At 34.4% G+C, this 70,987-nt stretch overlaps 1 protein-coding gene across 1 annotated transcript; it reads left to right on the top strand.

Annotated features, from left to right (window-relative positions):
* Positions 1 to 43,205: 43,205 nt before the first annotated feature.
* On the top strand, positions 43,206 to 60,343 carry LOC117929239 (multiple myeloma tumor-associated protein 2 homolog). The gene is made up of 4 exons (XM_034849510.1): positions 43,206 to 43,367; positions 44,139 to 44,228; positions 57,421 to 57,688; positions 59,584 to 60,343. Exons 1-4 carry the CDS (start codon positions 43,325 to 43,327, stop codon positions 59,849 to 59,851), a joined length of 669 nt encoding a protein of 222 aa, XP_034705401.1. The 5' UTR covers positions 43,206 to 43,324; the 3' UTR covers positions 59,852 to 60,343.
* The last annotated feature ends 10,644 nt before the right edge of the window (positions 60,344 to 70,987 follow it).

The raw sequence follows: 70,987 nt of genomic DNA on the forward strand, positions 1-70,987 counted from the left end.
CATCACTAAAAGTGATGAAATACCCATACCCTCATGCATGGACATTAAAAGTTCCATAAATGTCAGTATGCACTAACTTCAAGCATTTCTTGGCTATAATCCTGCTGATCATTTTACCATCTATATAGGATTCGTAGACTAGAAGATCTTCTGGAATCAAAGAGTCTAGACTTTACTAGTCTTTATCCTATTTAGATTAATATGATCTAGGTCTAGAAACCAAATGTTTAATTAGTGCTAGGTTTAATCCTGAGATCTGACTATTCTCATCACTTGGCAAAGTGATAAAGGAATACATATAAAAAAAAGAAGATTTTACCTCCCACTAACTTGTATAACTAACCTTGCTTTTGAAGCTAAGGTAAGTATAATCTCATCATTTAACCTTCTCACTTGTTGAATATCCTATAAGGACTTACAGACAGTGGGTCAGGAATTTATCCACCATAAATGGTGAAATCCACAACTAAATATTCAACAATGAGAAAACGATGTATACTTTCCTTTTTCCTTTAGGTAAACTGGGCATTCCTTTTCTAATGTCCTAAAAGGTCACAAAGGAACCACTTGCCCTTGAGCTTACTCTGTTATTCCTTCTCTTGAACTTTCTTTATTTGGTATTGTTCTTCTTCTTCTTGAGAGAATAACTTGAAGAACCTTTGACTTCCACATGAACACCTTATAATCTTTGAGAATTGCATTCCCTTATATTGACATTTTCTTTGATCATTTAAGGATTTTTTTGTTTTGTTTTGTTTTGTTTTTTTTTTGTCAAATTTGCATTTCATGCCTTCAATGAATGTTATAACTTGCTCTCCTTGTTCATTGGTTTTGTTTTGCGAAGTAAAGGATGTTGATCTTCCTTTTTAAGGTGACTCTTCCCATTCTTACTTTTTTTTTTCAATGCACTTTAAGGGCAATGTGCCTATCAAGTTAAAAGTAGGAAAAACTAACAAAAAAATTTATTCTTTTGAATCATTTTTCTATTTTTGCATTTCTTTATTAAAAAAATGAAACTTTATTTATAAATTCCAAATTTTGTTATATCATGTCATGCTTATAAATTTTGCACTGTGACTTTTAATTGATTACCTAAGTCAATGAACTAGCCATAAACAAACTCGTTAGCTTCTAAGGAACCCATTGTGGACCCGCATTTTTCACGGGCACCCCCACTCGACAGTGAGACTAGTATTTTTAAAGTGAAAAACTGTATTTTATAAAGATTTGGAGTCACTACTTATTTTTATTATCTTTTAAGAGAAAATAAAATAAGAAACTAAAACCTTAAGCAAAAATGACTCTTTAAACTTTTGGAAAAACATGTTTTTGAAAAACTTGAGTCTAAGTTTGGGGGTCATATTACTTATTGGGAACGTACGGTGATTAAGCCATAGCACCCCTCTAAGCCCGTATACCAATAGTCTACTAAACGAATAGAGGGAATTATGACAATTGATTAATTAATTAATCAAGGATACCAAAAAAAGAACAACAAGATACATATAAGTCACAAGGTGAGCAAAAGAGTACACAAGAATGTACATAATTAACGAATGTGAAATGCATATAATATAATTTAATTATTTGTTAAAGTTATAACATTTTAAAGGAAGTACAAATGAATTTTATTTGCAAAGGGAAAAATTCTAAATTAAAGATTTCAAACTTATTTACTCACAAAGTTTTAATTTATTTACAAAAGATTCGATTTTTATTCACATTCAAAATTAATTCCAAAAATAAGACTTTTCTTGATTTTATTAAAAGGATATTGGTTGAATTTGAATTTATTAAAGAGAAGAGTTTCAATTTGATTTTCTATTCACAAAGAAATGATTTTGGTTTACACTTTATTAAAAAAACAAGATTCCACAATTATAAAGAAACATTAATTTTATTTTTGGAAAAATGATTTTTACAAGAAAAAGTGGTTTACTTATTTTAATTACAGGAACCAAATTTTAATTTACTAAGAAAATAAATTTTTACAATTTTTATTTATGAAAAATATTTCTAAATTTATTCAAAAAGAGAGATTTTTACAACTTTTATTTTCTTTAGATTCTTATTAAAACAATTTTCAGGAATTTATTTTTTAAACAAATTTTGGAATTTTATTAAAACCATTTTGGAATTCTTTATTAAAACAAAGTCTTTAAACTCTTATTAAACAAACTTTTGGAAAATTTTATTGAACACAAACTTAGAGAACTTTAACTTAAAACAAATTTTGTGAACTTTAATTTAAAACAAATTTTAGGGACTTTGATTAAAACACTAACTTTGAGAAAATTTATTAAAACACTTACTTTGAAGATTTATGAGACTAACTTTGAGGGTTTTTATTAAACAACTTTTAGAATTTAATAAAACAAACTTTGAGAATTTATGAAAAATGAATTTAAAGAATTTTTAAGATTAAAACACTTCTTCTGAGAATTTATTAAGACACTTATTAAAACTTTTAAGACTTTTATGGACACAAACTGTAAGTACATTCAAAAGACATAACTTTGAGAACTATTATTAAAACATTTATTTTGAAATTTTTAATTAAACCGAATTTGAGAACTTTTGACTTTTACAACTTATATGAGAACAAACTTTAAGAACATTTATTAAAACACAATTTTCAGTTAAAAAACTTATTAAAAAAAACGATTTTCTAAAGAACATTTATTAAAACTCAATGTTGAGTTAACAAACTTATTAAAAAAAATGTGTAGACCCTCTGGTGGACCAAGTTTTCTTTTCTTTTCTTTCTCAAACCCGGGAGAGTTGGCAGCATCTGGGAGGAGTAGGGGGCTGGTTTTTGGAGGAGCTGAGCATGCATGGACGTGGTGGTTGAGACGTGACTTGCTGTGGTGGTAGCAGGGGAGCATATGGATGATGGTTGGAACAGGGTTTTTTAGAGAGAAAATAAAAAGAAAAGCTGGAAGGGGAGTTGGGGGATGGGGGGTCTTCACTTTTTTCGAGAGAGAGAGCTGAGGGACAAGGCAGAGCACTAGGAGGAGAGTTGGAAAAAAAAAAAACTACAGAGAGGTTGTCTTGAAGCTTTTCCAGTGCATTGTGGCTCGTCACCCAGGTATGCATCTATTCCCATTCTGGTATTTCTATATGCATGTTTTGATTCTCACATGTGCATGATCACTCTGAGTATTCATTGATTCCCTCATCAATTGCCATGACTACTACATTTTATTAGTAGAGACCCGACTTTAGGGACTTAGAGGGATGCTACGGTCTTTACCGTACCTTCCCGATAAGTAACCTGACCCCTGAACCTGATCCGGTTTTTCGTAGACCACATTTTCCAAATAAGGAGTCACACTTAGGGTTTTCTTTCTTATTTTGTTTACCCTTTAAAAATAAAACAAAAATAAGTGGTGACTCCAAGTCATTTTCTTAATAAATAAAAATCATAATTTTTCAAAATAAAAAGCAGCTTGCCATCGAGTGAAAAACGCATGAGCCGAAATGCGGGGTCCACAAAATGGCGACTCCACTGGAGAACATTAGAGAGTCAAGCTTGAACTTAGGATGAAGCAAATGTGGCATTTGATGAGTCGATCAGTGGGTACCTATCTCTTGATTGCACATTGAGTGTTTCTGGATGTTATTGGATGCATGATTGGTCATTGTATTCATTTGAGATATTGATGTACTGATTGTGGTGATTGATTATCTTGACTGAGGCTTTTGATGTAGCAATTCTTTCTATGTTTTATTGCTATATCTGTTTGTGACACTTGACATGTTGATTGTGATGGTCGATTATTTTGATTAGGGATCCCGAGGTAGATATTTTTTTTCTGTGCTTCATTGCCATATTCATTTGAGGCATTGATATGCTGATTGTATTGATCGATTATCTTGCCTTGCTTAGCATAGTGACTCTGATTTTTGCCATGTTTGTTCTTATCACCTCACATGTATAGACTCACCATTGTATATCATTTGATTTGACATGTTTGATTCTCTGGGTTATATATTATCTTGTTTATCATAGAGCATGCTATCATTTGTCAAATATTCTTCTTGATTAACTTATGTGTAGATTTGGATGATATATACCTGTTTTGCATGACTGTCTGTTGCATGACTCCTCTCATCCTGATGTGACTGCATGAGTTGCATGTCTATGTGGGACACACACTTATCCCCTTATTTCCAAGTCCCTAGTCTCGGTTCGACATTGTTTTCCTTGATCTCATATTTGATATGAGACTTGTTTGCTTTGTTTGCTCTTCAACCGAGCTAGTGATTAGGAGTAGGGTCTAACGATGGGCTATATCTATGTTTGGGAGCGTTCTGGAGATGGTCAACATATTGATGCTAATTGGAGTCTGAACTTTGAAGACTTGTATAGCCCAGATCTATATTTCAGGATATTTGTGTGGCCAGTGTGTTTTCTTTTAGTTTCATAGGGTTTTCGGATGCAACAACACCGTCACTGCGCACTCTAGTTGACCATTAAGAGTTGAGAGTTCTTAGAGGTTTCACCATAGGAAACCCCTTGGGATGCGAGGTAGTGCATGTGTGGAGGTGATGACCACCTTGCATGGAAGCGCCCCGTCTCTTCGGAGGCGTGCAAAGGGTTGTGTACCGCCGGAGGGTATGATCGCTTCTGCTAGGGATCTCTTAAAGTCCACCCATATCCATTTAGAGCCACCTTGACCTCGTAGGTTGAGTCGTAGATCTTTCGATTTGGACTCCTTCCCTACACGTGGGTGCATCTGAGGGCCTTCAGAGCCTCTGTAGTCATAGTTCGGATTCTAAACTCCCTCCTTTTAGTCTCCAATTGAGAGTGCTCGGAGATTGGTATGAGTTTGAGCAGTTGAATCACCTTTGTCATGTCACTCGATGAGTTTAGCATGTTTTCTCCCTAGAGCTTTCGTTCTCATTTCTTGGCTTGACACATCCTCTCACTATGTTGTCATTTGCTTGATGCTTTGGGATATGTTCATTGATCACTTTTTTTTACACCTTACATCTATCACGGGCCTAGTACCCCATTCTTTGTTTGATCATTGATTCAATTTTCAACTCGATGCTCATATTGTCATTATGGAAAAGTGAAAGACACATTTTCACATTTACACATTTTTTTTTCGAGAGAGTTGCCTTGATCACCTTATCATTTTTATCTTACGGAGCTAGGGTTGAAGGTTGAATCAAGGATATGTGGTTATAGATGGAGTATTGATCTCGTGATAGCGTGTTCTTCACACCTTTTTCCTCTTGGATTATCGATAGGAATTCTCTAGTCACATTTGTAGTCATCTCACAATGGACACCTTTATGACTCTAGAGTTCTCATCATACATCTAGATTTTGGATTGCCACATCAGAACCGTGTGTTTGCATGTTGTACTATTGTCTTTTAAGGTCTTATCTTGTGTCCTTCATCCATTTCGTTTGCATTGTAGGGAGCCATTTTAGGAGTTGATTGAGTCTGGAGTTACATCCTTGGAGGAGAGTTGGAGGTCGATTGATCAGAGCAGATTCATATCAAGGTTCAGACAGTTCGATCGAGATGTCAGACGAGTTAGCTTCCACACTTGCTTATATTCAGGAGTTCATGGTAAGGGTTAGTAGACGTTTGGATCAGATAGAGAGTTCTCGCTAGGATCATCATCCAGTCGGCATTAGCACTGACGATATAGTTCCCCATGTACCTCAGACAGCGCAGGTTCTTCCACCTGGGACTTCACATGGCATTCCATTCCATTTATCAGATCATTGTGAGACTGCTCCATCACCTGCTGCCACACTGTTGCCTCCCATTGTTACTACTATTGATGATACTAGATTGATCGAGCAGGAGGCTAGGGTTGAGAGGCTTGAGGCCAGGATGAGACAGATCAGATTACAGGATAGAGGTTTGACTTGGGATGATAGGGATGGCATACCGGCGGCTAGCTTGCCCGCCAAGTTTCGCATGCCAGACATTGAGTGGTATAGTGGGATTGGTTATCCCAAGATCCACTTGAGACTATACAGCACAGTCATGAGAGCACACGGGATAGATGATGCACAGTTGGTGGCCCTTTTCCCCATGTCACTTAGTGGGGCAGCTGAGAGGTGGTTTGCTTCAATTGAGCCTTCGAGACTTCGCACCTGGGAGGATGTGGCTCATGAGTTCCTGACTCAGTTTTCTTTCAATGCCGACATTGATGTATCCAGACGAGAGTTGGAGGCCACCAGACAGAGGTCGGATGAGTCTATTTCTTCCTTTGTCAGCCGTTGGAAGGCAAAAGTGGCTGGTATGATAGACCGGCCTAAGGAGCAGGATCAGATTGATATGGTTCTTTGGAACCTACAACCGAGGTTTACTAGACACCTTGTGGGCATCCCATTTCAGGATCTTAAGAGTCTGGTTCATGTAGCTTTCAGTGTCGAGGAGGCCATTGCTCGAGGATTATGGACAGATACTACTTTTTCCCCTGAAAGTAAGGAGAAGAAGTCGTTTGGATCATCTAGTAGACCTGGAGAGGTTGGTGCTATTAGCTATCAGCATCAGAAGCCTGCGCATCACTCACATTATAGGCCTCCTACAGTCAGAGCTCATTTCTCTCATCCGCAGTATCAGTATTAGCCAGTGTATGTTTAGGAGCCTTACATTGCTCAGACCAGCATGCAGCCGCAACCACCACATCTGAGGGCCACTACTTACCTGCCACCTAGACCATATGCGTAGAGGCCCATGAAACAGTTCACTCCATTGGGCATGACTTTGACTAGAGCTTTTGAGAAGCTCAGAGACGCTGGATTGATTGTTCCTCTGGTGCCACGCCCCTTGCCACATCTCATTCCTCCTCATTTCCGCTCACATGAGCATTAATTATATCATCAGATTTAGGGACACAATACTGAGCGTTGTTCGGCACTCCATCATGCGATACAGGACTTGATTGAATCAGGGTTGGTCAACTTGTCTGGGCCAAGTGTGACCATCAATCCCCTGCCTACGCATTCTACACATGCAGTTCCCCCTCCTGCTAGCCTTCAGTAGATTGATCTGGAAGTTGATCATATTGATGGCCATATGGTATTTTGGGATATTCCTAGTTGAGGACTTGGTTCAGTTGACATGGGTACATCATTTTGCAGCGATTTAGCTGAGAGCACCTTTCATTTTGATTTATGGCCGTCATCGGAGCTGTTCCCATTCTGTCGGGTCTAGTCTTTAGTTCATTAGAGTTGCTTTGTTGAATCTAGTTTGGTTCAGAGTTGTATTTTATAGTTCATGCTGAGAGTCTAGTCGTTTGTAGTCCTTTATCGCTTCACACATGATGTACTCATTTGGTTCATTTAGTGATATGATTTTTTTATTTTGAGTATGTGTTATTCTTTTTTCTAATGAGTATGTTTTGCATATCTTGCATTGATGTGTGCTATGCTTTCAATATGAGACATATTTTCACTTATGCATCATTATCTCTTTGGTCTGACCTATCATGGAGGATATTGAGCCTATTGACCTAGGATTAGGAGATTGACCTAAAGAGTTCGAGATTGTGACCCATTTCACTTTCTAATCAGAGCAGTACCGTATCTATATCCATATCCTGACTTTTCAGACTTGTTGACCTACCCATTTTGAGCTTGACATGACACTACCCTTGGTACCGTTATATGACTTTTACCATCCTTACCCACTTTCATGTATTACAGTACCATTGCCTGTTCTTTCCATTATTTCTTTGATATGACCGGGTAGTGTCAGAGATGGTTTGACCTGAGATGAGCTCTACACGATGATAGATGGATCTGATGAGAGAGTGGCTTGACTGCTTGATGATATTGTTGAGACAAAGGGGTTATCATGGAGCATCCATATTTGAGCCATTGCACATGACTTCATAGAGTCATGATTGATTAGAGATGGTGATTTTATGAGACAATGGTGAGTGGCTTATGATGATGGAGGGAGGTGATTATTAGAGGACATTGACGGTTATCACAGAGCATCAGTGAGAGCTTTCACACGATTCTAGAGGAGTTGACATGACTTTGTTGGACGGATGCCAGTCCTTAGTATTGACCATGTGAGATCTTGAAAGCACGATATTCGAGGTTGTGGTCTAAGGATGGGTGGTCATCATTTCAGGAGCTTATTTACCATATCACCCTCACATATAGAGTTACCTGTTGCTAGCCTATTGAGCCTCACACGAGCACGTAGCCTTTTCTTTCATCACCTCATTTACCTATTACATCGGGTTGGGGACCCTGTAGTGTTTGCATGCTATGATTGGATACGTCATGAGTTCCAGACCCGACATACATATTCAAGTCTCATTCCTCACTCTTTATTGTGATATTTTCCACTTTGACATCATTTCATCACTATTTTCCGATGTCACATATCACCACTTGTGATATTCATTCTCTGTCCTTTCTTTCATCATTGCTTACTCGACGTTATCCTTATTTCACCTTGAGCGGTGGTTTCTTGCGCGTCACTGCATGGAGGATTGTCACATTCTTCCTCCCTTGTTCGCCTTATGAGTAGTGGTTCAAAGATCTTATTTTTGAGAGGTTGTCTTGTTAGCGAGGATTCATGTTACATCAGTACATGGGGAGAGTTTATTCATTTAGCTATGTATTTCATGGGAGATCATTCACTATTGATCAGAGTATGCGCAAAAAAAAATAAAAAATGAAATGAAATGAAATGAAAAAAAATAAAAATAAAAATAAAAAGATAGTGCATTGTTCATTTTCTTATTCTCCATTGAGCATGTGTATGAACGTGCTAGTTTGCTTCATTGAGTTCATGTGTTAGAGAGAATTCGTATGAGAGCTTCTTTCTGAGATTCTATTTTGGTATATTTTGGGTGAGAGTATGAGTCATCCATTCGATTTTTGTGAGAGAGGCGAGCGACCTTTCTTTAGTATCTCTGGATCCTTGCTCTATCCATCATTCCATCCATTTCGGATGTGACTACTTTCCATGCTTTGATGCAGGTTGACCACCATCACTCACTTTTCTATCTCTTTGTTTTCTTCTATCCTTATTTTATCCTTCCATTTCACTCTATGTCATCTGATTTCATTCTTTTCTCATCCTGGTTGATGATTAACATGGGTTCAGCATCCACACTTTATTCTTGCTTATTCGATGTGACCATTCATTTATCATCACTTTTCGTGTGGGGACCCCTAGGTCTGGGACTCATGACGTTTTCTACGCATTGCATCTCATGCACGAGGGGTATGGGGATTATATCATTGGGATCTTTGAACCTAGTTTCCTTTCATTTCTTTCACCCTATTACCTTAGCCTACGTTACGTCCCGTGTCTGAAGACTACCCTGAGGCCATTACTTTACATCGTGTTTAACAGCTCCCACGTGGGCAATACTCGAGCTTCGTCGGAGATTATTTCTCAAAGCATGATGGATGGGGAGTTGAGGCGATGGATTTACACTAGGGCATACCTTTTTTTTTTTTTTATCAGTGATGGATTTTCGGGGATGATATGATCTATACTGGGGCATACCCCGCTCATTGATGACGTTTTCTTTCAGGATGATGTCTTGCACTGAGGCATAGTCAGTTCGCTTCTTCACTTGGATTGCGATGGATTAGGAGTTGTGGAATGACCCTACACTGGGGCATAGCCATTTCAGAGAGCGCTTTTATTGGAGATACAGTCACTCTACTCGATACTCTGCGTTGGGGCACACTCTACTCATTGATGGTTGATTTTTAAGATGACGATTTATTTTTAGGCATAGCCCTCTCATCGGTAATGGACTTTGTTTTATCTTGGAGCATAGTCACTTCAGATGGTTTATACTGGGGCATAGCCAGTTCATTCGTACTCATAGAGCTCGGGAATTCTGATTCATATGGATTATGTTGAGATGTTTCCATTTTTAGCACCAGGAGTAGAGATTGATTGATTTATTGACTCGAATACGCTAATTTACACTAGGGCATAGCCAGGATGGAGAGCATGTTTCATTGGAGCATAATCACCCTATCAGATCCTTTACACTAGGGCATATCCATCTTTTGGAGGGAGATCAGATTGGTTCTTTACATTGGAGCATCTATCGGATGATATGGAGATCATTGGATTGTTTCGTGTTATTCTCATTGCATACTGGGGCATAGCCACCTAGTCGGATGTTTTGACATCGAGACTTGACTTTCTGTTTGTGATTATTTCTTTCGATGGATTATGGAGCTATTGATGCCTTGGGTCTAGTCTTCTCGGCATACTTGGATGATCTCGGTTACTTACATACCTTTCATTTCGTACTCAGACATTTCACCCTTGATACTTTCGTGCTTTCTATTTTACCAGAGCCTGATCATTATCTTCTTTTATCCCACACATCTCACCATGACGCATGACCCCATCCCTCTGTTGTTTAGGAGGAGACGTGGATCAGTCTTTGATCACTTTGGTTGTACTTTCATATATCTTTTAGACTTTAGGTTCAACATCTTCCATGATGGCAAGGCCTGACAAGTTATTGATTTATTAGTGACGATGTTTTCACTTTGACAGTTGGCATGTTGAGTGTTGATTTGTTTGCTCTTTGCATTTTGAGCACTGATCATCATTGTTGTTATTCACCAGTTAGTTTGGTTTTGTCAGCATGGTGTCACGATACATGGTCCTGTTTGGAATTACCTATTCGAGGTTGGACATTTTCATTACATGATGATTGAGCATATTTCAGAGTATAGTAGTTTGGTGTCATTTCACAGCTCAGTTTGTTCACCGTCACATACTGGGGCATACCCTCCTTCCTGGGGATCATCGGACCTTCCACATGCTTCATTCACTTTTTGGTCTAGTTGTTGACCCCTGCGAGTTGCATATCATGGCATACCTTACATTTTTTGGGTCATCGGGCCTTCCACAGAATTCATTCATTTTTTTGATCTAGTTGTTGACCACTGCAAGTTGCATACTAGGGCATACCCTACTTCCCTATGATCCTCAGACCTTTCAGAGGCTTCGTTATCTTTCGACCTAGTTGTCGATCCTCATGAGTTGTCATACTAGGGCATATCTCTTCCGACCGAGTTTGCTTGCATCGTCATCTTAGTTATCCTTTGGCTTTGGGTCACTTGATAAGATCTTTCATCCCGTCGGTTTGAGTTCAGTTTTTGGGGCAACACCTATATTGATCGGCCATCTCCTTGTCATGTTAGTTCAGTTTAGGGCCGCACCTATATCGATCAATTATCTCATTATCTTGTCAGTTTAGTTTCTGGGACCCACCTATATTGATCGGTCATTGTCTTATTAGTTAGAGTCTGGGGCCGCACCTATATCGATCAACCATCTCTTTGTCATGTTAGTTCAGTTTCTAAGGCCGCACCTATATCGATCGGTCATCTCATTGTCTTGTCAGTTTAGTTTCTAGGACCGCACCTATATTGATCGGTCATTGTCTTATTAGTTAGAGTTTGGGGCCGCACCTATATCGATCGGTCATCTCCTTATCATGTTAGTTCAGTTTCTGGGGTTGTACCCATATCGATCGGCCATTTTCCTATCATTTTCTATGTCAGTTTGAGTTTTCGGGGCCGCACCTATATCGATCGGTCATTCGTCGTGTCAGTTTGAGTTTGCGTTTTAGGGGTCGCACCTATATCGATCTGCCATCTTTCTATCATTTCCTTGTCTGTTTGAGTCTTTTGGGACCGCACCTATATCGATCAGTCATTCGTCGTGTCAGTTTGAGTTGGGGTCGCACTTATATCTATCGGCCATCTTCTTATCATTTCCTTGTCTGTTTGAGTTTTTCAGGACCGCACCTATATCGATCGATCATTCGTCGTGTCAGTTTGAGTTGGGGTCGCACCTATATCGATCGACCATCTTCCTATTAGTTTGAGTTTGAGTTTTCGAGTCGGGACCGCACCTATATCAATCGGTCATTCATCTTGTCAGTTTGAGTTTTGAGCTTGAGTTTTCGGGATCGCACCTATATCGATCGATCATCTTCTGTGTTCAGTTTGAGTTGGGGTCGCACTTATATCGATCGGTCATTTTCATTCATCTTGTTTGTTTGAGTCTGAGTTGGGGCCGCACCTATATTGATCAGCCATCTTCCTATCATTTCCATATCAGTTTGAGTCGGGACCGCACCTATATCGATCGATCATTCATTGTCTTATCAGTTAGAGTTTGGGGCCGCACCTATATCGATCGGCCATCTCATTGACATGTCAGTCTAGTTTTGAGTTAGGACCATACCTATATCAATCGGTCATTTGTCTTGTCAGTTTGTGTTCAGTTTCGAGTTAAGACTGCACCTATATTGATTGGTCATTTACCTTTGTCAGTTTAGTCTTGTCTTTAGCGCATATGTCACATCTTTGTTATTTTTCTTGATTTTTTGGTTATTTTGGTCATTACGGCCGCATCCCATCATTTCCTTTAGATTTAGGTGACTCTAGTCTTTGCACACCTTGTCCTCACAACTTCATATTCCATCCTACTTTCGTATAATAGATGAGTGATTTCTTCTTTTGTACACATTTATTCCTATGTTCCTCGGTGGTTCAGCCGTTACTCATCTTTGACATTTGGTCTTTCGAGTCACTTTTGGAGACGTCTTATAGGGAGCCTGGGTCCTTAGTGTGGCTTTGAGGGATTTTGAGAGATCCTTTTCTCTTAGGATTAGAGCCTTTATATCGTCTGTTGGTCTGAGTGAGTTCGTATTGCACTAGTGTCCTTTTGAGGGTCTCATTTGTTATTCGGTAGAGTTCACTTCATTCCACTCATTATTCACACTTTCTTTTCACTCCAGTGTTCATATTCATTACACTGGTGATCTCTACCGAAGAGGGGCATATTTGTAGACCCCTCTAGTGGACCAAGTTTTCTTTTTTTTTCTTTCTCAAATCCGGAAGAGCTGACAACATCTGGGAAGAGTAGGGGGCCGGTTTTTGGAGGAGCCGAGCATGCATGGACGTGGTGGTTGAGACGTGACTTGCTATGGTGGTAGCAGGGGAGCAGATGGATGATGGCTGGAACAAGGTTTTTCAGAGAGAAAATAAAAAGAAAAGCTGGAGAGGGGAGTTGGGGGACGGGGGGTCTTCACTTTTTTGGAGAGAGAGAGCTGAGGGACAGGGCAGAGCATTGGGAGAAGAGTTGGAAAAAAAAAAAAAAACTACAGAGAGGTTGTCTTGAAGCTTTTCCAGTGCATTATGGCTCGTTGCCCAAGTACGCATCTATTCCCATTCTGGTCTTTCTATATGCATGTTTTGATTCTCACATGTGCATGATCACTCTGAGTATTCATTGATTCCCTCATCAATTGCCATGACTGCTACATTTTATTAGTAGAGACCCGACTTTAGGGACTTAGAGGGGTGCTACGGTCTTTACCGTACCTTCCCGATAAGTAACCTGACCCCTGAACCTGATCCGATATTTCGTAGACCACATTTTCCAAATAAGGAGTCACACTTAGGGTTTTCTTTCTTATTTTGTTTACCCTTTAAAAATAAAACAAAAATAAGTGGCGACTCAAAGTCATTTTCTTAATAAATAAAAATCATAATTTTTCAAAATAAAAAGCAGCTCGCCGTTGAGTGGAAAATGCATGAGCCGAAATACGGGGTCCACAAAATGATTTTCTAGGGAACATTTATTAAAATACAATTTTCAGTAACAAACTTATTAAAAAACTATTTTCTAAGGAACGTTTATTGAAACATAATTTTTGGCAAACGAACTTATTAAAAAACAATTTTCTAAGGAACATTTATTGAAACACAATTTTTAGCAAACAAACTTATTAAAAAATGATTTTCTATAGAACATATATTAAAACACAATTTTTAGAATTTTCAATAAATAAACTTTTTGGACTTTACAAACTTTGAGGATTTTTATTAAAAAGAAATGAATTTCTAGATTTATAAAGAAACCAAATTTGTGGATTATTAAATTAAAAACCATTTTATGAATATATTAAAAAATGAATTTCTTGAATTATTTTATTCAAAAAAGGAATTTTATGAATTTATTAAAAAACCAATTTTTTGAATTATTTTATTCTTAGAGATCTCAAAGATTTGAGAATATTTTAAATGAAATTAAAATCTCTAAGAATTAGTTTTAAATAGGTAAGAAAGCTTTTAATCATTTTTCTTAAGAAAGCTCTTTTAAAAAAAAATTCCTAACCTTGCACATTCCAATTTAAGTAAGTTTTCCAATTTTGAAAAAACATGAAAATTTAAATTCAATTAAGAATACCAAAATATCTTGAGCTCATATATGCATTTAATCAAGAGAATACAATAAAAATAAGGGAATAATTAAATAGAAAATTTCTCATGGCCTTTAGGGATCCAGTTGCATATTTGATAATTAAAAGTTGGATAAAATGCAAATTACCAAAAATAGCCTTGCAACTAAAAAAAGGGTTAGTGAAAATAGAAAACTCAAAAGGCCCAATTGCCATAAAAAAAAAATTAAGCCTAAAAAGAGGCCCAAAATTCAGCCCAAACAATTAAAAGGAATTGGACCCGCATGCAATCCCATAACAGTAGGCTCCTTACTCAGCATTGCTTCGATTGTCCATATGTCCCTCGTTTCAACTCCGAATTACAATTCATTTGAAGTATTGGATTCCCGACTTCCTAACCTTTAAAACCATAGTGACTTGCCCCATGAAACTTACTAGAAGTAGCTGTGATTTTGGTTCAAAGTTGACGTCACTGTGTTGTCATGCACTTTGCGCAGCCTTGCTTCAATCGACCATATCTCCCTTATTTCAACTCCAAATTGCAATCCACTTGAACCATTGGATTCATGACTTCCTCAGCTTCAGATTAATATGTGGTTTTCCCCAAGAAACTACTAATAGGTAGTCCCAATTTTGAGTTCAATTCAATATCATTGTGCTGCCATGGATCTCAAACCAAGAACTTCCAAGAATGCCTTTGTTTTTTTTTCTTTAACCACCATAGAATCTAAAAAAGAAATTTCAAGATTTGTTCTTTTCTCTTAGGTCACCATAGATGGATACAAAAAACTGAAAATTTTATAACAATAAAAATTCCTATGCTCCTTTAATGGAGCTTACAACCCTTCTATTAAAAAACAAAGATTTTTACAACCAAATAAAAATCTTATAGCCCTTACGGTGTGTACAACCTAATCTAGAGAACAAAGGTTATAGATCAAAACCATTCATATTTATTCAAATGAAAAAATAACAATCAATCACAATTATAAACATCGTATTGACATTCATTTAATTGAACAAATAAAAACATCTCATTCATGCATCTTTTTAGGCCATGGGATGAATAAAACAACCCTGCAAAACAGAGTTAGCACACCCTAGAATAAATCTAATATGCTAGAACCTACCCTAGGGCTCTGATACTAGTTGTTGGGAACCTCGTGTTATTTCATTCCCATGCCCTAGATCGCGTAGGGTGCATGCAACTATTCTTAGGGCTCTTAGATCTATCACAACAAATAAACAGGTATTCAAAAATAGTAAGGATACCATATAAAACATAGATCTAGATAATAGAGCCACATACCTTTGATCTGGATGTTCCTGGATCGATTCCAATTGATGTAGATAACTCTAAAGTTGTAATGGACCTCGTAAACACCATGATCTTTCGCTCGTTGACTCTTCCTTGTGTTGGCATCTTAGATCTAAGCAATAAAAGCAATACCACTTTTTTTTTTTAATTGATCTTTTAAGGTTAAAGTACTAACCATTAGGTTTGAATGTTCCCAAACCTTAAATTCCAATTGTTGAAGACGACCTTGAAGTTGGTGGAAGTCTCGTAAACCTATGATCTTCCGCTCGATGACTCAACCTTGTTCTTGGCACACTTTCGGTGGGGAGGAAAGGAGGGTGGAGACTATGACTCCCTTTCTCCCTAGATGGTGGAAGATAAAAGTTGTGGAAACCCTAACCCATAAGGGGTATTCATAGGGTTCTTAATTGAGCTTAAGTGACTTGAGCCAACATAGGCTTAGGCTACATAATCTAGCCCAAAATGGGTCCTAATTGATTAATTAACCTAATAGGACCTACTGATTAATCAATTAACCCAATCCAAAGACCTTGTGCAACCTTACGTAATTACCAAAACACTCTTATGCATAAAAGTGAACCTAAAGTCAATTTGATCCTCTTAATCCATGCCTACAAGGTATATGAGCTCAAAGTGGGGACCATTGGGACCCATAGGAGTATTGGCTCCCTCAGAATCTAATTTTGAAGCTGATTCAACATCCCACTATAGAAAATCAACTGAACTCCAATATCCTATGTAAATAACAATGAGACACTATGTGCTTGGGTCCATGACTTGTTATCCATTGTGTTTAGTCTCCCCATGAACTGATGTCTATAGTCTAACAAGGTGAAAGCTATGAGCCTTTCAAGACTACCTCTACTATTTTGAGTTACAGATCCTCATATTGTGTATTCAACTGACATGTCTTAGCTCTCAAAGAGCCTATGCCAAGTTCCACTTAAGGAACTACTATGACCATAGTTTCCATGAACACACCTCCTTAGGATCACCCAAGAGGACACACTGTCTCAATCCCATGAGATATCATAGTGCCTTTATTGAGAATACCTATTGCTACCGGCTTCCATTAATAGTGACCCAATCCATAGGGAATATATGATCAACTTACGATCTTACCCGTATGTCAAAGCCATTGCTAACTTTAGCACAAGCTCAATATTCTCTCAATGTTGAGAGACAACACAATGAAGCAGCTTGGTGAGGTCATGACTACTTGACAACCTCAGTCATGACTAACTATTGGTCCTATCCAATGTGTAACCATACACACTAGTGCACTCAGCATGGGAAAACCATCCCGATATCCAAGACCAACCATCCCTCCAATCAAGAAGTGGTGCACTACAACCTCTAATGGGTTGCCTAGACCCATGAACCAGTTGTGAACAAGTCATCTATTTGCAAGGAACCCATGACTTAGATCTTATGTGCAACTCCTAATGCACCTAAGTCACATACAATGCAAAAGATACAGACAAAAATACTCATAAAGTATAATACATGGAATAAGGATAAATAAAAGTGAAACTGGAACATCATTAAATAAATAACGAATTCCAAATTTATTACATCATGTTATGCTTTTAAGGACTCTATCTTAACACTTTGTGTTTAGGAATTGAGATGGTGGAGATCTCAAGGATGGAGGCTAGTGTTCTCTCTCTAAACTGAAGAGGAGAATGGCAAGACATGGAAACCCTAACCTCTAAAGGGGTATTTATAGGCTTCCTACTAAGCTTAAGTGACTTAAGCCCACCATGGGCTTAGGTCACTTAATCTAGCCTAAAAAGGTTGCTACTTGATTAATTAACCATACAAAGCTTAATTATTCAATTAACTTAGTCTAAAGATACCACTTACTTATCCCTATGCAACCTTACGTGATTACCAAAAAGCCCTTATGCATATAAGTGAACTAAAAACCCATTCAATAAGCCATGCCCACAAGGAATATGAGCTTAGAACGGGAACCACTAGGACCCATAGGAGTATTGGCTCTCTCATAATCAAATTCTAAAATTAACTCAACATCCCACTATAAAGAGTCAATTGCACTCTAGTACCATATGTATATTATAATGAGACACCAAGTGCTTAGGTCCATGACTTACTATCCATTGAATGTAGACTCCCCATGAACTAGTGTATGTAATATAACAAGGTAGTGTTATCATCCATCATGATAACCTTTCAAATCCTTGAGTTAGTGATCCCACTTATTATGTGATCAAATGACATACTCTAGCTCCAAGGAGCATATGTCAAATTCCAGTAAAGGAATTAGTGTGATCACATGTCCTTTGGATCACTTAAGGGAACACACTGTCTCAATCCCTTGAGATATCATGGTACCTCTATTGAGAATATCAGTTGCCACAAGCCTTCATCAATAGTGACCCAATCCATAGGGATATATGACCACTTTAGGGTCTCACCCATAGGTTAAAGCCTCCTGTTGATTTTGGCACAAGCTTAATATCCTCTCAAGGTTGAGAGTCCTTGTAGTATAGTAGCTTGGTGTAAACCATGAAAATTGATAACCTTGAGTTATGATTCATCGCAGGTTCTGTCCAGTGTGCATCACATACACTAGTACACCCACCATGGGATACCTATCCTGACGACCAAGACAAGTCATCACTCCAAGTAGGAGATGGTGCACTACAGTCTCTACTGAATTGCCCAAATCCACAAACCAACTGTGGATAACTTACCTACTTACAAGAAATCCATGACTTGTATCTTCTATGCAACCCCTAATGCACTCGAGGCATCTACAATGTAAGAGACATGGGCTGAATGCTCAAATCAATGTCAATATACCAAAAGAATAGCAAGAGGAAAGTTAAGTCTAACTTTGTTACATCATGTCTTGCTTTTTGGGACTCAATCCTGATATAGTTAATACAAAATATCTAATAATTTATAATTTAAGAATGAATAATAATTAAACATATTTCTCAATACCGGGCAATGCTAAAATTTATTATGATACAAAAAGGTATAAAAATTAGTATAGAACATTATATTCTTTTCAAAACAAAAAAAAAAATATTTATTATGTTCCTTCATATTTTATACTATTATTTCATAAAAGAAATAGGTTTCCTTATCTATACGTAATAATTCTAAAAATAATAAATTTTTTCAAAAAATATTTAAATATATATATATATATATATATATATATATATATATATATATATATATATATTCACTTGTAAAGAGAATATGGAGTGATGGAGGATGATGTACTACTATTGATTACTTAGATCAATTGTAGCATAACCAAAGTTGCTGAATATCATAGAAGAGTGAGTGGTAGAGAATTTCTTAGCAACTACATAAGGAGGGTGAAGAAGGGATTGTTTAAGAGTGGAGAAGAAAAAAGAAAAGAAAATTTGATAGCACAAAAAAATTATAATTTGTAGACAATTTCAAATTTTGATTTTGAGACTTCTAGGAAAAATTTAAAGAAAATTGAAAGTCACTTTTATTTTATTTTATTTTTTAAAAACATGTATTATCAACCATTGTATAGTCATTATTATACCTAAAATTAAACACAGAGTCTAGGTTTTGTCTTATGTTCTTAGGTTGACCTAATAGCAACCTAATAATATTATAAGATCATGTGGTATGACTTTTATTCCTTTCATTTTTTATTTTTTATAATTGTATGGTTTCAAAGATGGATCAATTTCTAGCCCAATCACATTAGGCCTAGCAAGAGAGGAACTAATATTCCATAACTAGAAATTCAACCAAATTGAACTCCACTTAATTTATTTTTTTTTAATTTACTTCCATAGTTTGAGGTAAGAGTTGCAAACATAAGACAACTCAAACCAAAACAAAAGAATGAAGTATATGTTTAACATAAATAAGTTTAGGTCAAAATTTGGTTAACCCATTAAGCATGTTTAAACAACTAATCATGTTATAGTCAACCCGCCTACAATATGTTTGTTACACATAAGAAACCCTAATTTAGATATATAAATACCTTGGTTTCATTTTTAAACCTAGGTTTTCTATCTTGGTTCTTACACTTTCCATAGCCACATTTCATAATTCTCATCCTTTCAACACAACAATAATCTCACTAGAGGTTCTCTTGGTTAACCATTAACAATAATCTCACTACAAATGGGCCTAAAAATTAGACAAAATAAAAGAGAATAAACCTTAAAATGATCAACCAAAAGTCTAAAAAAAAAAAGAAATAAAAAATGAAAGTAAAAATATAATAAATAAAAAAATAAAAACAAAATAAAAAAAAGGTTGGGACAAATTTTGAGGTCTACAAACATATTACCAAAAACACTATCAAAACACTTTCTTGTTATATATCCAAACATTAAGTAATTTTTCTTCAAAAAAAGTAATGGAAACAATACTAAAGTCTATGTGATAGTGTTTCTAGTTAAAGTGTTTTTCATGTTTTATTTTGTATCTTTTTTTTTTGTAAAAAAACAATTTTATGAGAATTAGAGAAAATGATTCTATTAGTGTTTTTCTATAATGTGTCACATAATTACAAAAATACTTTAATATTAACAATTACTAAAAATGACAAAATTTAATTACAAGAAGAAAATATTATAAAAAGATTTGAAATAATAACCAAAAATCAATCATGATATAATAAATTTTCAAAAAAAATTATTAATGGAAGATATTTAGAAGTTATCACAAGATCTAAATATTTATGATTGTCATCATATTTATAGGGAAGCAAATAGAATAATAAATTGTTTAACCATTGATTAAAATATTGAGTATCGATGGATCTCAACACAATATATAGGAGAAAAATATCGGTACCTCGATATTTTTGGAAATTTATCGTGAATTTCTCCGATTTTTCGTCATTTTACCAATATCTCACGATATTTTGGGCAGTCAATGTGGTCTAGAACCGTAGCCAAAACGTTTAACCTGCGTTGAGTCATCCACTAAGGCAAGTTTGCCCCTTATTATATAAGTTGCACCAAACATATATATACTCAAATTCATCATATAAACATAATTTAAAAAAAAATGTTTTAAAGAAAAAATTAATTATAATTATTTTATAATTAAATGAAAAAATTTTCATCTACTTTTGAATACAAAAAATATAAAAATCATCATGATAATTTTCTTCATAGTGTTTTTAATATCATTAATATATTACTTAAGTATTAAAAATTATATAGATATTATCATTTATTTTATATCATTTAATACAATTGAATTAAATGAATTTTAATTTTAATATTAAATATATTTTTAAATTAGACATATTATAACCAAATATCACAATATTATTATCGAATAATATTTTATATAATTTAATAATAAATGTAAAAATATGAAATTCATATTTTTTTTATTACCACATACAATATTATTATCAAATATGATAAATTATGTTATACATATATCAATTTCTTGAACAAAATAACTTTAAAATATCTATTCTACTTCTAATTTTATTTTTAAGAGCTTTTTCTTACATTTTTTTTTTAAATTTTTGATCAATTTTAAGTTCATCGATATTTTGTGTCAAAATAAATGCCGATATATCTCTGATATATTCAATATATCTGTAAATGGAAGTACCAATATATTCGTAATTACCAATATTTCCATCCTTGTGTTTAACTAACAAAGGTATTTATAATTTAGAATCAATCATTTGGTGGTCAAATTTTCCTAAAGATGTTAGAAAGTTTTGTTTTGAAGATTATTGTGGCTCATCTTTCAATCATATTCGTAAGTATTCTACTACATAGTCTTCTTTCATTAAAAAAAATAAAAAATAAATCAAAATAAAACAGATTATTTGATTATATATTAGCTTTAAAATAATAATTTTAAAGTTGAGCGCTTCTTTTCTTTTTCCTCCTAAAAAAAACTCTAAACCCATACACCTCATCATTTTTTGGTCTTTGCTAAGGAATAGTGATAAGCCAACACGTTCTCAACATGTGCCTGTTAGAAATCCAAGGTACATGTCAGAAGGTCATGTTGTGCATGGGCAGATGGATGTGTTATCAAAGACTTAGTCTAAGTTGTTAGCCAACATTCACATATTTGCAAAGAAGTGGGTCATGCAGTTATTAGCTATTTATTTGCAACATGTTAAACTAATAAGCCATTGTTTCCTTATTTGTAGCGATTATGATCTTAAGTTTAAGAGAAGTAGTTAAACATTATGTATTTAAATTCTATCAGATTCAATAAGAAGGGTAGCAAATATTTAATCCAAACTATGTGGTTTATTTTCACCCTAAGAGAATTCTGTTTACTTCACAATTGTAATCAAGCTTTAACTGGGACCTATTATTAGTTCAGCACAAAAGCGTCATGTGTCATTTTATTTTTAACCAATAAAACAAGTGATAAAAAGGGACTAGTGCTTGATCTTATTAGCCCCAATTTTAACATGTCATGAACTTGTTCAACAAGCTTTTGAAATATTGAGGCATCACCAATTTTTTATTAAAATCAATAAATGTGTTTTTGGGCAACAAGAGTTAGAATACTTGGGCCATATTATTACTTTCCAGGGAGTAAAAGTGGACTAAGGAAAAATCAAGGCAATCCTAAATTGGCCTAGACCTACTAATGTTTTTTAATTGTGTGGATTTTTAGGTCTCATAGGTTACTACATGAAATTTGTCCACAATTATGGCATCTTGGCTTGACTACCACCAATTTGTTGAAGAAAAGCCAAATTGGATGGCTTGGAGAAGTTGAAAATGCTTTCAAAGCTCTTAAATAGGCTATGACTTCCACCATAACTCTTGTTATGCCAAACTTTAATTAACCTTTTGTGATTGAATCAAATGCTTTAGATGAAGGGATAGGTGTGGTTCTTACTCAACAAGGTAAGCCAATTGCATTTATGAGCCAAGCTTTGGGAGTGTCTAAACAGTCATGGTCCACATATGCCAAAGAAATGTTATCCATTGTCCAAGCTATAAGGACTTGACATCCTTACTTATTGGGATGGAAATTCTTTATTCAAATATACCAATGCAACCTCAAGTGTTTATTGGAGTAGCACATCGCAACATTGGAACAACAAAAGTGGGTGGCCAAGTTGCTTGGTTATGACTATGAAATTCATTATAAATCAAGCTGAGAGAATTCTACAGCAGATGTGCTATCAAGAATGGTAGGTAGCCCAAGTCTTGACACTTTGTTTGCTCCATAAGTTGAATTATGGGAAGAAATAAAAAAAAAAAAAAAAAAAAAAAAAACAGTAGTTAGGCATTCTTATAGGGAAAGAATTGGCAAGATGGCAACATAAAATCCAGGGCCTCCATATTCATGGCGCAATGGGTTGGTTCTCTACAAAAACTGAGTGGTTGTTCCTCTAAATTCCCACATCATTCCTCAACTCTTATGAGAGTTTCATGATTCTCATCTTGGTGGGTATTTTGGAGTGTTGTGAACATAAAAGAGACTAACACAACAATTCTATTGACCTTCTATGAAAAGTGTGGTACAAGAATATGTTTCTTCTTGTGATGTTTATCAAAGAGCCAAAGACGAAACTCTTTCTCCAGTTGTACTCTTGCAATCATTACCCATTCCATGTCAAGTATGGGATGACATCACCATGGACTTCATTAAAAGACTTCCAACCTCTAACAGTAAAAACACCATTCTTGTGGTGGTACATCACCTCAGCAAATTAGCTCATTTTTTGCCATTAGCTCATCCATTCACTGCAAAAACTATGGTTGAAAAGTTTGTAGAAGGCATGGTGAAGCTACATGGTATGCCAAGAACCATTATTAGTGATCAAGACCATGTGTTCATTAGTAATTTTTTGCGTGAGTTTTTCAAGCTTTTAGGAACTCAATTAAAAATGAGTTTCGCCTACTACCCACAAACTGATGGACAATTAGAGGTAGTTAATAAATGTGTTGAGCAGTACCTTAGATGTTTTGTCCACTAACAACCTCGCAAATGGAGCTCACTTCTTGTTAGGATAGAGCCCTTAAAAGCAAGACATAATGTAATAAATTTGGAATTCATTATTTATTTATTGATTTTCTAAATTCACTTTTATCTATCATTTTTCCATGTATTATACTTTATGAGCATTCTTATTTGCATATTTTGCATTGTATGTGACTTAGGTGCATTAGGAGTTGAACAGAAGATCTAAGTCATGGGTTTCTTACAAATAGATGACTTGTTCACAACCGGTTCATGGGTCTAGACAACACATTAGAGGTTGTAGTGCACCACCTCCTAATTGGAGGGATGACCGGTCTTAGCTATCAGGACGAGCTTCCCATGGTGAGTGCACTAGTGTGTATGGTTACACATTGGATAAGACCTATGGTGACTCATGACTTAAGGCAATCAAGTAGTCATGACCTCACCAAGCTACTTCATTGTGTTATCTCTCAACCTTGAGAGAATATTGAACTTGTGCTAAAATTGGCAATGATTTTGACCTACAGGTGAGATCTTAAGCTAATCATATATTCCCTATGGATTGGGTCACTATTCATGGAAGCCGGTAGCAATAGGTGTTCTCAATAAAGACACTATGATATCTCTTAGGATTGAGATAATGTGTTCCCTTGGGTGATCCTAAGGAGGTGTGTTCATGGATACTATGGTCATAGTAGTTCCTTAAGTAGAACTTGACATAGGCTCTTTGAGAGCTAAGACATGTTAATTGAACACATAAAAGGAGGATCTATAACTCAAGGATAGTAGAGGTAGTCTCGAAAGGCTGATAGCTTTCACCTTGTTAGACTATAGACACTAGTTCATAGGGAGATTAAACATAAAGGATAGCAAGTCACGGACCTGAGCACTTAGTGTCTTGTTGTTATTTACATAGGATACTGAAGTTTAATTGATTCTTTGTAATGGGATGTTGAATCAACTTTAGAATTGGATTATGAGGGAGCTAGTATTCCTATGGGTCTCTATGGTCCTTGTTCTAAGCTCATGTATACCTTGTTGGCATAGGTTAAAAAGGTTGGATTGGCTCTACGTTCGCTTTTATGCATAAGGGCGTTTGGGTAATTATGCTAGGTTGCATAGGGTAAGTGAATAAGGTTTTTGGATTGGGCTAATTGATTAATTAGTAAATCTTATTAGGTTAATTAATCAAATAAAACCCATTTTGGGCTAGATTAAGTGACCGAAACCTATGTAGTCACTTAAGCCCACTTAAGAACCCTATAAATACCCCCTAAGGGTTAGGCTTTCCATAGTGTTTGTCTTCCACCATCCAGAGAGAATGAGAGCAGAAGTATGCTAAGATCAAGGTTTGAGTCGTCGAGTGGAAGACTTTGGGTTTATGAGACTAATCTGATTTTGATCTTCATCTTCACCATATGGATTTGATTCGGGAACATTTGAATCTAAGGTATGGTTTTCGTTAGCACTTTCTAAATCCTTTTAAAGTATAAAAATGTTATTTTTCCGTTGTGCATAGGATTAAGAAAAAGCCTAGGATAGTAATGCATGTTCTTAACCTAATCCGGACTTGGGAAAATGAGAGATCTAGGTTTTTCCCTTCACTTCTTCCATGGGCTAAGTTTTAATACAACACGACATACCACGCCTCTACGAGACTAACACCTTTTCAAGCCCTATATGTTCGTTTTTCCACCAATCATTCCTAATTACCAACTAGGCACATCTCCAATGAATGAAATGGATCAAAGCCTAACATCACAATATGCGTTGCTACGATAACTCAAGGCCAACCTACATGTAGCAAATAATCGAATGAAATAAGTGGCAAATGCTAAGCGACAAGACATAGAATTTCAAGAATGAGACACGGTTTTTCTTAAACTACCCCCATATCGATAACAATCAATCTTCAAAATGGCATATCAGAAATTAGCAAGCTATATTTATATAGAAGAATCTCGTATTCATCCCATATTCCATGTTTCATTGCTAAAAAGGACATTATGAGAGACAAATAATGCTAGTGTTGAATTACCACCAATTACTATTAATGAAGAAATTATTGTAGAACCTAAATCCATTCTAGATACTCGTTGGGTGAAAAAAGGGTCTTGTTTTGTCAAAGAAAGCTTGGTTAAAAGGAAATACCTCCCTAAAAATGATGTCACGTAGGAAAATGCTCAAGAATTGAGAGATAGGTTCACTAAACTACATCTTGAGGACAAGGTCCTAGTGAAAGAAAAGTGTATTGATAAGAGAAGACATTCTCAATGTGTGCCCATTAGAAATCCAAAGTACATGTAAGGAGGTCATATTGTGTATTGAAATATGGATGTGTTGCCAAAGACTTAGTCCAGGTTATTGGCCAACATTCACATATTTGCAAATGAATGGGTCATGTTCACATATTTGCAAAGGAATGGAAGGAGTGGGTCATGCAATTATTAGCTATTTATTTACACCTTGTTAAACTAATAAGAAGTTGTTTCCTTATTTGTAGCAATTGTGATCTTAAGTTTAGGATAAGTGGTTAAACTTTATGTATTTAAATCTATTAGATTCAATAAAAAGGGTAGAAAATATTTTAATCCAAATTTTGTGGTTTATTCTCACCCTAAGAGAATTCTATTTACTTCACAATTGTAATCAGGATTTGTCTTGGACCTATTAAAGAGATGAGTGTTTTGTTTTTCACTATTTTTTGAGTAATCAATTGGACCTAAACACTTTCTCTAAAACCAAAAACATTAAAATAATACCCGAACAAGACAATGTAATTTGAGCCTAAAGGCACTAAAATTAATAAAATAAATAAAATTTCCAAATATCTTCATGCTCTATTGTTGAGAAGTTTGTAGAAAGAGAAAGAAATAAAAATCAAATAATTTGAGCATACTTGGAAGGTATACCTAGAAAATAAAATGCCCATAATTCCACTTTTGGCTTGTCCTCTCAAAATTTTTGCAATATCCAAACAAACCCAACAAGCTTGCAGATTAGATACAATGCATTGAGCATACCTAGAAGTTGTGATGCAAAAGAAGAGAAAAAGAAAAGTTTCAATTAGAAGGGTGTTGTTGCTCGTGGAAACATAAAGCTTTTGTGAGGATGTTCAAATCCAATGTGGTATTCTTAGATTCAAAGTTCTAAAGTTTAACCCTAACAAAAATAATTTTGGTTTCCACTTTCCAACATTTTCCTAACCAAACAACCCAAAATACAAAAATCCTAACTATAAATTTAGAAAAAACTAAAAATATGGGAATCATTCCCCCTCAATCTTAGATTTTTCAATTTTTTTATCACAATTTTATCGTTAATACCAACAAAAAAAACTTATGAACTTGAGTCTCATGTAGACATGGGAGGGATTCTAACCAACAAGGCTGACTTTAACAAACATTCCACTTTATTTGTCTTGAAAAATGAGGGTTTTTTGGAGCTATAACTAAAACCTTTTACTCTTCTTTTTCTTCCGTCTAAGACAAAAGGCATGTTCCTACAATGGGTGTACTTCTACCTATTTTTTCTCCACTTATGTTTTTGTTCAAGAACATTGTTTTTTTTCTTTAAAACTATATCCATATCTAGAAAAAATATTTATCCCATTTTTTTATTTTTTTATTTTATTAGTTTTTTTTTTCGAATTTAGGAATAGTGTTTTTCTTAATCACAATCAGAAAAAAAATTATTTTTGTTTATTTTTTCAAAATAAACATTCTTCTTCTAAAATATAGAAAAATTAATAAAAAATAAATAAAAACCAAAAAACAACCTAATAGGGTTTTGATACCAATGATGAAAAATAAGGTTTTTGGGTTACCTTTTGGAAATATCCAAAAATCTCGATTGGTTGTTTCACTTATATTAATTTTCTTGTCTCAAGTCATTAATGGAACTATGAAGACGAGAACCATTTTTTTCTCACACACAAGAGCTTTGACCTTCGTTTTCACAAATAAAAATAAGAAAAACTTCAAGAAATGACCTTTTTTTTATTAAAAAGAAGAATGTATGTTTCTTTTGTATTCAAGGAAAAAAGAAAAAAAAAATGTGTTTCTCTCTCTAGTGTTTTTCAAGGAAAGACTACGAATTTTTTTATTTTTTTAATAGTGGTAGTTTTTGGGTAGTTTTAAAGGTCTCTACTCCCCTTATTTCTCCTATTTATTAGGTCGGGTCGGGTTTTCCCACTTGGGGCCCGTACCCAACTCCATCAAAATTGATAAATATTAAATAGATAGAAGTGCAAAAAGCTTAACCAAGTTTTATGGGGAATAAACTTTAGCACAAAAAAAACCTTTATTTTTTGCTTTTTCTTCTCCATTTCCATTTTTTAATAAATTATTCTATTGTAAATTTATTACATGATTATTTTATTTTCATAACAATAAAGTCATCTCTTATATTTTAAAATAGTATTTTTTTTTTTAAATTTATTATTTATTACGATGAAGTACTAAGTTGCTTTATTTTTATCAACAAACCAAAGAAATTATTATTTTGTGATTCTTTAAAATTTAAGCAATTAAGATGATCTTCTCAATATTCAAAGTATTTTAGTTATTCAAGATCAACCCAGACTTTACTTTTATTTCAAGAAAACATAATTACTTGTAGTATTTGACCGTTTTAGCATTAGAGTAATGATAAACTTATTCAAATGCAACTTCCTAGAAAGTATTAATTTATAAAGACAAGCCACGTGATATCCCACAAAACAACAAAAGAAAAAAAAATGCAAATTTCTTTATATATATATAAAACCAACAATTTGTCCTATGTTTCTAAATAAATAAGCAAAGACCCATAATCACATAAGCTTCAAGAGAGGAAAATGTCTCGCAAAGAAATAGCGTGGAAAACATGAGATTGACTATTGGTTATTTCGGTTTTATTCCCTTTCTTTTTCCTTTTTATTTTTTATTTTTTGGGTTTTACAATTTCTCAAGAAATTGAAACGTGACAACAAGCCACAGAGATTATGAAGGAAATGGCAAATAGTAATAATAGTTTGTTTCATCGTCATCTTTTTTTCTTTTCTTTTACGACAGGTGACTCTGACGATGATAATCCCATCTTTCTCTTCTTTCTTTGTCTAGCTACTTACTTCTTCAATGGCCTCCTCAAGGCCACGCTTTGTCGCATGTTTCACCTCTCTTCACAATTCTGACACTCCTATGGAGGGTGCAGTTGGTTAGGACGCCCTTGAATGGACCAAGATCAATATTTTCCCTATTTTCTTAGGTTTTTTCTTTTATTTTCTTTCATTCCTTTTTCTTTTCTTGATTGGATTTCGTTGTTTGGGCTTCTAATTAGTTTTGGTTGGTTGTCTGTTTGCAGTTATTTTCGAGGTTGGTTTCCATTTAGAATTTGGACTACTTCCTTGAGGCGGAGTAGATTGTTGCTAAGGTGCGTAGTTGTGAGAGTGTTTGAATTGTTGTTTTTTGGAAAATTTGTTGTGTTACAATTTGGTTTAAAATAGGGAAAGCTTGTGATAGGAGAAAACAATTGGGCGGTGAAATATTTGTTTCTTTCTTTTCTTTTCTTTTCTTTCATTTTCTTGAATTGCACGGAATTGAAAATTGGAAATTATGTTTCTGTACAAATAGAATGTTTGTGGCAAAAGGGTGTTTTTGAGTGGTAAGGTTGCTAAGAACGTCATGAACTTGTTGAATTGTTATCATGAATTATTAAAATGCTTCAATTTTCAATTCCAGAATAATTTCCAAATTGATCCCAAACTAGTATCATTTATGATTTATATGAAATATAAAGTAAGAATAGTAAAAAAAAAAAAAAACAAATAAAAATATTTAGTTCATTAAGCGGGGCTACAATTCCATTTGAGTCATGAGAAGACTTGTTAAATGATTTTATAGAGCTATTGAATGGAATTGAATTGGTTTCCTTGAAAATTGTTTCAACTGATGCAATTAGGTTTTCAATGGCTTTTGAAATCCTATATTTCCATATCTTTCAATCCAAGTATGAGAAGAAGTGATGCCATATGTACATTCTCATTGATGTTGAGGGTCAATTGTGATACAAATCTTAAGCTTTGATGCATCATACTTCAAGCCATAGCATGGTTCAAAGTATCGATCGATATTGGTACATATTGGCTTAGTCTTATCTATCTCAGTCATGGTTGTGATGAGTCTAATACTCGAGCTGGTATCAAGCATTTAAACAATAATTGAGTTTTAGCTCAAATATAAATCACTTAACTTACTAGACAACTCAAAGTACAACACAAAATTCAAATTGATTTACTTTCAAAATAATTGTTTTTACCAATCATCTTTTATGATTTTTATTTTTTATTTTCAAAATATACCATTATTAAAAAAAAAATTGGTGTAAAAATGAATATGGTAGCATTATTATATAATATTGAGCTTTCTTATTCTGCCAATACTTATATGTTGCTATTTTTTTTTTTACCTGTATTTATTTTTTGATTGAAATGATAGCTAGTTATGCTAGCATTTCACACAATGTTGTATATATTATTTAACATGGATGCTACTACTTGTTTCTTCTGTTTGGTATGGCTAATGTGGTTAACTGTAAATTGTATAGAGACAAACAATATTTGATTCATTATTAAGGTGTATAAGGCCTACAAGATTATGGGATCTTTATGCTTTTGCTTATAGGCCTTTCAAATTCACAAACACCAAACCAATGGTACAATTATTGGATGAGTATTTTCAGTGTCTTAGAAAAGGCTCTTGTCATGCATCAGTGGATACTATTGAAGATGGGTCATTCACATTGTCTAATGATTTGTGGAGAATGAGTGGAATAAATCCAGCTATACAATGTGCTCAAGTTACCCGTTCACCTTGATTGTTCCATGATACATTAGGCAAGTTGTGTTACATATTTTCTTTTTTTATCTTGTAGAATCATCTCAAGTTTTTATAAGAAATACTTCATCTTTTACTTTGGAGTTATGCACCTAATAACTTTGAGGGCTATTGAAGTAAATGTTTAAAGACTATGGAATTGAGCGAAGGACCATGTGCATACACTATGACAACTCTAGTGCTACAAATATCTCAAAGAATCATGTTCTTCATTCTCGTACTATGCACATTGAAATCCATCATCATTTTATTAGGGATCTTGTTGAAGAAAATGTTGTTTCTTTAGAGTTTGTCCCCACTAAACATCAATTGGCATATATTCTTACCAAACCCTTGGATTCTCCTAGGTTTGAGTACATTAGAAAATCCCTGGGCATATGCCTAATCAATTGATCATCTTAGAAATACACTTCAAAGGTTTTGAGTTTAGTGTTTATTTTTTTGTTGCCTTTGGCTTTATTTTACTTTGGGCATATGATTTTTGTTTATTTACTTGATATACTAGCATGATTCATAATACCTGGAGTTTGTGATTTGGAGAAATATATTATATCCACAAGATTTGATGTGAAAGGAATCATAGATATTTGTTAATCACTATTGATGTATTTGATTCATGATAATTAAATGTCATTGTATGTGAAAAATTCAATATTGGCTACATCTTGTACTTGATCAAGAGGGATACTTCTTAAGTGGAACTCAATAAAGTAGCCTTGATTGCTTTGGAAAGATCCATTGTCATGCTCAAATCTTATTATCCACATACCTTATTTGACATGATCGTTATATTTGTTTCCTGAAGTGAGTCAGTGCAAAATATTGAATCATTCGTTAAGTATAACTCTCATACTCTTTCCAAGCTTCATGTGCTTAAATGTAAACTGCTAACTTACAACATTTGGAAGCACCCCCAAAGTGGAAACAAAGACAACTATGAATGAAAACAAAAAGAAAAATCAATGTTGATCATGGTGTACAATGCTTCCACTTTCAATAGAAAAAGAAAAAAAAAATGATATCAAATTAAAGGGGAGTAAAGTTGAGTTGTACATAGATCAATGAGGTCATGTTAAATAGAAATTCGACGATCTTACTTCAAATTGACTGGACATGTTCTTTAATTTGACCAAAGGCATGACTGGATCTTTTTTAAATGATCGATTTCGAAATATCGAACTAAACATTAAGTCGTATTCCCTTGAACATCAATGCTTATGTTTCTATGTTGACTCTCTTATACATTGATGGTTATACATTAGGTTTTCGAAACTAAGATTATGATTAACTCTATCCTTTGAACTTGAAGCTTCATTCTTGATGGATTAATGTGTACTATTTGAAGTAATTTAATCTATTACTGATTGAGTTAATGTTAAAAGTTTATGGATTTAATTATCTGCTTACTTTGATTAATTTCTTAAAAGTTCCTTCATTTGGTGTTAATTCTTGTTAGTTAGTTGAGTACTCTATCCCTGTTATAATTGAAATTAGGCTTTGACCGCTTGAGCATTGCATTCAGCACTTAAGCCTCATCCAACGGCTCTACCACTCAAGCGTTTTTAGTTACATCCAATGGTACATCCATCGAGCGTCCCACTTGAGCACTAATCTTCATCCAATAGTACATCTGTGTATAAAAACCCATTCAACGAACATTTTGTCTTTTCAAACGTTTTCCTTTTCTCTCAAGCGCTTTAGAACTCCATCTCTTTGATTTTTTTTAGGTCAGTTTTATTCATTTTTCAAGTTTTCGACTTCATAGTATTGTTCTTCGCATAATTTAAAACATTTATAGTGGTTTAGCTTTTCTCCAAAATTTTCTTGGCTTTTGTGTCCTTTGGTATTCTCTTAGATATGGCTAAGGTGGCCCCATCCAAGACACTTGAACCCCTTTGGGGTTTCTCGCTTCAGTTTCCTTTCAACCTTGTGGCTTTACCAATAGATTGTTTACTTTATTAGAAGCTCCTAGTTCAATATTATTCGTCTGTTCATTATTGACACATTGTGTTTATACGATCCATTTCTCCTTTAACCCTAGAACCTCATACAATCATATTTTACAAAAATGGTGTCAGTGAAGGTAAACCCAGTCAAGTTTTGATGCATGAGATGGATTCTATAAGAAAGGTTTGTGCATCATTAGAGAATGGGTGTTGCTATCTCTTCCCGTGCATATACTTCAGCACCACCTTATCCAAAGTATTTATCATCTTCACGTACAAAAGATTTCTCTTTATCATATAATGGATACGTGTTTCGAGTTCCGCTTCATTACCATTAGACCTTTAGTTATTTTGTTTGTCTATTTAGGTATTTTTGTTGATATGGATTATTATTCATTGTTTATCTCTTGTATCCAAAATCAATTTTTGTTTTATATATATATTAATGGGAAAAACTCGGATCTCTCTGTTTCCTAAGTTTGGATTAGGTTAGGAACATGCATAACTATCTTAGGCTTTTTTTAAATCCTATGCACAACGGAAAAATAACATTTTTATACTTTAAAAGGATTCAGAAAGTGCTAACGAAAACCATACCTCATATTCAGATGTTCTCAAATCAAATCCACATGGTGAAAATGAAGATCGAAATCCCAGAACTCTCATAAACCCAAAGTATTCCGCTTGATGACTCAAACCTTGATCTTGGCACACTTCTAGTGAGAAGGAAAATATGGTGGAGACTATGGCTCTCTATCTCTCTAGATGGTGGAAAACAAAAGTTATGGAAACCCTAACCCCTATGGGGTATTTATAAGGTTCCTAAGTGGGCTTAAGTGACTTGAGCCCACATGAGCTTAGGTCACTTAATCTAGCCTAAAATGGGTTTTGATTGATTAATTAACCCAATAGGCCCTACTAATGTATCAATTAGTCCAATCCAGAGACCTTGGTCACTTACCCTTATGAAACCTTGCGTAATTACCAAAATGTTGTTATGCACAAAAGTGAACCTAGAGCCAATTTGACCCTCATAACCCATGCCAATAAGGTATATGAGCTCAAAGCGGGGACCATTGGGATCTATAGGAATACTGGCTCCCTCATAATCCAATTCTAAAGTTGATTCAACATGCCACTATGATTACTACCCAAAAAGTGCTATTTTGCGCCTTAAATTCATTATGTTTTAAGCACTTTTGCGTAGTAGTTCTCCATTTTTATTCCAATTGGCATGTTGAGGACCTAGCAATGACTCCTAATCATATTTGTGGCTAGTTTTAGTGTTTTGACAGCTTTTTGGATCATTAAGACAAGCCAAGTAAAGAAGAGAAGCAAAGAGGAAAACAGAGTGAAGAGAACAGAGGACAGCAGTTGCAGTCTTCCTTCACACTTTTGGAGCACTTCCCGAAGTCCATTTTCTACATGCTATATACCATTTCAAAGCTCAGGAAGTCAAGAATCCAACGCTTCAAACCGTGTATGATTTGGAGCTGAAATGAGGAAGATATGGCCTTCGGAAGACAACTGCACCAACCATGTGCGAATTTCGCACAGCATCCCAAGCAAGTGCGAAATTCGCACAACACCTTCCCCTTGTGCGAAATTCGCACAACACCTTCTCCTTGTGCGAAATTCGTACCAGCCCATGCGTCTTTGGTGCGAAATCTCCTCTGTTTTGCCGACTCCACATGAGATCTTTTCTTATGTATTTTTGATGTAAATTCCTTTCTTATCCCTGTAATTAGCCAATCACAGGCTTTGCTTTGTAAAGACTATAAGAGGGGTGGAAATCATCTCTCGAACATGTGTTATGTTTTACACTTAGTAAAATACAAGGCTCTCTTTGCTTTCTTTTTCTCTCTACTATTTTCTTTTTCTTGGAAGCCAAACAACCTCTGAGGATGTTTTCCTAGAGGATGAGAGGCTAAACCTTTAGTTTCTTAGAGTGAAGGAAGCTAGGTGAAAAGTCCAGATGCAAAAGTGGAAAACTCTCGTGCATTAAATACAGGTAGTTGGAGTTCATAAATGGCTTTTAAATCTAAAGTTTTGCTTTAAATCCCTTAGAATCACTTTGAATGGCCAATACATGGTAAGCTTTAGGTCTCTGTGGATACTTATTGCTAGATCCACATCAGTCCATTAGTTATCATGTATGAGCAATTGGAAAGTGGCTCAAGGTGAAGACCCACAGTGTCTAAAGCCATTAATGGAACTTGACTACCATTTCTATTGACTTTTTATGGATTAAATCTTCATTGTTAAACCTATACCGGTTCGGGAAACAACCATCCTTTATGTTGTTGTCCCCAATACGAGAAGAAAAATCAAGAATTTCCACTTTGCATTCTGAACTTGATCCTAGCAACCCTTAGCTCCAGGAGACTTTCTTTCTTCCATTTTTATCTAGTTCTATATTAGTTTAGTTTCAAACACCACTTTCAAAACAAATTTTATTTTCTTTTAAACTTTAAGTTTTTGACAAAGGAACTCATCAGACTCAGTTTCTAATCTTGAGTATATCACTGGTAGAATGAAAACCCATCCCAGAGTTCGACCCTAGAGCTGCTATACTATAGTAGCTTTGCTACGCTAGTATGAGGTCATAGGATTTATAAATATTTTTTATTAAAACACCCGACTGGGCACGAATCACACTACAAAGAATAAACTAAAACCCAGTATCCTATATAAATAACAACGAGACACCAAGTACTCGGGTCCGTGACCTGCTATCCATTGTGTTTAGTTTCCTCATGAATCGGTGTTTGTAGTCTAACAAGGTGAAAGCTATCAGCCTTTCAAGATTACCTCTATCGTCCTTAAGTTACAAATCCTATTATTGTGTGTTCAATTAACATATCTTAGCTCTCAAAGGGCCTATGTCAAGTTCCACTTAAGGAACTACTATGACCATAGTTTCCATGAACACCTCCTTAGGATCACCCAAGGGGACACATTGTCTCAATCCCAAGATATATCATGGTGCTTTTATTGAGAATACCTATTGTTACCGAATTCCATCAACAGTGACCCAATCCATAGGAAATATATGATCAGCTTACAATTTCATCTGTAGGTCAAAGCCACTACTAACTTCAACATAAGCTCAATATTCTCTCAAGGTTGAGAGAAAATACAATGAAGCAGCTTGGTAGAGTCATGACTACTGATAGCCTTAACTCATAACTCACCATAGGTTCTATCCAATGTGAAACCATAGACACTAGTGCACTCATCATGGGAAACCCATCCCAATAGTCAAGATCAACCATCCCTCTAATTTGAAGGTGGTGCACTACATATATATATATATATATATATATATATATATATATATATATATATCCTGGTCATTATTCTTCTTTTCTTTTATTGTGCTTTCTCATCTTTATATCTTTGTTACTTTGCCATTTTGTGACAAAAAGATGGAGAAAATTGAATTACTTAAATAAAGAAAAAGAAAGAGAACATTGAATAAAGAAAGATAAAGGGTGAGAACATTGAATAATTAATTCACTTAAAAAATGGGAGTTAAAAGAGTGAAATTCAAAACTCCTCAATTTAGGGGGAATTAGTTATTTTTTAAATGAAATTTTTAATTCTTTGATTGAGCAATTTAATTGAAATAGTGGAGAAAACTAAACATGAGACATTAGAGTAAACCAAATCAACCTTAGGAAGCATGACTTCAAAGTTGAAGAGAAATACCTAACATAGATGTTTCTTGCAAGTTACTACTGTTAGAATTGTCTCTCTCTATAACTAATCTTAGTCATAGAAGATTCTTCCTAAGGCTTTCATTGCTTATAATCTAGTTAGTGAATACCCCCTGCACTTTATTGTTAAATTATTGGGTCTTATCTAGCTTCTATTCTATTGAGTTGCTTTGTATATATCTATATTCCTCTCAAACTTTGCTATGTACCTTGGTGTCACTAAAGGAATCTGTTTTTTATTCATGTTTACACAAGGCATCAAGCAAAATCTTCAATTATCCTATTTTGCTTTCACGATATTATTTTATCTCTCACACTGATTTACCTTTGGTATAGTTTTATGTATGTGCGCAGGTTATAGGATTGGAAGATAGGTACTACAAAGTGTTGCAAAACATTCCCTTAGTTTAGTTTTAATTAAGTGTTAATGTGTGTTATGTAAACTCTTTTATGAGAGTTCGGGTAGGTTTATGTAATGATATTGTCACAAAATTGCCAAATGGGAGATTGTTAGGACATTGAGTCTTGTCTATATGTTGGCAATTTTGTTCCAATTTATGTTTGGCCATAGAATTCTTTTTAGATAATGACTTGCTCCCCATTGAAGATTAAGAGTTGTTGTTCGTCTAATTGGGAAGTCACAGGTACATCTAAAAAGGTTTAGCTTATGGCATATGAGGCTTATTTGAGGTATAAAAGGTTTGGTATCATTTTGGACTTAAAATGTTTTAAAATGATTTTTCAAAAGAAGCAAAGGCCACTCAAGTGGTTAACCTACTCAAGTAGTAAGAACCACTCAAGCAGGACGCTCAAAAGATCCAAGTTCGCTCAAGTGGTCATAACAGTCTTACCGAGTTTAGAAACGTTTTTTGAATGAATTTCACTCAAACTTAAATTTGGAACTTAAGATACTGAAATTTTTATGGATTTTGCCTATAAATACCTCTCTTGTAACCCTTTGAGGGTTAGAGATTCGGGCTAAGAGATTAGAGATCATAAAGATCTAAGAGTTCAGAGACCTCTTATTCTTTGGAGGGAATCCTTGAGAGAAATCCCTATTGTCATACAATTCTCGATCTCTCATTCAATGATTTGATTTTTTGAATTGTGGGTTGAAAACCTTAATACCTTCGAAGGGACTGAATAATCTACTAGGGAGCAATAGGGAGTTGCTGCATCGCGGACGTAAATCAAGTTGTAGGTGCTGAGAGCAAGTCTTTAGGATAAAGTGACCGGGTAAATTTGTGTAGCTTAATTTTGAATAGTGGATTTAGGTTGGTAGGTCTTAGACCTTGTAGTTTTTTATTTCCATAAGTTTGTGGGGGTTTTCCACATAAAAATCTTGTGCATCATTGTCTATATATTTTATATTTGATATTCTGTTTGAATTGCCTAGAATAGGTTAAATTGATTAATCCTAATATATTGCAGGGCTTTCTTAAAAAGGTGCATATCTATTTATTCCTTCTTATATTTTGGTTGATGACATTAATCATCTTGAATTGATTGGTTAATTGATTATTGAGATTGTTGGATTGGTTATCTTGGTGGTTGTGGTGGTTATACCTATAATCAATTATTGATTGATTTGTTGGGATTATTGTTGAGTTTGTTAGGTTGGTTATTTTGGTGGTTATTGTTATCCCTAACATTTCTCAACATATATTTCAAATATTAACAATTATATTATCTTTATCCGTAACCAACTGTTGGGTATCCCTAAAAGTTAAAAATCATATTTTTATGTACCTAAAGATTTTAGGTACAACCATTTATTTACTTGGCACATCCTCATTATCTCTTCGGATAGAAAATTGGTTATAATTTACAAATAGTGTTTTAAAATTTTAATTCACCCATTCACCCCCTTTGGGTATTCCCTATTGGACTTTTAGATATTTTTCAAGTGATATTCAGAGCAATACCCATTTGCAACTTTGATCTATGAGTGAGACCCTAAAGTGGTCATATATCCTTATGGATTGGATCACTATTGATGAAGGCTAGTGGCAATAGGCATTCTCAATAGAGCCACCATAACATCTCATGCGATTAAGATTGTGTGTCCCCTTAGGTGATCCAAAAGACATGTGATCATGAAATCTATGGTCATAGTAATTCCTTTAATGGAATTTGATATATACTCTTCAGAGGTAGAGTATGTTAGTTGATTACATAATAAGTGAGATCTTCAACTTAAGGATTTGAGAGGTAATCTTGATAGGTGATAGCACTACCTTGTTATATCACGAACACAGGTTCATGGGGAGTTTACATGCAATGGATAGTAAGTCACATACCTAATCTTTGTCTTGTTGTTATTTACATGGGGTAATGAAGTGTAGTTGATTCTTTTTAATGGAATGTTGAATCAATTTTAGAATTGGATTTTAAGGGAACTAGTACTCCTATGGGTGTCAGTGGTCCTTGCTCTGAACTTATATACCATGATGACACGATTTATGAGGATTTGATTAGCTCTAAGTTCATTCTTGTGCATAAGGGTGTTTTGGTAATTACACAAGGTTGCATAGAGGATAATGAAAAAGGTCTCTAGCTTGGGCTAATTGATTAATTAGATACCCTTATGTGGTTAATTAATCGATTAGGACCTGTTTTGGGTTAGATTAAGTAACACAAGCGTTGATGGGCTCAAATCACTTAAGCCTAGTGGAAAACCTTATAAATACCCCCTTATGGATTAGGGTTACCTAATGATTTCCAGTTAGTCACCTTCCACCTCCAAAGAGAGAGAAAGAGAGAGAGAAGACTCTTCCCTTCCATTGCTCAATAATGAACAAGGTCTCTAGATTGGGCTAATGGATTAGGGTTTGGTTATTGGATTAATTCGAGTCTTTGAATCTAATTAGGCTCTACATTTTTTGGCTTGAATACTATTCATTTGGGGTTTATTTATTGTTCATTTTAGGCTTAGTTTCTTGTAATTCATTTACTCATGGGCCTATCTCATTTTTCTATGCATGAACCCATTTTCTAGTTATTGGAGGAAGCCATGGATATGTGACATGTGGAGGGCCATATTGCAGACAAAAGAAGGTTTGGGAAAGTTGTATTTAAGGGCATGAAACCCTAGGCATCAAGAGGAGACAACTCATTTTTTTTTCTTTGGGGATTCTCCCTGATTTTTTGGTTTTTATATTCTTGGTGAGGGAGAGTTTTCTTTTTTTTTTTTTTCAAAATGTCTTGATTTGGAAATTGTCCATTAAGGAGTTTAAGGGCATTCGAGTTCGTTTCTACTCATATATGGGTACATACCCTCTTCTTCCATCTCTGTATAATCTCATTTTCGTTAATTTTTGTATATATTTTTTGTATATTGGTATATGTTTTGCCCGTTTTCATTCTTTTACGTGGTAAATATTCTATTCATGCATATATTTTTGTTATTGATTTATGTTCATGTTATGTGGGTATACAACTATTGTGGGGTTTTTTTTTTGTTTATGTATTAAATTGTTATAAATTTTCTAGTCTTTTTGTACATATGTTATTTCGATTTAAATTTTTGGGATAGTAGTGTTTGCATTTTCTATTTATGTTTATTTATACTTGTTATAGTCTATTTATTGTTGTTCATTAATGTATAAATCATTTTCTTCAAATATTCTAAAAGATTTATTTTTAATAAATTCCAGAATATTGTTTTCAATAAAATAAAAATAAAAAAGTAATACAAAACTTATTTTAAAAAGTTCAAAAAAATTATTTCAATAAAAGAAGTACCAAAAAAATTTATATTAATAAATCCAAAAAATTGTTTTTAAAACATAATCCAGTAAATTTATTTTTAATAAATCCAGAAAATTATTTCAATAAAAAAAGTACCGGTAAAATTATTTTAAGAAAAGGTTCCAAAAATATATATATATTTCAATAAAAAAAATTAGAAAATTCATCTTTTAAAGTTCCGGAAAGTTCATTTTAAAAAGTTCAAGAAATTATTTTTTTTTCTTTTATAAAAGGTTTAGAAAATTTGTTTTACAAAATTTTCAAAAAATGATTTTAAAAAGTTCCAGAAAATATTTTTAATAAAAAACTTAGAAAATCCTTTTAAAAAAATTCCAGAAATTATTTTTAATAAGCTGTCCATAAATTATTTTTAATAAAAAGAAGTCCATTTTTTTTATAAGACTCTAGAATTCTTTTTTTATTTATTTATAACAAAGCCCTAAAAAAAATGTTTCTCATAAAAAGAAATCTAGAAATTTTATCTTAACAATTCGAAAAATTATTTTAGAACTTTTTTTAATAAAAGTTTAGGAAAATGATTTTTTAAATAAACTATTTAGAAATATGATTTTCAAATAAGTTGGTCAAATTAGTGTTCTTTAATAAACTGGTCAAAGTGTCTCTTTAATAATAAAAAACTATTAAAATTCTTTTAAAATAAAAATGACTGTTTTTAAGCATAGTTTTAAAAATCAGACCGAATTGACCAATCTAGACATTGGCTAATCATCATTTCGGTCTGATTCACACCTTTGAGTTGATAACCTTTGAATTGGCTTCGAATTGGTGGATTGGTTAACTTGGTTGGTATTGGACGAATCGAATGGTTCAAAAGACTTTTTTTCCCCTTTCAAAACAACATTTTGCATCGAAACGATGTTTTGTCCCTCAAAGCCATCCCCCTTGCCTTCTTCCCTAATGTTCGTTACTCTACATCGTTATCACCCCCTTCAACTCCAATCCAACATGTCACCGTGGACCCAACAATGACGCCATCCCGATGACAATGCCATCTCAACGATATCATCCCAACCTACTATCCCGACAACCATAAGATGTAACATTGAGAGTCTTGATAAGTAATAATTCAAACATTTAAGTTTTAATATAGAAATGTCAAAGTCTATGACTAAATTTGTGGCTATAATTTCCTGAATTTTAAATTTGGTCATTAGATGAGTCAAATAAATCTTGATCTTTGAATTGATTATCTTTAAGAGAAACTTTAAAATATCAATTTTATAATTATAAGTAAGTTATGGGTTGAAAAATACCTATTATATACATAGAAGTTTATGTGATAGAGAAAAATTATTTTTTTGGCATTATAGTTAAATTAAAAAAAAAAAAAAAAAGATGGCCAATTAGTGATTCAACAAGATATGAATATTTCAATCTTTGCATTTCATATGTGTGGTTAAATATGAACTATAGAATAAAAATACAAAGAAATAATATTTAAATACAAAAACACGAGATTATGAGTCTTTCACTCACATTTTCATATTATGAATCTTTTTTTAATTTTACAATTGTATTTTTTTTTTAACTTTATGATTTTTAAAATTTATAATTTAATTTTAAATTAATGAAAACATTATGATTTTAAATAAATTTTTGAAAACATTGTGTTATTCAAAATTTACCATTTTTATTTTAAAAAATTATTTTAATTTTAATAATATATAAAATATATATTTATGATGCAATCCGTTTGACCACAGTTTGACTAGTGAACCATGGTAACTTTTTCGGTTCAGTGACCTGATTCAATTTTGAAAACATTATTTTAAAGTAAAATTTGCAAAATTCCATCTTTAATAAATATTGCAAAAATGTTCTTTAAGAAAAATTATAAAATCCTCATATATAAAATGTTAAAATCTTTCTTTTCAAAAATAAAAATCTCTTTTTTAAAAAATAAAATAAAATAAAACTTGGCTTGAAAATATTTTTATAAGTAATTTTCAAAAAATCACTTGGGTTGGAATTAGAAGTTGTAAAAAAATTGTTTTGAATTGAAATATCCTTTTAAATATTTTATAAAAATCACATTTCTTAAATAAAGATTTGAATTTAACTTTCTTTTCTTTTAATTAATTGGTGAAAAACCTTTTTCTTGTAATTTTTTTTGAAATAATATTCAAATTGACACTTTTTAAAATAGGATAAATCTAGTTTTCAATAAAATAATAACATCAATTCCTTTGAAAATAAAATCAATTTGAAATAAATTTTTTTTTGTTTTTTTTGTAAATGAACTTGTAAAAATTCGTCTTTAGTTTGAGTAAATAAAGTTTGAATTAAAATAGTTTCTTTGAAATAAAATTATAAAAATTCATTTTAGCAAAAGTAAATAAAAATAAAAACTATTTTTTTGTAAATAAAATCAAATTCAAACATTTCTCTTCTAATAAAATCTTACTTAATAAATTCTTTTAATAAAAACAAGAAAAAGTCTTTGAAAATGAATTTGAATGTCAATAAAATTAAATCTTTTAATGAATAAATAAAAGCTTTGTCAATAATCAAATTGAGGTCAAAATTGATTTTTGTTTTTAATGTAAATAGGCTCTTTAAGTTTTTTTTTTTTGTCAAAATTATATTATAACATATAGAATAATAAACATATTTTCCAATAAATCATTTTGTGCACTTATTTTATATCATTCGTGTATATTCTTATAATTTATGTTTCATCACATGTCATATGTATGTTTACTTATATCATACTTTCATGATATCCATTTTTGATCAATCAATTGTGATAATTTCTTTCATTCATTTTAAGTAGACAATATGTATACAAGTTTATAAAGGTGGTATGACTTATCCCCATATCTTCTTGATGAGTATTTGACCTTGAATCCATTTTTAACTCGTAGACTTGTCATTTCCCAAATAAAAAGTCATGTAAGGTTTTTTTTCTTTATTTTTTTTTCTTTTTTAAAAATAAATAAAAAGAAATGGTGTTTTCAACTTTTTTTTAAATCAATTTTTTACAAAGAAAAAACGACTTCTGCCATTGAGTGGAAACACATGTGAACAATAGGGTTTAAAAAATCCGGGTTCACAAAACAATTTTCCCTTATTGTCTAATTTAAATTATTATTAATAGATTATTTTCATTCTTTGAAATATTGCTATTTATTTATTTATTTTTTATTTTTTTGAATTTTTTAAAAACTAATTACAATAAAATAAATAGAATTTATAAACAAATAAATATTATTGATTTTACAATTTATTTTTATGGAAAATAATTTCTGTGTTAAAAAAGGAAAAACTGAAATTTTTGTTTATTTAATTATGTATATATCTATAAACAGGATGGGTGGGCAATACCTGACCCGTACTGAATCCGACCATTTGAAACAAATCTCAGATCCGCGACGGACGGGTACCCAAAAGCCACCGCATGCCATGGGTTGGCGTGAACAAAAGTAGAAGCTAAGCATAAAGCGACGGAGGATAGAAAAACGGAAATTTTCATTCACCAAACGAAGCAGAGGATAAAAGAAACTGGAAAATGTATCATCCTACCAGAGGTGGCGTTCGCGGTGGACGAGATCGTAAACGCTCTTCTCTTCCTTTTTTTTTCTCTACTTTTCTAGGGTTTCTGCACTTTTTAAACCTCAACTACCTCTCTAATCCAATCTTCTTCATTCTTCGCTCTTTTTTTTTTTCACTTGTGTTTTAATTTAATTTTATTTGATTTATGAACTCTTGATTTATGCTCTGCAATTTTGATTGAGAGTCTGAAATTCAAATTAAAAAGCCCTAGCTCTAGTCAAGACTAGGTTTTGAATTCTTTTGTGAATATAAATCTATGTATGATCGTAGAATAAGACTTAAGAGGCAGGCATCTTGGGACCAAAAAGAGCCCAGTCTTCTAGGGTATTGGGTATATTGGATTTTATTATTATTATTTTTTTAAAAGTAATAATAAAAAGAAAAAAAAGAAAAAAAAAAGAAAGAATGGGAACCAGGCATAAATTGATGGTGAATGAGAGTTTTTTGCCTTAAGCGTAGTCATTTGATGAGTAATCAATATATCGTCTGGTTTTGAAGTATACTATCTTATTTGAAGATTCCTTGTTACTTTTATATGCAAGTTATTAGCAACACGTGTATTGTCAAACTGGCCTCAGGTTTTGGATTGATGAAATAATGAGGATTTCATCTGCATTTTCATTAGACACACTTAGTACCATTGCAACTATGTCTGGTTACTTGTGGGAACTCTCTTCTTTCTCTGTCTTACTATCAATAGGGCCTAAGCCTATTTGTGGACAACTCATGGATGATTGAACTTCTTGTAATTATTTTCTTGTAATGTCCAGAATTTAAGTGGGATGATGTCAAGGTTGATAAACACCGAGAGAACTATCTTGGTCACAGTATCAAGGCCCCTGTTGGAAGATGGCAAAAAGGTATTACCTTCTGATTCCTCTATGTTTACTGTTTTAACATGAAATATTCAGTTACATTCTTTCATGTGTGTCAGACCTTTCATTTGATTCACTGAAACTGATCATTGGGCTCTGAAAGGGGCAGGTGAATGCCATCTAATCTTCAAATCTCTCTTATTTATTTGGGTATATATAGAGAGGTCTATGAAAACTAAATGGTTATGTTGCAGCACCCCAAGTTGTACCGGTGTTTTAAAAGGCTATTGAGGCTTATATACATCAAGGCTCACCTCAAGGCAAGGCTTTGTGAATTAGTCTTGAGGCTATAGCCTCATTTAGCTTAATTAAGGCTTATAACTGTGAGGCTATAGCCTTAAGGCTATCGAGGCTTGAGCCTCCAATATTGAAAGGGTTTTAGTCGGTTTCCAACCTTTGTGGGTTTATGCTATAATATTTTATAAGAGGTTTAAGCCTCAATATTCAATGAGTTTTAATTGTTGCTATGTTTTTGTGGGCTTTTGGCATAGATTTTATAGGTTTTGTATTGGGTCCTGGTTTTGGTTAAACCTTTATAAATTAAGGGCTCATTTGACTTCCAATTAACTTTTTAAATGGAGGAGGAAAAAGAGGTATTAAGAAGAAGGTGTCCTAGTAGCTGAGCCCATATAATTATTATCTTATTATTGATGGATAAGGAAAAATACGATCGGAATTGATGGATAAAGAGGAAGAATGAGTGGATATTAACATTGATGATGATAATAATATAGCGAGTGAATATTAACATTGACGAAGTTGAGCAGTCCAATCAAGCTATTAAATCTGTTTTTATGTATACTTTTGTGAATTAGGTCTAGGGTATATATAGAGGGCTACACGTTGTTTATGTTAGATTTTGTAGATTGGTTGAGCTCCAAGTAAGAAAAAGGTTTTGTTGCTCCTTACCTTTTCACCTTTATTGGGCTTTGGTTGTATACTTTGTGTGTTCTTGCTACGCCACCTTTTAGGCACTTTTAATACATGCCCTCTTTTTGCCTATATGAAAAAAAAAAACATAGCAATTGAATATGATTATATTCTTGGGAGGATCCTGCTTGTGAGAGTGATAATAGTGTTGAAAATTATTTGATGAAGTCTTGAGAGAGTTAAATCTTAGAAAAGAGAAAAATGAACTAAATTACAAACTATTAACAATGGAAAAAAATAATTAATTTTATTATGATGAAGTTTATGCATTATTATCATTCAATTTTCTTGTGATTTTATTAGTAGTTTTTTAATTTTTTGAGATTTTTAATTTATTTAAATTGATGCTTACGCCTTGCCTCATTTTAGCAAAACACATCAAAGCTGCCTTTGGCCTTTTACAACTTTGTCTTGTACACCACAAAAATGTTGCATATGCAACAATAACACTTAGTATTACTTTACTATTCATTAAAAGAATATTTTGCTTCTAGTCCATAAGTAACCGTTAATGTTCTGTTTTACAACTATCATGTCATGTATATTATTATTTTGTTTTTGATAGGCACCATGATTTAACTTCAGCTTATCTACCTTCAATGAAATTTTTAATGATTGTGCATTTTGTTCTGATTCTATCATATCTGGAAATTGCATTAGTTTCCTTGTTGGTTTTCTCAATCAAGTAAAACGTTGTGTGTGATGATGGTATTATCCTACTAATTTACTTAAGATGGGTCCACTAGTGTATTTCCTTTTGCTATGGACCTTTTTCAGGAGGTTGAGTGACTGGGCAAAGTAATCCTTCTCTAGATCTTTATTGCAAATTTTTTACTGAACTTAGGTCATGTTATGTGGACTCACCAAAGTATATGAAGCAATTGAGTCTTGTGCATATCTCCAACGTGCCTATTGATCTGATATATGCATACTCATGAGGTGTGTATAGCAAAAGAAATGAAACTCAATAGTTTGTTTTATAGGAATAACCTTAGACTGAAGATAGACAGTCTGTATTAGTTATATACTTCAATCTGGCCTAGTCTATAGAAATGAGAAAAAAATGGAAACTAGGCAATTTAGTCATGTGTCTGTTTCCTGTGATATGAGGTTAAATAAATTTGACACTTAGGCACATGCCAAAACCTTATGCTTCTTGTGTCCATGGAATGTAGACTAGGTTGAAGAGTGATGTCCCAGAATGGTTATGTAATATGAACCTAAAGAAGGATTATTCTTTTTTGTTGGATGTGGTGTAGGGGATTATCTATAGATGGAAGTATTGGATTCGGTGGAGTGTTTCCCTTTATTAGAGGTATATTTTGGAGGTTGAGGGATCAGGCAAAATGATTCTTATTTTTGCTTTCATTTTGTGTTTTTAGGGAAACCATTAGTCAAGTTATGACAAGGGAAAGAGGGGAAAGGAGGTCGGATTAGAAGGTAGTTTCTTTGAGGATCTACAAGTGCTTCTGGTTTTGCACATCCAATGTGTGCATTTTATGTTGCTTTTTTGTCATCCCATGCTCTCAAGGCTTTGTTATGTGCACTTAGTGGTGGCCAGTTTTTGAGCAAAGTCAGAGTGATTGGGGTTGATGATATTATTGATATTGATGAGTTAGCTGCAGACTTTTGGAGTTTGGGTGGATTCGTTTCCTTTGACCTGTGGCAGTAATTTCAACACTAGGTTAGTTCAGAGAATGTCAGAAGGGAATGGCTTCATGGAAATCATGTCGCCTGTTGGAGGGAGGTAAGTTTAATCATCCCTAATGCTTTTGACCTTTGGCAACTCTCTCTACTTTTCAGGTGTCTTCAGTCATGACAGAATTTAGAAAATTCTTTTGAGGCTGGAAAAAGTTAAATGTCATTTGGTGAGTTGGGACTTGTAGTTTTAGTGGATCACATACAGTAGCCAGTCTTCTCTCAATTGATTAACCTGACTGATTGGATTGAGCCTCTTTCAGTAGTATAATGAATATAATATTATTATATAGAATCGGGGTAGAATTTTGGAGAAATATTACAGCTGACAGGATTCTAAGCTGTCAACTCATGGAGATAAATTGAAATCAGAAATACCCAAAGAAGAGGAAAAAATGGAGAAATGAAGGGAGGAGGCAGATGTTGGTTTGCAGTGGATTCAAAATCGTTTGAAATCTCTGTAGAGGTGATTGGGGAGAGATGTAGGGGAATCATTGTGGAAAGGAGTAGAGGTTTTACTTCGTGGGTCAGGTTTGGAAGTCTCAGCTTGTGCTGCTTGCTGGAAGGGTGGAGGCTTGCTGTAGGGGTCTTGTTGTGCAGGGTCTGGTCAAAAGGTGGGAAGATGGAGGAAGGAGGTTTAAGTTGGAAAGTCGAGCAAATGAGGCAGGTAGGTTTTTATTGTGTTCCGTGGTTGACCTGGAATCAAAGAGATATTGTTTAGTGTTTCCAGAAGGAAAAGGAATTTTGGGAGGATGGGTTCTGCTGGCTGAAAAGCTTCGCTCTCTGGGGGTTATTTCTCGGGTTGAGTTTAGGGGAAATGTTACTTCTTATGGGACAGGGAATACAGTAGGGGAATCTGAAGGAAAAGCCCCAAAATCCTATGTCGATGTGGTGAATTCAAGAGTGAAAAAGGCAGGGGAAACACTATGGTTACAGTTGGGAGAGAAAGACATCTCAAGTGAGAGGAAGTTAATGGACGATGTCTGGTTGGCAGATGGGACATAACCCTCTGTTGGATTCAGAAATGCATGCTCTTGAAAGTTGGGGGAGAACCTGTTGGAATATTAAAGGAGGACTGAAGTTCGCAAGGCTAGGGGGCCCTCTCTTGCTGATCGAGTTTGAGAATAAAGACGAGGCAGACAAGGTGCTTTTAAGAGGAAACAGATGGTTCAAGGAGTCGACTATGCATTTGGACAGGTGGGACCCAAAAGTGGGGTGTTCTCAAAATGGCGAAAGAGCCGAGAGTGTTTGGGTAAGAGTCATGGATTGCCGTTGCACCTTTGGAGTCAGGAAGCCTTCAGAAAGATAGGAGACTGTTGCGGGGGATTCGCTGAAGTGGATGCAAATACTGCAAATCTCAAGGAACTAAGGTGGGCCAGAATTTCAGTGAGATATGCAGGTGTAGAATGGTCGAGTACCATGCAAGTAGTAGTGGGATCTTTTGTTATGCTCTCCAGCTATGGTGGGAGGTGAAACCAGGCTTGTCGGAAGTGGTTCCGGCCATTAGAAAAGATAAGGGCAAGGAGCGGGAGGTCAGGGATGACGGAGAAGGAGTTACACGCGCTGGATTCATAAGGGTGGGAGAAAAGATGTATGGGGAACCTGCAAAAGTGGCTGAGAAGTACAACGCAGAAGAAGGCAGCTGCAGCACGAAAGTTCAGCCCTCTGGTACTGTGCAGGGAGCAGCATCAGAGACTGACGGGTCAAAAGGAGACCGATCTTCAGCTGGGGGGAAGAGTTTGCACTCTGGGCCTGGAGATTTTATGCCACTGGGCCGGCAAGATGATTCGGGCTGGGAAAGAGAGCCCGCTGAGGAGGGCCAAGGGATTAGAAAACCAGAGGTAATGGGCCGGCCCAATTTAAAGCTTTTAAAGGCCAGACGGGGGAGAGAATACCCATTTTGGAGAATGCAAAAGGGGTTAGGGCTCCCGATGGGCGACGCAGTGGTGGCGGAGAGCAGGAGGGGATTTGTTTGGGTTCAAGCTAGGATCGCCTCGTCCGGTCGTCAATTCCTCAGAAATCACTGACGAGGCGTTATTGGAGGAGGCCTCCAGGTATTCCGATCAAACCTCTTCTCCTTTCTCATCTCTGGGGAAACGGGATATCTCTCTCTTTTCTACTCCTTCTGGGTGGGACGGGAAAGGTGTCGTCATGGCAAGGACTTCCGACCGGGGAACAGCTTCAGATGACGAAGGGGGTGCAGTCATGGACCCGCTACGGATGATTTTGGCGGACGGAAGGGAGGCTGAGGTTTCGGACATGGTGGGTAGAGAGGCTGGGAATACCAAGGAATTATCAGTGGGGTTTTGGGAAGAGACAAGGAGGAGAGGGGCAAAGAGGGGATTTGTGTTGGCAGTCTAGTAGCCTGGCTAAATTTAGCCGTTATCTAGGAATGCCAACGGAGGGATTTGAAGGGGAAATATTGTTCTTGCTCAAGAGGATGAAAAGAGAGGAAGATTCAAAAAGGCAATTTGGATGGCACAAAGAGGAGAAAATTAGAGACGTCAAATTCGAAAGAGAATTGAGAAAATTGGAATGGACTGTGAACTATATTGGAGGTGGAGGAGGAGGTGAAGGAGGGGGAAGCACGAGTAGGTCTAAATGAAGCTCCGAATGCTCACCTGGAATGTAAGAGGGCTAATAATTGCGACAAAAGGAAGGTGATCAAAGCTTTGATTAGGAAAAATAGGGTGGACTTGGTTTGCCTACAGGAAACCAAGATTCAGGAAATGACCACGGGCATTGTTCGGAGCTTAGGAGTGGGTAGGTTCATTGAATGGGGAGCTATAGACTCAAGGGGTGCAGCTGGAGGAATAGTGGTGATATGGGACAACAGGATGCTGGAGTTGGTTGACATGCAAAAGGATTGTTCTCTATTTCGTGCACTTTTAAGAGCTGCGAGGATGGTTTTATATGGACGTTTACTGGGGTTTATGGGCCAATTTTAAGGAGGGAGAGGAGAGTTTTTGGGAAGAGCTGGGGCCATTAAGGGGCTTTGGAATGGGCCGTGGTGCGTTGCAGGGGACTTTAATGCCATCCTGAGTCCAGAAGAGTGTAACAGAGGAGGGAGATTGAACTCAATTATGAGAAGGTTCGCAGAAGTGAAAGAAGATCTGGAGTTAAAGGACCTGCCCATGGTGGGGGGCCCTTTTACATGGACTGGAGGAGCGAGTAATCAGTCTTCTTCAAGGTTGGATCGTTTTCTGGTTAATGAGGAGTGGGATAGCCATTTTGGAGATGCAAGGCAGTTTCTCCTTCCAAGACCCGTGTCCGATCACTTCCCGATTCTTATGGATGGTGGGGGTATGAGAAGAGCCCTATCCCGTTTAGATTCGAGAATATGTGGTTGAAAGCTGAAGGTGTCAAGGATCTACTGAAGCAATGGTGGGAGGAAGGCAGATCCAGTGGATCTGCAAGTTTTATCTTGGCTGAAAAATTAAAATTTATGAAGGCTAAGCTGAAGGAATGGAACAGAAACAGTTTTGGAAGGGTTGAATATAGAAAGAATACGGCACTCGAGCAGATGGAGTATTGGGATGCAAAGGAGAAAACCAGCAGGCTGTCATTGGAAGAGCTGGAAGCCAGAAACGAAGCGAAAGAAGAGTATAAAAAATGGGTCTTACTTGAAGAAATCACGTGGAGGCAAAAATCCAGGGAAGTGTGGCTGAAAGAGGGAGATAGAAATACCGGTTATTTCCACAAAATGGCCAACGCACATAGGAGGAGGAATAATGTGGACAGAATTAAGATTAATGGAGCGTGGCTCACGGAGGAAAATGATATCAGGGAAGGGATCGCCAATGCTTTTAAGACGTTGTTGTCTAATCCGGGGGAATGGAGACCTTCTGTTTCTGGGCTGCAGTTTGAGATGTTAGAGCCTTTGGACGTCAGTGCATTGGAGTCTCCTTTTATGGAAGAGGAGGTGCTTGACGCCCTAGAAGGCTGTAATGGGGATAAAGCCCGGGGCCAGATGGATTCTCTATGGCCTTTTGGATTTTTGCTTGGGATTTCGTGAAGGCTGATGTGATGAGCTTCTTTAAGGAGTTTCACGAAAATGGCAAATTTGTTAAAAGCCTAAATGCAACATTTATGGTCTTAATTCCAAAAAAAGCAGGGGCTGAAGCTTTAGGGGATTATAGGCCTATAAGCTTGGTGGGAAGCTTGTACAAGTGGCTAGCCAAGGTATTAGCCAATAAGCTAAAAAAAGTGGTTGGAAAGGTGGTCTCAAAAGCTCAAGGGCGTTTGTGGAAGGTAGACAAATCCTAGATGCAGTGTTGATAGCCAATGAAGCCATTGATTCGACCCTTAAGAATAATGAGAGCGGCATTTTGTGCAAATTGGACATAGAGAAGGCGTATGATAAAGTGGACTGGAACTTTATTCTCACAATCATGAAGAAAATGGGCTTTGGGGAGAAATGGATTAGGTGGATTCGGTGGTGTATATCCACTGCAAGCTTCTCAGCGATGATCAATGGAACCCCTACGGGCTATTTTCAAAGCTCTAGGGGTTTGAGGCAGGGTGATCCCCTTTCCCCCTACCTCTTTGTCATTGCTATGGAGGTCTTTAGTGTTTTCATTAAAAGGGCAGTAGAGGGAGATTTTTTATCTGGTTGTAGGGTAAAAGGTCGGAGCGAAGAAGGGGTCCTAATTTCCCACTTGCTGTTTGCTGATGATACACTGGTGTTTTGTAAACCTTCTCAAGATCAGTTGACGTACCTCAGTTGGCTTCTCATGTGGTTTGAGGCTGTTTCTGGATTGAGGATAAATTTGGAAAAAGTGAATTAATCCCAGTAGGGAGGGTGGAGAGTATGGATGATCTTGCTGAGGAGTTTGGATGTAGTATGGGTAGTCTTCCAACTACCTATTTGGGGATGCCCCTGGGTGCTCCTTTTAAGTCAGTCACAGTTTGGGATGGAGTGGAAGAGCGCTTCAGAAGAAGGTTAACTATGTGGAAGAGACAATATTTGTCCAAGGGAGGAAGGGCGACTCTCATTCGTAGTACTTTATCGAATTTACCCATCTATTTAATGTCATTGTTGTGTTTACCAAGCTCAGTTAGACGAAGATTAGAGAAAATTCAAAGGGATTTCCTATGGGGTGGGGGCAACCTGGAGCATAAGCCCCATTTAGTAAGATGGGAGTTGGTGTGTTTAAGCAAGGTGAAAGGAGGCTTGGGGGTCAAAAGCCTATCCCTCCTTAACAAGACTCTTCTTGCTAAGTGGAACTGGCGTTTCGCAAATGAGAGAGAGGCTTTGTGGAATCAAGTGATTAGAGGGAAGTATGGAGAAGCTAGAGGGGGATGGTGCTCGCGGGAAGTGAGAGAGGCTCATGGTTTGGGTTTGTGGAAAGGAATTAGGGCGGATTGGAAGTTGGTGAGTGATAGGATGGCTTTCATAGTTGGTAATGGAAGAAGGGTGAGCTTCTGGAGGGATAGATGGTGTGGGGAGTCTCCTCTGTGTATGACCTTCCCCTCTCTTTTTGCTGTGACGGTTGAGAAGGAAGCGAGGGTGGCAGATATATGGGATCCTTTGGCTGAGGGGGGTTGGGGGGTTGGAACCCCTGTTTTTTAAGAGCGTTTAATGACTGGGAGGTTGAGGAGGCAGAAAGATTTATGGAGAGGATTCAGAGTAAAAGAGTTATTGAGGATGTGGAGGATATGGTATCGTGGACTGAAACCAAGAGCGGTAAATTCTCGGTCAAGTCTCTTTATATAGCTCTTGAAGCGGGTGGTTCATCTTTGTTTCCTTCAAGCTTTATTTGGAATGCGAATGTGCAGCCCAAGATTTGTTTCTTTGCATGGGAGGCCACGTGGGGCAAAGCTTTAACATTGGATCTAGTCCAGAAAAGAGGATGGGCCTTGGCGAACAGATGTTTTATGTGTCTTGAGAAAGAGGAGACCATAAACCACCTCCTTCTTCATTGTTCCAGGACGAGGGCTTTATGGGATCTTCTCTTTGCCTTATTTGGGGTGTCTTGGGTTTTGCCCTTTTCAGTTAGAGAGACCCTTCTGAGTTGGAATGGCTTCTTCATGGGTAAAGACCGCAAGAAGGTGTGGAGAGCTGCTCCTCTTCACATTTTTTGGACGGTTTGGAAGGAGAGGAATCGTTTGGCATTCAAGGATGAGTCGGTGTCAATTCAGAGATTGAAACAATCTTTTATTCTTACTTTATGGGCTGAGGCTAAGTTGTTCATAGACGATTGCCCTCTAACTATAGCTAATTTTATTGATTGGTTGGGCTCTAAGTAGGCTTGTGGCTATAGGTTTTTTGTCTTTTGGCCTTTGATGGCGGGTGTATAGGTTTTGTATACTTAGAGTCGCTATTTTAGCGTCTCTTTCCCCCTTTTTTTATGAAATTCATTTACTTATCAAAAAAAAAAAAAATAATATTATTATATTTGTGTATATTTGTGGTGAGAAATCGTATGTAAAAACAAAATGTTTTAGGTGTTTCTTATGTCATGTGTCCCTGAAACCTTTAGGGAACCTTTAGAATTGGACAGCAGATGTAATCTAGTTGCTGTTTAAATGACCAAATGCTCATAATGTTGCATAATAGGAAAAGTTGGATTGACAGACCTCCAAGTGTACCTCATTTGTACTCCTTTATGTGGCTGTTCTGCTGTTTCCAGCCAAAATATGTTTAGATCGTGGATGATCCATCTAAGTGGCTATTTATTTATAAGGAAGACATATTAGAAGCCCCAAAGCAGGTGACACTAGTACTGGGGGAGCATGCATGGGAAAGCCCAGGAAGGCAAAAGAAAAATCATACAGGGGAAGAAAAAGAGAAACCACTAGTGATCTAGAAGAAAAACCAGAAAACTGCTGGATATAACTGTACTCATGCTGCATGAATCATCATTGAAGTTCACAAAGGTACATCAAAGGGTTTTCCCATTGTTAAGGTCTAAAGCATTAAGGGTTTAATCAGGATATGTCTTTCAGCTTCAGGATTGTACATTTTTCTCCCTCAAAAGATTCTTCTGCTATGCTCCCTTCAAAGGCACCAACAGGTACGATGGAGCAGATCCTACTGTTCCCTCTTGTGCTTTTGACAAATTTCCTATGCGTACTAGCGAGAAATCCTTAACTGACTCAAGAACAGTCATGATGCTAAAGAATGAAGATTAAGATTTGATTCTCACTAGTCATCAGAAAATGGATGATAATGTGCTTGGCTGAACTCTAATTCCTTTTTACACAGGCTGCGAAGATTTCCTAGGGAGAAAACCCTCTTCTTTAGCTGTTCTATCTCAAGTGGTTTTCTTCTCTTGGACTACGATGTTCCACAAAAAAATAGCCCCTGATAGATAAACATGTACAAGCTGATTGCAATTTTAAACTGCTATACCATGTCTTAGGATAAAAAGAGATCACCTGTCACTGCATGACAAGTTTGCCTTGGCAATGCTGTCTCACTTTTATCTAGGCTTGGCATATTTTATGTAATGTGTTATTTATTTATTTATTTTTAAATCATTTTACCAGTTAAGAGTTTAGAGGGCAAAGTGCTGCAGCTGGAAGCTTTGGAACTTGTATTATGAATAGAGTTTGCAATGGCTTTTTTTAGAGCCAATGTTTTAGAAAGCTATTGAGACTTATGCCCTGAGGTTTGCATCAAGGCAAGGCACTATGAATTAGCCTTGAGCCTATAGCTTAAATATCGGGTAATCTACTTATAAAAAAAAAAAGATTAAATATCAGGTAACTAAGACCTAAGCTTCATACTAATAAGGCTTCCAACCTTGAGGCTATAGCTTCGAGATTATTGAGACTTAAGCCATTAATATTCAATAAATTTGAACCACTGTGGGATATTCTATCTATTTTACGCTTTGGCCACGGTATGCCCATGTCCATGGGTATAGGTGTCAAGTGTGGGTCTATGTCTAGGTGTTGAATCCTTTAGAGCTAGTGTCTTAGAAAGCTATTGAGACTTATGCCCTGAGGTTTGCATCAAGGCAAGGCACTGTGAATTAGCCTTAAGCCTAAATATTGGGTAACTAAGGCTTAAGCTTCATACTAATAAGGCTTACAACCTTGAGGCCATAGCTTTGAGATTATTGAGACTTAAGCCATAAATATTCAATAAATTTTAATGCTTGTGGGATTTTCTATCTATTTTATGATTAGGCCTCAATATGCCCATGTCCATGGGTATGGGTGTCAAGTGTGGGTCTATGTCTAGGTGTTGGATCCTTTGCATCCCAAAATCTTAGGACACAAGGATTCGATTGAAAATTATCTCAATTAGGGGTGTAGGTACTTGGATACAACATTGATTATTATATATTTTCTATTTTAATTGAATGTTTAAAGATTATTGAAAATTTCCATTTATCTCTAGATTTTTAATTTATTAATTTTGATATTTCTTTTTTATTTTTATTATATTAATTCTTATATTTATCTTTATATATTGTTAATTATCATATATTTTTATTTTAATTGAATATTAATATTATTGAAAATTTTCATAAATGTGAAACATAGTTATGATAAATGTTTTATTTTAATAGGATGTTGAGAGAATTTTTAGGAAATTAAATTGGAATTTATTTATTATTTTCCATAAACATTGATAACTAGTGAGAAAATGTATAATTGACTTTGAGTCAACCTCTATTAGTTGAAATGTTCCAAAATTTATATTTTTAATTATTTAAATTGAAGCTGATTAATTTTTAAATTCTATACTAATTAAGTTTTATTATTTTGATATTGATATAGTTCTTACTATATATCTCTATGTAAATATATTTTTTAAATCTTGTTATTTTAAGTTGATAAAATTTAGTTTAACTTTAATATTTAAAAAAAAATGAAAATAGATAATTGTTATTATCTATTATAATTTAATATACAACATCTGCACTCATGTTGTATCATTGAACATAGGTATTTTGGTTGAAATTAAAGTATTTGTGTATCACAACAATATGCAATAGGATTTTGTGCTTTTGTGGGGTTTTGGTGTAGATTTTTTAAGTCTTCTATCTTAGATTCAATCATCGGATCAAACCTTTTATAAAATAAAGATTTCGTTGGCTTCCATTTAACCCTTTAAGAGGAGGGAAAATTTTTTGAAGTGGTTAGCTTCATATGTCAATCATTATTTAATTATTGGTGGATCAAGGAAAAAAAGCCACTGCAATTGATGGATGAAGAAGAAGAATGATTGGATAGTAACATTTGTGAGAGAGAAGCATTAAATTTAAAACTATTAAAAATGACAAATAATTACTTATTATGAATTCTTTGTTTTTCTTTATTCAATTTTTATGTGATTATATAAGTATCTTTGTGATTTTTGGGATTGTTGTTTTCTTTTTTATTGATGTTGCTATTGTTGTTGTTATTATTATTATTATCATTATCATTATCTTCTTCTTCTTCTTCTTCTTCTTCGTTGTTTTTTTTTTTTTTTTTTTTTTTTTTTTTCTGTTGTTGTTTTATTTTTGAAGCTGAGGCTTAGCCTTGTTCTGCCTCAAGGCTTATGCCTCACTACATTTTGGCAAAATTCTCTTCTTCTTTTTCTTTATTTTTTATTTTTTTGTTTTCTTTCTTGTTTTTTTTTTGAAGTTGAGGCTTAGCCTTGTTCTGCCTCAAGGCTTATGCCTCACTGCATTTTGGCAAAATGCTTCAAGACTACTTTAACCTTTTACGGCATTGTCTGGGGAGGGGGTGTGTCTCTTCAGTTCTTTTGCTTTTGTTCCTTTGTGAGTGCATTTGCTTTGATTTCAGATGTTGCATTTCCTTATGAATTTTGGGCTTGCGATCATTTTCTTCCCTCTAGTGTATATTATTTTAACTGATGGAATATTAAAGCATTTGCCAAAAATTGGTGAATAACTTGGGCATTGTAAAATTTTGTTATATGAATATATGAAATTGGGGAAATGTTAAGTTTGACTTAGAACATTCTTTCTAAGAAATACATAATCAGTTCCGTGTTGCTTAAAAAACTAAAAAAAAAAAAAATTTATTCTGAGGTGTGCATCACAAGTAAAATTTTTGCTAAATAACATTTTGGAAATCAGCCTGTGTCACTTCTAGTTCACTCATCTTAAAAAATAAATTCTATGGGAAAATTATTTCATTAAAGATATTTAACGTCATATGACCATAGAATAATAAGCTGCCAATTTTAGTGGTTAGTGCCTTTTCCCTTTTCCCCTTTATTTCTTTTTTTTTTTTTTTTCTTTTTAAAGGAATGCCCACTTATGGCTGTGGTTGAGCTTAGATCTGCAAAGGTATGGTATCCTGGTTTGGTTGGTTCAGCAATTTGGTCTGTCCACTTTTTGTAAGTTGCTAATTATAGAAAATCACAAACTTAAATATTATTGTCAGAGTTCATGATAGATCACCTAATTGGTATGTTTAATGGATGAGTGGTTAGACATCTATTGAATGAAGTTGTCTGATTGAAAGTTAGTGTTATCCTTGTTTGATGGAATACCATTCTGTTATATTCCACCTACTACTTAGTTAAATTAAGATTTATTTTCTATATAGAATTTCTAAACATTTATCAATTTTCAAACAGGGAAAGACCTACACTGGTACGCCAGGGATAAGAAATCTGAGAGTTCAGATATGGAGGCTGCAAAAGAAGAGATAAAAAGGATCAAGGAACAGGAGGAACAGGCCATGAGAGAAGCTCTTGGTTTAGCGCCTAAACGTGCTAACCGACCTCAAGGTAACCGACTAGATAAGCATGAGTTTTCGGAACTTGTGAAGCGAGGCTCTACTGCAGAAGATTTGGGTGCAGGCCATTCTGAAGCAGCACATGTTCAAGGTCTTGGTTTTGCGAGGTATGACTGGGAAAGTTTCATATGTTTGGCTTTGATGACTAGTGCAATGATATTACACTTCTATCTTGATGCTGTTTTGTTGTTCTGATGTTATATACTTTGGTTGTTTATATGAATTCTCACAAGAAATGTCCATAACAGTCCTGTTATAAGTAATAATATCTAAAGTTTTCCTAAAATTTTATAGTTGAATAATGTTACAAATGTGATTTCATTTTTTTCTGTGTGGGGGTATGTTCTTATAGACAGATATAATTTGTTGGAACAAATTTAAAATATCATGCTTGAAAGTGCAGTGACTTTAGATGGACCTTTTTATGGGACCTTTTGATGGAATAGAAGGATTTAACATAGTAGGCTACTTCAAGTAGTTGGTTAGGGTAAATGTAACTACCAATGATTCATCAAGAACCATTTCATTTTGTGCACCCCTTGAGGGACAGCTGGTGTGCCAAATGGGATTCATCTTGAGGTCAAGTTAGTCATATCTTAGTCTCATTGATCAGCCCACCCTTGAATATTCATGCCCACTAGTGAAGGGTGATGGCACTACAACTAGTTGTTTAAGGGAAAATGTCACTACTCTTGATTTATTGAGAAGCATATCATTGTGTGCACCCCTTTAGATCAAGATAGCGCTCTCTTTGAAATTAAAACCTCACAGTGGACTGTATATAGCTGTCTTTCCTGATTATGCCCAGTGGACACCCTGCTGATGCCCATCAGAGAGTTTTCACAAAACCAGCAAGATCAAGTAGATTTATTGCGGTGATCCCACATTTTATATGTGCTGATATATGGTTATGAAATAATGGAAAGTCTTGCTAAGAACATGACCAGGAGGCCCATTAAAATGAAATAGTATTATTAGCATTATAATGTGAATGATACAGGAAAACCCAGAATAGTTGTTAGGCATGTTACTCTTTTTATTTCTCTATTTTTTTGGGTGTTTGAGCAGAACTTAACTCTTGAAAAAAGGTTGCACTGGATCTTGTTCTTTAAGGCTACGTTTGGTTGGCAGGATAGTATGGGATAGTAAATGTATATCCTAGAATATCATATCTCATTGGATAGAAAATACATATTTTAAGATATGATTTCCAATGAGATATGATATATTTGGATTTATTTATCCTATGGATATGATATTCTAAGGTAACATATCCAATGAGATATGTTATATTATATTATATTTATATTTAATTTGTGAAATAAATAAAAAATAATATGAAATATATATTATTTTCAATGTTTAAAATAAAAATTATATTACATTTTAATATTTTCTATTTGAAAAAATGAAATTTCTCTCATGTTTAACAATATTCATGATTAAAATATTTAAACTTTACAAATAATTTTTTTTTATATTATGTTATTTAATATATAAAAATAATTTATATATCATATATCAATATTATTTTGTAAATATTTTTTTAGTTTTTTTAACCATAAATTTAATTTATAATAAAAAAATATTTTGAAAAATGAGTATATATATATATAAAAAAATTTGATAAAAATAAATTTATGATACATGTGATTAACATATCTCATATAAAAGGGATAAAAAGAGAAGATGGATAATATATCCCACCACTATCCTATTCTATCATTTGTTAAACATAAGATATGATAAGTGATGGAATAACTTATCCTATCACATCACCAACTGAATATGAGATAAGATATAATATTCTCTCCTCTTATCTTATCCCATACTACATTCGGCCAACCAAATATGACCTAAATGTAATCTGTTTTCATACTTTCTAATCACATTGGATTGTGATGGTTTCCTTAAAAACGTGTCTATTTTCTTACCAGCAATCCCATTTTATTTCATTATTTGTCTTTTTTCATTAAAGTTTGTTTGTAACTTGTTATTACAGAGCACCCCGTAATGGGGAAGAATTTAGTTCTCTTCAATCAAGCCCTAGAGCTGCATTGCCCGAGAAAGTGGATGTTGCTGTGCCCAATCCAACAACACCAAACACCAAAGAAGAGTTAGAGGATGAAAGCTACCGAAAGAAAAGGAGGCGTGAAGAGAAGAAGCATGAGAAACATGAGAAGCATGAAAGACGTGAGAAGCGGCATTCTCGGGATGACGATGACAGGAGGAAGCGCAAGAAAGACAAAAGAAGACATGACTCTGAGTGAAGATTGATCTCAATCATAAACTGTGTATGGACAAAAGAAAACACAATTCCGACTGATGATTAGATCAAGCAAACTGTGTACTATTCCTCTCTCTTGTTTTTATTTTCCTCATCAAGTAGAAACCTCTATTTTTAGTGTACCTTTTAGATGGGATTTTGTGATGTACTGTTGCTTGGGATATAGATTGTGGACACCCCTGATAAGTCTCTTAGGATAAAAAAGCCTGGAAGGAAAAAGACGATAGTCACCACCTGTAGTTGAGTTATTTGGTGGTGAACATAGGAGTCATTGCATGATTAGTGAGAAAGCAGGCTAGACTTGGCAGATATCGACTGCTTGCAACGCACAGAAGCACAAAACTTGAGAACGCCAGAGTTGATTACCACTATCAGGTGAGCTACAGCATTATTTTGTATTTGTTTTTGTCAATACAATGACATTGTCAACTGTTTATTAAATGAAAAAATATGCCTTTATCACATTGATTTAAAATTTGGAGGAACTTGCCTTATAAAGCAACTTGGTTTTACAGAATTTTTAGGGCTTTATTCTGATATTATGAGAGTGTATTTTGCCGTCTAGTTCTCATTGTAACAAATGGGCATGATTTGTCTCTGATCTGGCAGCCTTAGTTGGAGCATGGGGGTCCAGCCCATGAGGCCCCATTCAGTGAACTATTAATTAACCATTTTCTGAGCTGTTTTCCTGGCAACCCCTTGAGCCCAAAATGGGCTGTCATGTGCCTTTCAACCCCAATATGTCCCCCCGCTATGTCCAATTCTTGTGGCCTAGATATGGGCATAAAGGCTGTTGGGTTGGGGGAGGGGGGTGGGGGGAAATGTTCGGGGAAGTTGAAAAGCAACACATAGGTGCAAAATCAGTTGGGGCGGGGGGGAAGGTATTTTCAGTTGAAGACTTGTGCTAAGGTTATTGTGTGGGTATTTATGGTTGTCTTGTTGGCTTCTTGTGAGTTGCTTCTGTCCCAACAGTTGGCATTGGAGCTGTGGTAAGGTTATTGTGTGGGTATTGATGGTTGTCTTGTTGGCTTCTTGTGAGTTGCTTCTGTCCCAACAGTTGGAATTGGAGCTGTGGTTGTATTAGGGAATTCTCTAAAAATGATAAAAATGGATGGCATCTTTACCTCCATGGTAAAGACTATGATGGAAGATTTTCTCAACATCCGAGATTTGTTACTCTTGATGGTAAAATTAAAACTAACTATATCCCTAGCCTTGAACCGAAGAAGATGAATACAATTGCCCAAATTTGGCAATGAATCGAAAGAGCCTTCATAATCATGTGACTCATGAAATTGGTGCTAATGATCTTTCAAAGAAGTTGGAATTGATGTTTGAACAAAAAGCTACTAACAATAAAATATTTTTGTAAAAGAAGTCAATTAACACGAACTTGGTGAAAAGGACATTAGTTGTCGACGGCACTAATGATCTCTTGAGTGCCTTTCAAAGTATGGTAAAGAAATTGATTGCTATGAAAATGGTGCTCGATGTTGAGATACAAATATCTTAGTTGTCATGTTCTCTACCAAGCATTTGGGAGACTTTTATTGTAACTATTAGTAAATAGATGCATTGTCCATAGAAGTTATAAAAGAATAAAATTTGTTTAGACAATAAGGAAGACTTCTGGTACAAACAGTGCATAAGATCTTTATACTAAAAATGTATGGAAAAATAAGATCAAAGGACAAAGAAGTTATAAAAAGTCTAGGGAAAGATCTAAGGTCATGTTTTTTTTTTTTTAAATTTAAATCTAAATAGAATTTAATTTAATTTTAAATAGAACTTAATCACAACAAATATTAAGTTGTTTGTTTTTTTTTTTTTTTATTTCTGTTAAATATTATGTAGTTTGTTTTTTTATGTTTCAAAAGTCAACATCTAATACATTAAGAAAATTAATTTTTATATTAGTTATTATTTGATAAAAAAATTAACATATTTTTAAAAATCTCATAAAATATTTTTTAAAGCTAATAATTTAAGAAAAAAAAAAAAGGAGAAAGAGAGAATAGATCGATAAAACCTAAATCAAATTAAAGAAATAAAATAATTCAATTACATATTTTCAAATATCCAAAGACATATTTTGTGTCAATGTCCAAAAAATAAATCGCATATTTTACAATGATAAAACCAACAAAACAACAAAGTTAATTTAATACTTGGAAGAGTTTATTTGCAATTTTCTCTTGGAGCTATTGCATAAATACTTGATTAGATGTTGCAAAAAAGCTACCCATAGTTGAGGTTTGATTTGCATTGTCACTTTCCAATTCAAGCACTTCATTGTCATATTTAATAAAATAATTGTTGGGAACCATGAATTACTCTGTTCTTATGTCTTGAATCTCATAGGGTGCATGTATTTATCCCTAGGCATCTCTAAATCTATCACAACGATATAAATGACAATAAAAACCATTTTAGATAAATATTTTGGGGATATGAACCTCATACTTGGATCTGGATGTTCCCATATAATTTCCTTACAGTGAAGAACATGCTTAAAATAGTCTTGAGGTCTCGTACACCCAAGATTTTCCACCCGATGACTCGAACCACGGTCTTGGCACTCCAAAGTGTGAGCTTTGGAAGGGTGAAAACCTTGGCTTTCTCTCTCTCTAAAGGTGGAAGACGACTAACTCAAGTCATTAGGAAACCTTAACCCATAAGAGGGTATTTATAAGGTTCCCACTAGACTTAAGTGACTTAAGCACATCAAGGCTTAGGTTATAATTGATTAATTAACCATATAAGACCATCTAATCAATCAATTAGCCCAAATCAAAGACTTCGCTCATTATCCCTTGTGCAACCTTACGTAGTTACCAAAACACCCTTATGCACAAGAATAAACCTATAGTCAATCTAACCATTATAAATCGTGTCATCATGATATATGAACTTAGAGCGAGGACCACTAGGACCCATAGGATTACTAACTACCTCATAATCCAATTCTGAAGTTGATTCAACATTCCACTAAAGATAATCAACTACACTCAAATACCCTATGTAAATAACAACGAGATGAAACTTAAGTCCATGACCTATTATCTATTGCATGCAGACTCCCTATAAACTGGTGTCTATAACTTACAAGATAGTCTTATCACCTATCAAGATTACCTCTCAAATACTTCAGTTACAAATCTCACTTATTATGTGATCAATTGACATACTCTACCTCTAATGAGCATATGTCAAATTCCACTAGAGGAATTATTATAGCCATGGATTTCATGATCACATATCCTTTGGATCATCCAAGGGGGCACATTATCTTAATCCTATGAGATATCATGGTGCCTTTATTGAGAATACCTATTGCTATTTGCCTTCATCAACAATGACCTAATCCATAAGGATATGACCACTTTAGGGTCTCACCCATGGGTCAAAGCCTCTAGTTGATTTTGGTATAGACTCAATATCCTCTTAAGGTTAAGAGTCCTTACACTATAGTAGCTTGGTGAATCATAATAATTGATAACCTTACATCATGATTCACCATAGGTCCTGTCTAATGTGCATTACATACTAGTGTACTCACCATAAGAAACCCATCCTAATGGCCAAAACAAATCATCCCTCCAATTAGGAGGTGGTGCATTATAGTCTCTACTAGATTGCCCAAATTCATGAATCGACTGTGGATAATTGATCTACTTACAAGGAACCCATGACTTGTATCTTTTGTGCAACTCCTAAATCACCAAAGTCATGTACAAAATAAGAGACATGGGTTGAATGCTCAAATCAATGTCAATACACCAAGAGGATAGTAAGAGAACAATTAAGTCTAACTTTGTTACATCATGTCTTGCTTTTAGGGGCTCAATCCTAACAATAATCTATCAGCAATTGAAATTTTTTAGAGAAAATTGTGAATGGAAAAACATACCATGATAATTTTTGTTTGAGTGGTAAACAAGTACAATGTCATTCTCTTTAACATTGAGAAATGTGCTTAAGAACCCTAAAATAAAATCAACTACACTCCAGTACCCTATGTAAATAACAATAAGATGAAGCTCAAGTCTATTACCTACTATCCATTGCATGCAGACTTCTCATGAACTAATGTTTATGATCTAACAAAGTAGTGTCATCACCTATCAAGATTAACTCTCAAATCCTTGAGTTGCATATCCCACTTATTATGTGACCAATTGACATACCCTATCTCCAAGGAGCTTATTTCAAATTCCACCAAAGGAATTACTGTGGCCATAGATTTCATGATCACATGTCCTTTGGATCATTTAAGAGAACACATTGTCTTAATTCCATGAGATATCATAGTGCCTCCATTGACAATACCTATTACCACAAGTCTCCATCAACAGTGATCCATGCAATAAAAAAATAACATTAGATTGAGTAATCTATTACATCATCACATCACACCTTTGGGTTGAGATGTAACATGCTAGTAATTCACTCAACAATTAAAATAAATATTATATAGATTGCATCATCACATCACACCTTTGGGTTATGATAACATGGTAATGATTCACTCAAAAAGGGATGTAACTATATTCACTTGAATAACTCTAATAGAGATTTTATATACCTTTAGGTATGATAGCAACTCATGATTATGATAAATTATTTTACCTATTTATTTTTAATAGAGCAAATGGTTTGATCGCCCATACCATAATGTAACATTAATTGAGTCACTTTGGTGACTACCAATCAACATTCCAAAACATGTAAAGAATTTTTTAAAGGTTAATAAGCCCTTAATATGCTTAAATTTCAATAAAAATTATAAAACAAAAATTTCATATCAATATAGTTATGAAAACTCTATTATTATTAAAAATAACTTGCATAATCATCAAAATACAAACTTCACTAATTCATAAAATTCAACAAAATTTTGATATGACATGATAGAAAATCAAGTAAATAAGATCTCACAAATTACAGTTTAATGAACCAAAATGGATCTATAAAAATCACCTTGTGTCGTTGTGATAAATATCACCTTTTGTATATTGTTTACAATGTTCAATCACTTTGATAGCTACTTGTCACTTTATATTGGTATTGGCATCTTGTATCTTCCTTCTTCTTATTCTATCCCTCACTAAATGTTTGTACAAATGATGAAAAACCTCACATATTTAGGATGAGTGGAAAGAGGGACTAAGAGTTCTTTTATATCATGTCAAGTGACCTTCCATCAAAAGTCACAAAGAAATACTTTATTCTAAATACATGAATCCACATTTTTCAATACCATGTAGTATTATTCATGGTAGATGAAAATTTTAATGTAGTTAGATGACTTTAGTCATTGTACTTTGTACACAATTTATTAGGTTCATGAGTACTTTGGTTATGATACCTTGCATTTTTCATATATCTTATATATTTAATCTTCCCACGCACATTAAATGTATAATATGGGAAATATAAATTCATTAACTTCATGACTTTGGTCATGAAACTTTAGGACATGGGAATTAACTTCATGTGGTCATGAAGGCCATAGTAATTCTAATATATCCAACTCATGAGTACTATTTGGTAGACCATCGTTTAATAGCACAAGAAGCTCATTGTGTGGGTTGTTTTTTGAGCAGCAACTTGAACATAAAATGTCGTTATCATGTGACCAAGGATGAAAATATTGTTTTGACAGATATATTGACAACTTGATTTTATGACTATATCAGAAAATATCAGTGGATATTTTGACACAAAATATTAATGAATTGAAAATTGATCAAAACTCATAAAAATATTGAAAAACCTTTAAGAAATAATGTAAAAAGTAATGATACATATATTAGAATTAATACATGAAAAAAATTGATATATGAATGACACAATGTATAACATTTTACGATAATAGGTGGTATTTGAAAATTCAATTCATAATAAAATGATAATTTATTTACTTTATAATATATGTATCCTTCATAATGAAGGCATAATTATTATATTTGTATTTAATTCATAATTTTTATGTTTTCAATAATAAAGTAAAAGGAATTTAAAATAAATAATTAAAATGAATATATTTATTAAAGCTTTATTTTAATATTTTATTTTTAAAAGATATATATAAAATTTAGGAGTAAACATAAGATATATAAAATGTAGGCCCTCATATTAACAAGAGGTACGCCTGCCCCAGTCGTGTATAGGCTGGTTTTTTCACCTGAAAATCCTTGCATGTGACAGCATCTCAATGAGGTGTTGGTATTAATGGTACTCTTGTTGACTTTATCTTAATGAAAAGGTTGCACTTTACAACCAAAATATGCTTTTAGATGATTAAAAGGACAAAAAGAAAAAAGGTTGAAAAGTCCATCCAAACTCGTGAGTGGTAGGTGTGGAGTCAAAGACAATTGTTCAACTCAAAGGTTCATTGTCTCACTCATTTCATTTCTTCTTCTTTTTCCTCACGTTACAGTTACTTGCTCCTCCCTTTCTCACGTTTTGTTGTCTGGTTGGGAAATATCCCCCATCCATGTGAACCACTACTCTTAAAAATGAGAGTGAGGGAAGCGTGTGATTGATATAGGTGGTGTTTGAAAAGTCTTAAATTCATACAAGTAAAGGTATGATGATATTCTTTAAACAAAAAATAATCATTTGACATAAAATACTATATCCATTGTTTCTAAACTTAATTAAAATAAATAGATAGTTACAAAAACCTTACTTAATTGTTGAAATGATAAAAATAAAAAAAATAAAAAAAAAAGTTTTAAGTTCAAACTTAAGGCTTTGTTTGAATACATTTTATATTTTTTATCTTTTAGAAAAAAAAATTCTATATAAAAAATACTATACAAAAATGTATAAACTTACCTCATTTTTTTAAAAATTACTTTTAAAAAATTTATACCTCATGTTTTTTAATTAGGTTTTAAAAATCATTATATTTTCAATTTAAGTTTTTAAATGTTTTTATAGTTTATATAAAAATTATGACTATTTGAAAATTAAAAAAAAACAAAAATTTATCCAAATGGATATTAAATAATTCATTCTAATTCATTTATGCAAATTTAGTATATAAATACTATCAGATTGACTAATATACTATTAAATTTTTTTTCTTTTAAAGTAGTTATGAATTATTACTATCTTGCCATGTAAAAGGATATAGGAACGTGATTGAGATTGAAAATCATTTATTTCGAATTCAATCATATTGAAAAAAGTTTATAACATTATAACACATTATTACAACATTTATATATTAATAGAAAAAAAAAATGAAAATAATTATTGCAAAAGCAACATATGTTTGTTGTTATGTCTATGATATTCTCTTTAAAGTTGCAATGATTATATAGTGATAAGGACAAGTCAAATAGGCAAGTTGCTTTTAAGATTATTATGAACACCAAGGTTTATATGATCTTAAAGATCTAACCCAAATGGCTAAGGGGATTTTCAAAGATAATAGGGGTGTTCATAGGAGAGTCAAGGGTTCTTTAAGCTTTTCTACCGAGACGAAGAAGAAGAAGAAGAAGAAGAAGAACACCAAATAAGGAAAATTTAGAAAAGGAAATAAGAGAGCAAGCTTAGGCGTAGGTGATTCCTTTGTAGCCTTTTGGGACACTGGAAAAGAAATGCCTAATTTGCTTAAGGAAAAAGGAAAGTACACATCATATTCCCATTATCGAATCTATAGTGGTGGATTTCACCAATCATGGTGGATAAGTTTCAGGCCCACTATCTATAGTTCTCTATAGGGTTTTCAAGAAGAGAGAAGGTTACATTATGAGATTGTATTTACCTTAACTTCAATTGCAAAGTTAATCATGCAAGCTAGTGGGAGATATTAACTCTTCTACATGTGACTCCATTTTCACTTTGCCAAGTAATGAGAATTATTAGATCTCACTAATAGGATTGAACCTAGCACTAATCAAACATTTGACTAGCCTAGGTCATGTTAATCTAAACAAGATCCAACGACTGATTAAGTTTGGACATTGTGATTCCAGAAGATCATCTAGTCAGCAAATCTTATATAGGTGATAAAATGACCAAGAGGCCCTTTATCGTTGAAGGACATAGAATCAAGGAATGTTGGAGTTAGTGCATACTAACATGTATGGAACTTTTGGAGTTCATACATAGGTATGGGTACTTCATCACTTTTATTGCTAAATACTTTAGGTTTGGATGTGTGTACCTAGTGCATAGGAAATCTGATGCCTTAGATAAATTCATTGAATTTAAGGTGGAATCATATAATTACCTTTTATGTTAATATATCAATGCCCTTAGATTAGATCGAGGTGGTGTCTAATAGTTAGCATAAGATTATTTCCTAATTCTATGTACAATTAGGACTTCATTGCACAATGGAGTAATGGAAAGAAGAAATTGAACTTTGATGGACATAGTGAGATTGATGGTTTGTTTCTCATCACTTCCCACATCCATTTCGGATATTCCTTGGAAATTATGTCTTCCCTCCATTGCTAGGTTGGTACCTTTGATTTCCAAAGAGATGTGAACACGTTGTAAATTTGGTTTACAACATATTCACATATATGAGTGTCTAATACTCGTGTTGAAACTAGATGTAGACTAGTTGGAAAGTAAGGTAACAAGTATATCAGTTTATAGGATATCCAAGAAGATTTTTAGGATTATTACCTTTATAGTTAGTATAATTAGAAAGCATTTGTTGGTAAAATTGCTAGATTTATGATAAAATTTATATTATAAGTGAAAAATAGGTATTACTTTTAATACCACTTGAAAAACTGCCGAAAGCCCAATAGGAAACACTCAAAAGGGGAGTGAATGGGTGATTTAAAAAATTTAAATAAAGATTTATTGTTATACCAAAACTTTATCTCAAGAGATATCTGGGATATCTCAAATAACTAATAGATTATACCTAAAATCTTTAGGTATGCAAAAATATGATTTTTAAATTTTAAAGATACCCTACAATTGGTTAGGGATAAATATAATTGTTAATATTTGAAATATATATATTGAGGTATGTTAGGGATAATAATAACCAACAAAATAACTATTAGGAATTTGAGGCTAATCCAAACTATGGTAATCACCCTGGGGGGGGGGGGGGGGGGGGGGGTAAATAGGGTGATGGTCTCTTTTTCACAATTTAAACTATGCAAAAATAAGAAACAATTATATGCAAGTATATAATAAACAAAATAAAGACAATTGCATATAATTTAAAAGAGTTAGGGAAGAGAGAGTGCAAACACGAGAGTTTATAGTGGTTCGGCACTTCCTTGCCTACGTCCACTCTCTTCAACCTCCTAATCGAGTGAGGGTTCCACTATCTTGAAGCTTCAACCAAGCTTCCAATCTCTTTACAATTGGATTATGGTTCCAATTCACCCTCTTAGATTTTTGGCTCCAAGCACCCTTTACACTTCTTCAAGAGATATCCCTCTCTTGAACAACCTCTCAAGTGATACCCCTCACTTGAGAAAATTCTCACAAAGATATACAAATAATGATCTCACAAAAATCCTAGTAATAGAACTTTAGGCTCAAACATACAAGAAAAACTAGGATTGAATGGTGCACTAAAGATATGCAAGTTATGAAACAATGGTGCACTCAAAAACACTCTTCCAAGGCTCAAATATAATCAAGAATGATTTTGGGAAGGTTAAGCTCATGAAACAATGAAGATTGGAGCCTTTTTATAGAAGAAAAAAGTCAAACTAGCCGTTGGGGGTTCGACCGGTCGAGCTAGGGTTCGACCGGTCGAGCTAGGGGTCGACCGGTTGACTAGCCGTTAGGAAAAGTGACCGTTGGGCCTCAACCGGACCTCAACCGGTTGAGGTTCAACCTTGACCGGGAAGAGAAGGCCACTGGGAGAGAGAGAAACTTTTTGGCCTCCCTCAACCGGTCCTTGACCGGACGAGCACAACCGGTCGACCGGTTGAACCGGTTGAGCCATTTTTTGGCTCAACACCCAACATTTTTCAACTTAAAACCTTTTAATACAAGTTTGAAAATCATTTCACACAAGGTTTTAGTTGAAAACATGAAATTATCCAATTCTTAAGATTTTTAAAACAATATTACTCTTGGATGATTTTGGTGCATAAATGAAGAATGAAATGCATGAAAGTCCTAGTGCACCAACAACCTTACAAAGAGATCTTAAGAAGTTTGGTCTTGAAAAACTCTTCTCTTTGAGGTGGTCTTCTTCTTCATGATTTCTCCTTGGCTTGATTTGTCTTTGGATTGCCACTTTGGAAGTCGTCTTGCCTAATCACACTTGAAATATGATCATTAGTTCTAAACCTTGTTTTGTTATCATCAAAATCAAGATTAACCAAATCTTGGTTTCACAATAACTAATACAACAATCTCGAAAGCAAACTAACCAATCAATCTAAGACAATTAATATCATCAACCAAAATATAAGCAGCAATAAAAAGATATGCAAAGAGGCATAAGATTTTTACATGGAAAATCCCTATAAACCGTGGAGATAGAAAACTACGAGGTCTAAAACCTACCAATCTAAATCCACTATTCGAAATCAAGTTACACAAATTTACCTAGTTGTTTTACCTTAACACTTACTCTCTAGTACCTACAACTTGATCCACATCCGCAATGTAGCAACTCCATATTTCTCCTTAGTAGATCATTTGGCCACTCCAAAGAGATTAAGGTCTTTAACCCATGACTAAAAGATTCAAATCCTTGAATGAGAGATTGGGAATGGTGTGGCAATTAAGCTTTCTTTCAAGTAGTCCATCTTTCAATAGTGAAAGGTCTCTCAAATGATATATTTTCAATCTCCCTAAAAACCCGACAATCCTAATCCTCAAGGGGTTATAATGAGGTATTTATAGGCAAAAGCCCAAAAAGTTTTGGTATCTTAAGTTTCCAAATTAGAGTTTGAGTGAAATTCATCCAAAATTTGTTTCGAAACTCAGTAGGACTGTCATGATCGCTTGAGCGGACTTATACTACTTGAGCAGTCCTTTTCGTTTGAGCAGTCTTGAAAAGGTCCCTAATTCTTTTGAAAAATCATTTTAGCACATTTTAAGTCCAAAAATAATACTAAACCTTTTTATACCTCAAAGAAGCCTTGATTCCACAAGTCAAACTTTT

This window comes from Vitis riparia, chromosome 13 (genome assembly GCF_004353265.1).
Source record: "Vitis riparia cultivar Riparia Gloire de Montpellier isolate 1030 chromosome 13, EGFV_Vit.rip_1.0, whole genome shotgun sequence".
In the NCBI taxonomy this organism is placed as follows: domain Eukaryota; kingdom Viridiplantae; phylum Streptophyta; class Magnoliopsida; order Vitales; family Vitaceae; genus Vitis; species Vitis riparia.

Coding starts and splice junctions, on each gene's coding strand:
- LOC117929239 (XM_034849510.1), top strand. CDS start 43,325: ATGTATCATCCTACCAGAGGTGGCGTTCGCGGTGGACGAGATC. Junction 44,229..57,420: donor TGTTGGAAGATGGCAAAAAG/GTATTACCTTCT, acceptor ATTTTCAAACAG/GGAAAGACCTACACTGGTAC. Junction 57,689..59,583: donor CAAGGTCTTGGTTTTGCGAG/GTATGACTGGGA, acceptor TTGTTATTACAG/AGCACCCCGTAATGGGGAAG.